This window comes from Spinacia oleracea, chromosome 4 (genome assembly GCF_020520425.1).
Source record: "Spinacia oleracea cultivar Varoflay chromosome 4, BTI_SOV_V1, whole genome shotgun sequence".
In the NCBI taxonomy this organism is placed as follows: domain Eukaryota; kingdom Viridiplantae; phylum Streptophyta; class Magnoliopsida; order Caryophyllales; family Amaranthaceae; genus Spinacia; species Spinacia oleracea.
In genome coordinates this window covers 49,544,003-49,616,091 of record NC_079490.1, presented here as the reverse complement: position 1 = coordinate 49,616,091, position 72,089 = coordinate 49,544,003, and the positions used below count along the sequence as shown (strand labels likewise).

General features: G+C 39.0%; 2 protein-coding genes and 1 non-coding gene across 3 annotated transcripts; 2 read left to right on the top strand and 1 right to left on the bottom strand.

Annotated features, from left to right (window-relative positions):
- Nucleotides 1-45,215: 45,215 nt before the first annotated feature.
- Nucleotides 45,216-45,288, bottom strand: TRNAR-CCG (transfer RNA arginine (anticodon CCG)). The gene has a single exon. It is a non-coding gene; the product is annotated as a tRNA-Arg (tRNA).
- A 95-nt stretch (nt 45,289-45,383) lies between these two features.
- Nucleotides 45,384-51,623, top strand: LOC110778932 (protein CHLOROPLAST J-LIKE DOMAIN 1, chloroplastic). Its single transcript, XM_021983467.2, has 10 exons — nt 45,384-45,620; nt 45,758-45,857; nt 46,845-46,949; nt 47,075-47,152; nt 47,612-47,667; nt 48,897-48,954; nt 50,638-50,763; nt 50,905-51,000; nt 51,163-51,234; nt 51,347-51,623. Exons 1-10 carry the CDS (start codon nt 45,487-45,489, stop codon nt 51,407-51,409), a joined length of 888 nt encoding a protein of 295 aa, XP_021839159.2. The 5' UTR covers nt 45,384-45,486; the 3' UTR covers nt 51,410-51,623.
- Nucleotides 51,624-57,011: 5,388 nt separating this feature from the next.
- Nucleotides 57,012-59,232, top strand: LOC130459893 (uncharacterized). Its single transcript, XM_056827522.1, has 2 exons — nt 57,012-58,976; nt 59,066-59,232. Exons 1-2 carry the CDS (start codon nt 58,115-58,117, stop codon nt 59,098-59,100), a joined length of 897 nt encoding a protein of 298 aa, XP_056683500.1. The 5' UTR covers nt 57,012-58,114; the 3' UTR covers nt 59,101-59,232.
- The last annotated feature ends 12,857 nt before the right edge of the window (nt 59,233-72,089 follow it).

Below are 72,089 nucleotides of genomic sequence, written 5' to 3'. Positions count from 1 at the left end.
TGGAAAAAGGAAAGCTACTCACATCGTTCTTTTTTGGAAAAAACGGAAAACCAATACTTTAATTTTTGGAAAAACGGAAAAACTACTCACATTGCTCTTTTTTGGAAAAACGGAAAACCAATAACTACTCACATCTCTCTTTTTGGAAAAACGGAAAACCAAAAGCTACTCACATCGTTTTTGGGAAAAACGGAAAACCAAAGGCTACTCACATCGTTTTTGGGAAAAACGGAAAACCAAAGGCTACTCACATCGTTTTTGGGAAAAAAGGAAAACCAAAAAAATTATCGCTGTAGCGACTAAGGACCTGCGCGGTTAGTGACGCAGACCCTGCCGGCTTAAGATGGCGAGCCTGTCCGCTAAGGGTGGACACCCCGTCCGATAGAAGTGGACGAATCTATTTTTTGATGTTTTTGAAAATAAGGACCTACGCGGTTAGTGACGTAGACCCCGCCGGCTGAAGATGGCGAGCCTATTTTGAATTTGAAGACTTTATTTTTCGAAAACTAAGGACCTGCGCGGCGAGTGACGCAGACCCCGCCCGCTGAAGGTGGGCGAGCCCTGTCCGCTGAGGGTGGACATCCCTGAATTCGTTTTTTCTTGATTTGGAACTCGCGTGGTTCGTGATGTGATCTCGCCAACTGAAATGGGCAAGTTTTCTATTTTTCATCGTGATTTCTTTTTTGAGAATTTTTTTATATTCTTGTAGGAGCGAATTCTTTTGAGGAATGCTCAGATTTAGTTGCAACCTGAAGGTGGGTTGACAACGTGCTTAGACGGACCATTGTCTCGTGGTCATCATCTTTCATGGTTTTGAGCTAGTCTTTACGGCTCGATTTTGCCACTACCTGGGTCCTTGATTAGGGGACTATGTATAAGTATCAACGGCGACCTTTGTCTTGAGGTCCTAATCCGGTTTTATTTTTTTATATCCAAACTCGGGACTTCGTACAGCGTAGTCTGGGAATATTGTTTTAACTTTGCATACTTTCTTTTAGGATATTATTTTTTCTCTTTCGAGCCACCAAGCACTCGTGCTTGACGGTCATTTCTTTGTCAAAGGGGTTCCTTGGGGATACGCAATTTGTGATGTCCTTGATCATGTTTGGGATTGTACTCGTAAGTGCGAGCGATCTTTGTAGTGGTGTGCTACTTTGACAAAGCCGTGAGGTGCGACTTTCGGTAATTTTCAAGTCGAATAAGTATGGCAGGGCACACTAGAAGTTAGGGCCTTTTTTGAGCCTGGGTACATTTTCGGCGCCCAAGCCTGGGCGTTGAAAGTGTTGTTTGGGCTGGTCTTTTGATGACACAGTTGGCCTTTTGTTCATTCGTTTATTTCACTTGGAAGTTCTATGTATTCTCTTTTCTTTTGTTTTTTCTTTGTTTTTAGAACGTGATGATTTTCTTGAGGAGCCGTAGCCGATTGGTGGACTACGGTGTTTGTCGCTTTGGGGCGATTATTTTAAGAAACTGTTGCTCTTTAAGGCGTACAGTTATTTCAACAGTTGGGCAAGTCTATATGGCCCGAGGAACATACCTTGAGGCGTAAGACTTTGATCTCTCTTGTATATATTTTTTTTTTCTTTTGAATGCGTTCGTGAATGATGACATGTATGTGCGAACGAGTGTTCATAGAATGGCCGTTGTGTGCGGTCCATTAATCAGTTTGCTTGAATCATTTTTTTTTTTTGAGCAATGAATGATTGTGTGAGTAGTTTGCTTAGAAGCTTGATAGGGTTCAGGCCTATTCATGAAGTGGGCTCAAACATCGTGCCCTTCCGATTGTTCAAACATTTGCTTCGAGATTTTTTTTTATTTTGCTATGGTCGTTTCGTAGCTTGGAGCCCCCAGGAATGCATGTTGGGATGCTTCCTTTTGGCGTACGATTTTTGTAGGTTCTTTCGAGAAAGATGCCTTGGGGTTCCGCTCGTGTAGGTGCGAGCTATCCCTTCCGTGGTAGGTAATGTTTCGCCACCTTTAATCCTTAATGTGGAAGTCGTGTGGCTTGCATTTTGAATTTGGGCGATAAGTAGTTTTTGCCCCTTTTACACGTGCTCTTGGTCGTGCCTACATTAGTGCAATATGCCTTACTCTCCTTTTATAGACTTGTACCGTGGGATGGTTGAACTTATGGCGCGACGTAGGCTTGTGTGGCCTAACAACGTGTCTTAGAACATTCCTCCAGGTGTTGGGATTTATTTTTTGCACTGTAGTACTTCATCACGCCTGGTTCAGGTGCTCGAACAAGTGTAGCACCTTCTGCGTGGGTTTGCACGGCTTATTACTTCGTTCGATGCGAGGATTTATAGGTGTTTCTTTCTTATTTTTATATCTGGGCAAAACATGGCTAGCAGAAAGATTCAGCGCCCAGGCTGGGGCGTTAAAGATATCGGCGCCCAGCTCTGGGCGTTGAAATTGATTTCAGGGTATATTTTGACAGTTCTTATCCTTGATTTTTTTTTCTTTCGCTTTTGCTTTGGAACGAGGTAGCCTGTGTAACAGGCGCTTGTAGGGCGAGCGTTATGTGCAGTAGTTTGATCGGAGTTTTGGTGACTCGCGATTTTCAGTTACCCTTTTTAGTGGGGTGACTTTATATATTCTAAGTAGTGCTTTAGAATTTGGGAGGGATTGTAGCCATTCTAAGGTTCGTTTTACACGATTAAAGCTTAGGATTGTGCCCCTATGACATGTGTATAGCATTAGCGTCGAGAATTTGCGATAAAATCGTCATTTCGAGCAGTTTTAGAGTTTTTTTCTTAAGCCCCCAATTGTAGCTACGGGATTGGCTTGGTGCTATAATGCTTGGCATACATTTTTATGCATTCATGGTGACACGGATCATGAATAGTTTGAACCAGACTCGTTTAGTGCGAGGTATGTTCGAGTAGTGATTTTCTACTTCTCTTGTAAATGTCGTATTGTGCGACATTGCCATGGTCAAAGTAGTCACATGTTGAAGTGTGCCTTGACCAAAAGCTAGGTGCCTTTCTTTACCCATAATCGTTTTTGGAAATCTTTTGACTCACTTGCAAGATTGAGATAAACGCACACTTAGCTTAAACCAACGACACTTTATTATGTTCGAAGAAGTCTTTTGAAATCATTTGAAAATTATTTAAAATCCGAGTCCTACTGTGTACAATCCGAGGTGTCCTAAGTAGGTTGACTTATAGAAGGGTTCATACAGGATTACATGAGTGAATCAAAAATACTGTTACGCTTTTTGGAATGCTGTCTAAGGATTTGCTGGAAGCTAGGGTGCAGGCGTCAAGATATTACTTGTGCCCGTTTGGCATATGCTTTAGGCTTTTAGGGCCATCTTTTCCAGAATTGAGGGAATATAAACCGTTGTCAAATTGACTTAGATTTACTTGGTGTATGTCCGTACAAAAGGTCAAGGTATACTTAGTTCTTTCCCTAGCTCTTTCACTTCAATTTTTTTAGCCCCCAGTTGCTATTATGTCTTCCCATTAATGATGCTTTTAGATTTCGATTTTAGATGCCCGTGTCATATATCTGAGTAGGGTGAGCCTTGGTTAAGTGCCAAGTCCTATTGACAATGTCTGATTTTTTTTTCAAAGGGGATTTGCAAGCATTTGAATTACCATGAACGGGTGCCCTGAGTTCGAAGGAACGATGGGGTAATGCCGTAGAACAATTCTCTTTATTGCAAGCTTACTGCCTTTACTACTTGTCGGCGACTATGACTGTGTCTAGGGGTGAAAGAAGGTCTTTAAGTGAGTTAGTTCGCTTTAGGGAGGGTCAGGTCGAGTACTTTAGAGGTCATGGATGCTTGCGCTAGCCCCCACTTAATTGAGGCAGAGCGATCTTTTGAGTCTTGGCTAAGTGCCTAGGAGTGTGAGTGCTCCTTCTGGCAAGGGTACGTGCCCTTATTATTTTTCGATGTGTGCTCATTTTGGCATCTTGATGACTTGGATTCTTCTTTTGACTCAAATTTTTCTTTCGACTTGGGTTGCAAGTAATTAAATTTCAATAAGGGACTCCATTTCTTATTCTTGTTATTCTATAGGCTCTCACATTTTTGCAAATTGGTTGGACCGAATCATGGATTGCCTACGTATCCACCTTAAATAAATTTAATTTGGAATCAGGTCTTGCGTAGTTCTTAGCCTAGAAAATGGTTTCTTAGAATGTCGAATTCGATAAGTATGTTCTGAGGTGGGAACATATTATTTGAAACGGTAGAATAAGTGAAGTCTATTATTATTTTAATCTGCTGCCTTGCGTAAGCCAAAAATTTGTTTTATATTTTTTTTTTGATTTGAGTACATGTATTTCTTTGGTGGTACGTATATCTGAATACGTGTTGTACCCCCCAAGTGTTCGTTATTGTTCCGTGTATGTGCGGATAAAATGACGAGCACTTCTGGACAAATTTTAGCAGGCAGAGAGATTCGGCGCCCAGGCAGGGGCGCTAAAGATTTCGGCGCCCAGCTCTGGGCGCTGAAAATGACTTCTGGGCGGATTTTTTTTTGGTGCGCTAAATGCTTCTTTTCCTTTTTAGACTAACTTTAGAGGCGCTTTGTAAAGTTTCTTTTTTATTATTTATTATTATTATTTTTTTACGTTAAGCGTAGAATGTACTTTTCATTTGTCTTTTTTTTTTATTTGTGACTCAAGACGGTTTGAAAGATGGGTTGAATGAGATAGGGTAATTTGTATATGTATTGGTCAAGCATGAGGATTATATTTGCTAGGACTCACAATTTGCAGCCTCGAGCTAGTGTCATGAGTTTACATCAACCAAGGCCAATGAGTAGCATGGGGACAGCTCAAGGGTATATCAACAGGATGCATCCAAACAAGGTATATGGTCATTATGCTAATGGTGGTGTAAGAGTAGGTTTGGGCTTTAGAAATAATGGGTATGGCGCACATGTCAATGGCCGTGCGTGGTTTGCAGTTGATAACAAGTTCAAGAACAAGGGTCGAGGTAATGGTTTCTTGGGTTATGGAAATGAGAACATGGATGGGTCAAATGAGCTGAACAGGGGCCCCGGAGCGAAGGCGTCTAAGAACATAAGGACTGGAAAGGGTAGACATCGTAGAACTTTATGTAGCTTTTGTGGCATGATTTGGATTGGTTGACTAAATTCTTTTCCTTCGTCTGTTTGGGTAAATTCCGCACTTTGGGAGGTACGGGCTAAGTACTTAATGGCTCGCTCTTTTCGCTCTCCCTTTTCTCTTTCTCCTTTTTCTTTTTGCTTGGGATTTCTCCCCAACATAAATCCTTCAAATTTTTTTTATTTGGGCTAAAAGGTAGATGGTTATGGTCTTTGAGTCACGAGGTGAGACTGAGTGAGCCTCGTTTGGTAGGCCTATAGTGGACCTTTAACTTTAGTAGGCCTAGGGTGGTGTTAGGTTATGATACATATGACAATTCATAAATCATGCGGAAAAACCATAAAGCCAGGAAAGCATATTATTTACACATAATCATTTAGCACAGTATAGATGCATACATGTTGTAGCGTGCCTTCCCTAGCTGCGCCCGAACCGAACAAGAACAAGTCTTTAGGACTCCAAATGTCGTCCCTCCGTAGATAGTCCACAGTACGTCCGGATCCGCCTCAAGTTAGACCAACTAGAATCGCCCTTAAGGTTACTAGGAATTTCGGCTATGTGTTTGCAAGTGTATGGCTGATTTATATTTCAAAAACTTACCCTTTGAATACTTCAATTGTACCTGCAAATAATGACCCTAGGCCTTTATTTATAGAGGTATGGAAAAGGAACTGGAATCCTATTAGGATACTAATTAGTTAAACTAGAATCCTAGTAGGACTCTAACTAATTAATTTTATCCTTTTAGGATTAGGAATTTAATCATCAAACAAATCCTATACAATTTAGGTTTCGTATGTGAACACAAACTCTACACGAGCATGACCCACGAGCGTGCAGGCCATGCCCACGCACAGCTCACACGGCCGCTCAGCCCACGCGAGCTGCAAGCCCACGCGAGCAGCAGCACAGCTCGCAGCCCATTGTTGCGCGCGCTGCGCGCGCTGCCATGGCCTGCTGGGCCTGGCCTTGCGCTGGGCCTGGCGTGGCCTTGGCTGTTCGTGTGGCGCGCTTGGCTTTGCTGGGCGATGGCCTGGCTTCGTGCTGGGCCCTCGTCCGGCAGGCCTCGTCCGATGCTTATTCGTACGATACGCTTCCGATTAAATTCCCGGTTCCGGAATTCATTTCCGATACGAACAATATTTAATATTTCCGATTCCGGAATTAATTTCCGTTTCGAACAAATATTTAATATTTCTGTTTCCGGAATTACTTTCCGATTCCGATAATATTTCCGATTCTGACAATATTTCCGTTTCCGGCAATATTTTCGATTCCGGCAATATTTCCATTTCCGATAATATTTTCCGATACGTACCATGTTTCCGTTTCCGGCAACATCTACGACTTGGATAATATTTATATTTCCGATACGATCCATATTTCCGATTCCGGCAATATCATCGTTTCCGGAGTATTCATTTTTGCTTGTGACGATCTCAGCTCCCACTGAAACCAAGATCCGTCGATTCCGAATATCCATAGATAGAGTATTTAATGCCATTAATTACTTGATCCGTTTACGTACTATTTGTGTGACCCTACGGGTTCAGTCAAGAGTAAGCTGTGGATTAATATCATTAATTCCACTTGAACTGAAGCGGCCTCTAGCTAGGCATTCAGCTCACTTGATCTCACTGAATTATTAACTTGTTAATTAATACTGAACTGCACTTATTAGACTTAACATAGAATGCATACTTGGACCAAGGGCATTATTTCCTTCAGTCTCCCACTTGTCCTTAGGGACAAGTGTGCATTTCCTAATTCCTTTGTCGCTCGATGCTTGCTCTTGAACATAAGGTAAGAGTTGTCATCCTTATTATGTCCAGAGGTGTTTCTCGGTTTCAGAGTTCAACTGATCAAATAAACAGATAATCATAGCCTATGATTCATCCGAGCACGGCCATGCATTTCACAGTTTCTAGCTCTCCGAGTGGCCTTGTACAACTTTTAAGCATCTCATCCCGATTTATGGGAGGACAATCCCAATCTTGCGATCTTGAGATTAGACTTCGTTTGATAGGAGATTACCTGAGCGTTGCCTTTATAGCCTCCTTTTACGGTGCGACGGTTGGTCAACGTCAAAGCAACCAGTTCTCAAACAAGTAATCTCAAATCACTCAGGTATTGAGGATTTAGTGTCTAATAATTTTAATGAAATTTACTTATGACAGATTTTCATCTCTTACAGTAAAGTTTCATAGGTCTGTCCGATACTAGTCTTCCCAAAGTAAGTATCTATGCAAATGATTATGACATTGCCATGTCCACATAGTTCAAGAAACAGAACTACTAGTCATCTTGCATTCTAGTCGTCTAACGTTTTCTATGCGTCCAATTTTATAGAAAACTCCGACCAGGGACCATTTTCAACCTTTGACATTCAAGTTCACTTGATAGACATTTCTTAGTCACGGGACTGGTCCTGACAGTCTATCTTGAATATATCGTCAAATTGAAGGGACTCATCATTTAATAAACCACAAATTAAATGGAAAAATGAATTCTCTTCATTTATTGTGAATGATTAACCAATAATGTTTTACAAAGATTTAAACTCTAAAACTTTAAAACATTAAACAAGGATATCAAAGCCATTCTCCATTATGCTTGATTCCCATAGCTGCAGTGTGCGAGTTGTGCTTCGCCTGCGGCAGAGGTTTAGTCAATGGATCTGATATGTTGTCATCAGTTCCAATCTTGCTTATCTCGACTTCTTTTCTTTCAACGAACTCTCGTAGAAGGTGAAATCTACGAAGTACATGCTTGACTCTCTGGTGGTGTCTAGGCTCCTTTGCCTGTGCAATAGCTCCGTTATTATCACAATACAGGGCTATTGGTCCTTTAATGGAGGGGACTACACCAAGTTCACCTATGAACTTCCTTAGCCATATACCTTCCTTTGCTGCTTCATGTGCAGCAATGTACTCCGCTTCAGTTGTAGAATCCGCAATGGTGCTTTGCTTAGCACTTTTCCAGCTTACTGCACCTCCGTTGAGGCAGAAGACAAACCCAGACTGTGATCTGAAATCATCTTGTTCGGTTTGGAAACTTGCGTTCGTATAGCCTTTAACAATTAATTCATCATCTCCACCATAGACCAGGAAGTCATCTTTGTGCCTTTTCAGGTACTTCAGAATATTCTTGGCAGCAGTCCAATGCGCCTCTCCTGGATCTGACTGGTATCTGCTCGTAGCACTGAGTGCGTATGCAACATCCGGGCGTGTACATATCATAGCATACATTATTGAACCAATCAATGATGCATATGGAATCCCATTCATTCGTCTACGCTCATCAAGTGTTTTTGGGCACTGAGTCTTGCTTAGAGTTATTCCATGAGACATGGGTAGGTAGCCTCGCTTGGAGTCTGCCATCTTGAACCTATCAAGCACCTTATTGATATAAGTGCTTTGACTAAGTCCAATCATCTTTTTAGATCTATCTCTGTAAATCTTGATGCCCAATATGTACTGTGCTTCTCCTAGATCCTTCATCGAAAAATATTTCCCAAGCCAAATCTTGACAGAGTTCAACATAGGAATGTCATTTCCGATAAGTAATATGTCGTCGACATATAATACTAGGAAAGCAATTTTGCTCCCACTGACCTTCTTGTATACACAAGATTCGTCTGCGTTCTTGATGAAACCAAAGTCACTGACTGCTTCATCAAAACGTATATTCCAGCTCCTGGATGCCTGCTTCAATCCATAGATTGATTTCTTTAGTTTGCATACCTTTTTAGCATTCTTTGGATCCTCAAAACCTTCAGGTTGTGTCATAAACACAGTGTCTGTTAAAACACCGTTTAAGAAAGCAGTTTTGACATCCATCTGCCATATTTCGTAATCGTAATATGCAGCGATTGCTAACATTATCCGAATAGACTTCAGCATTGCAACTAGTGAAAAGGTTTCATCGTAATCCACGCCGTGGACTTGCCTGTAACCTTTTGTAACCAATCTAGCTTTGAAAACTTCAAGTTTCCCATCCTTGTCTTTTTTCAGTTTGAAAACCCATTTGCTTCCAATGGCTTGGTAGCCATCTGGCAAATCGACCAAATCCCATACTTGGTTTTCAGACATGGAGTCTAATTCAGATTGCATGGCTTCTTGCCATTGCTTGGAGCTAGGGCTCGTCATAGCTTGTTTGTAAGTCGCAGGTTCATCACTTTCAAGTAATAGAACGTCATAGCTCTCGTTCGTCAAAATACCTAAGTACCTTTCCGGTTGAGATCTCAATCTTTGCGATCTACGCGGGGTAACATTTCTAGATTGACCATGATTCTCACCAGATTCTTCTAAAGATCTCTGAGTTTCATCCTGAATGTCATCTTGAGCATTCTCTAGAGTTTGTTGTTCGACTCGAATTTCTTTGAGGTCTACTTTTCTCCCACTTGTCATTTTGGAAATGTGATCTTTCTCCAAAAAGACACCATCTCGAGCAACAAACACCTTGTTCTCAGATGTATTGTAGAAGTAATACCCCTTTGTTTCCTTTGGATAGCCCACAAGGATACATTTGTCAGATTTTGGATGAAGTTTGTCTGAAATTAATCGTTTGACGTATACTTCACATCCCCAAATCTTAAGAAAAGACACTTTTGGAGGCTTTCCAAACCATAACTCATATGGAGTCTTTTCGACAGCTTTAGACGGAGCTCTATTTATAGTGAGTGCAGCTGTATTTAGTGCATGTCCCCAAAATTCTAATGGAAGTTCGGCCTGACCCATCATTGACCTGACCATGTCTAGCAAGGTTCTGTTCCTCCGTTCCGACACACCGTTCCATTGTGGTGTTCCAGGAGGAGTCAATTCTGATAGAATTCCACATTCTTTCAGATGGTCATCAAATTCATAGCTCAGATATTCACCGCCTCTATCAGACCGCAGTGCCTTGATCTTCTTGCCTAATTGATTCTCTACTTCACTCTGAAATTCCTTGAATTTGTCAAAGGATTCAGACTTATGCTTCATTAGGTAGACATAACCATATCTACTGAAGTCATCAGTGAAAGTGATAAAGTAGCTGAAACCACCTCTAGCATTTGTACTCATTGGTCCACATACATCTGTATGGATTAAACCCAATAGTTCTTTTGCTCTTTCTCCAACTTTAGAGAAAGGTTGCTTTGTCATTTTGCCAATTAAACATGATTCGCATTTACCATAATCCTCTAAGTCAAATGGTTCTAGAATTCCTTCCTTTTGAAGTCTTTCTAAGCGTTTCAAGTTTATATGGCCTAATCGACAATGCCACAGATAGGTGAGATCTGAATCATCCTTTTTGGCCTTTTTGGTATTTATGTTATAAACTTGTTTGTCGTGATCTAATAAATAAAGTCTATTGACTAATCTAGCAGATCCATAAAACATCTCTTTAAAATAAAACGAACAACTATTGTCTTTTATTAAAAAGGAAAATCCCTTAGCATCTAAGCAAGAAACTGAAATGATGTTTTTAGTAAGACTTGGAACATGGAAACATTCTTCCAGTTCCAAAACTAGCCCGGAGGGCAACGACGAATAATAAGTTCCTACAGCTAATGCAGCAATCCGTGCTCCATTTCCCACTCGTAGGTCGACTTCACCCTTGCTTAACTTTCTACTTCTTCTTAGTCCCTGTGGATTGGAACATAAGTGTGAGCCACAACCTGTATCTAATACCCAAGAAGTTGAATTAGCAAGTATACAGTCTATAACGAAAATACCTGAAGATGGAACGACTGTTCCGTTCTTCTGATCTTCCTTTAGCTTTGGACATTCTCTTTTGTAATGGCCTATTCCATCACAATAAAGACAGCTTGATGTGGACTTGTCCTGCTTTGATTTAGCATTGCCCTTGGACTTTCCACTGTTCTTGAACGGTCTCCTTCTAGCCTTGAGTAAATCTTTGGCTTCACAGTCCAGTATTATTTCAGCCTTTCTGACAAGGTGAACAAATTCTGCAACTGTTTCTTCTCTTGGTTCACTTAGGTATAGTTGCTTGAAGCGACCAAACCCATTGTGTAGTGAATTGAGCAAGATAGAGACTGCCATCCTTTCGCTTATTGGTGTTCCTAGTAGACTTAGGCGATCAAAGTATGAACGCATAAGATCCACATGGAACCTCAGTGGGACGCCTACCCTCTGTTTAGTGCGAAGGAGCTGAACATGTGTTTCTTGGACTTCCATCCTATAACACCTGTTGGGAGAACTAACCTTTAGACCAGACATTGATTCAATCAACTCATGGACGTTCAGGTCCCTGTCCTCCGTGCTTCCACGACAGATATCCCTCAGATTCTTGATGAGCGTAAAAGGTTCATAGGCTACAAACCTTCTAGCCCAATCATCAGGGATATTGTTCAGCGTGAGACTCATAACCTTTTTGAGATCCGCATCCCAGGCGTAAAATCTCTCAGGGGTCATGTCTCTGGCATAGTAGCTTGGCATGGGATGTGATAGTACATACTCAAGTCCATTGAGTCTGACTATTTCAACTAGCTTAGCTTCCCATTCAAGAAAATTTGCCTGGTTCAGCTTGACCATAAGCTCAGAACCCATGATGATGTTTTGATTGTTGTTTGCCATAGTTAAAACTACAATTGAAAAGAATAAACAAATAAATAACCATTCACAGTTTCTCTTAATAAACTTTAAATTCTAGCACACATGCATAATTCAATGTTCATTAAGCATTTTATTCAAGTTATGTGTTCCGGCAGGTGTGAATAAAATGATTCCAAGATCCTAAAATCATTGAATAACTAAGCACAGTTTGTCGACTTAATCCTAAAACATCTTAGGTAAGCAAAAGCCTTTTGCTAATAGTCTAGAAACTATTCTTGGTTGATAGGTACGTCTAAGAACTTATTAGGTAAACCTATCGATTTTGCCACGACATAAAAGGACTCCTTACTTATATCGTTGAGTTTCACCAAAACTAACATGTACTCACAATTATTTGTGTACCTTGCCCCTTTAGGACCAATAAGTAACACCTCGCTGAGCGAAAACTATTACTAGATTGATGTAAAGGATATCCAAGCAAGTGTATATTTTGGAATGGCACCTTTTAACTCAATTTTTAAGTTTGGAACTTAAGGCTCTTACCATGTTGGTTAGATTTTAAGTGAACTAAAATCCTTAATCATGCAACATAATCAAGCTTTGATCTCATGCATTTTAAGACATATTTAAAAGCAATAAATAACTTAAAACATGCATAAGATAAATGTGATCTAGTATGGCCCGACTTCATCTTGAAGCTTTAACTTCAAAGTCCGTCTTGAAAATCTCCGTGGGAGGCACCATTTTCTTCAAATAGAATAAGCTATAATTAAAACTAATTACAACTATTTGATGGTACGCAGACCATATTTGAATTGAAAAACAACTTTGGTACTTTAGACCAATTACATTCAAATTAATGGTACGCAGACCATATTTTCTATCCTATTTGGGCCATACTAGTCACTTCATAACCTGCAAAACAGTACATATACAATATATACCATTCACCCATTCATTATCATGAATGGCCCACATAGCTGGTTAGTAAAACACATTATGCATCACATAAACATTTGCAGCAATTAATCAAGGGTACCAATAATCTACAAATTATTCAGTCCTTATTAATTCTAATCAAGTTGTTTTAACCTTAAGGATTTGTAGACCTAATCAAGAGTATATGACTAAAAGGGCTCCCACTTAAACCAATAAATTCATATGCTTTACTAATTTTAAACATAAAAATGTATTTCTAGTCTAACCGGAAACATACAAATTTAATTAAAATTTAAAGCTCATATAAATTTATAATTGAATCCAAATATTTAATTTAATTTCAGTCGTATTTAAATTAATTCATGATTTTAATTTTAGTAAAATAATTAGAATAAATAAAATAATAATTACAATATTCAAAATTAAAATCCAAGAAAATAATTTAGATTATTAATTTTAAAATTAAATAAAATTACGTAAACTGAAAATTTCAAATTAAAATTTCAAAACGATCTAATCGCAACGCAACAACCCCACGCAACGCACGCCCATGGGCCACACGCACACAGCCATCGCTGGCCATGTGCGCGCAGCCCATGCGCTGCGTCGCATCGCTGTTGCTACCCATCGCAAGGCGCGCGCCAGCCCTCGTCGCAACAAGCATGTTGCTGACCATCGTTGGGCGCAGCACTCGTCGCACGTCGCAACGAGCACGCTGCTCTCCATCGCTGGGCGCAGCGCTCGTCGCACGTCGCAACAAGCACGCTGCACGCCATCGCTGGGCGCAGCGCTCGTCGCATGCACACTTGCGCTCGCTGCGCGCGAGGCTCCGCATGCTTGCGCGAGGCAGTGCGCGCTGTGGCGCAGCACGCTTGCTGCCCACATGCGACTGCTCGTGCCTTGCTCTCGCCCTTGCCCATGCGCCCATTGCTCACAGCCCACGACACAAGGCAGGGCTGCTGCCTTGTGCTCGTGCACCATGCCCTTGCTCGCTGCATTCGTACCGCATGGGCGACGAGCTCCCTTGCTCGTCGTCGCATGCCCACACTATACAACACCCCTTAAGGGTAACACGTAGCGTCCATTGCTTTGTGCGTGCAAGTTATATGAGCGAATCGCATAAAAATTAAAATTTTATTTTCAAAATTAATGACAAATTAATAAATCATATTAATTTCATAATTTTAGGGCGAAAAATCGAAAATTTATTATTTAATTGATTTCCGATTAACATGGATTCAAGTCTAGGTCATAAAAATTTAAAATTTAACATAAATTTAGAATTTTTATGGTGGTTTTTAATCATAGGTATCTAATTAAATTATAACTAATTATGAAAATCAAATTAATTCTAAATTATTCCAATTTTCAACAAATTAATCATAATTACAAATTAGATTGCATAATTAACAAGGCTAGGCATTTAACTTGTTAAACATATACAGTAGGTCAATCAAAAATTTAAGATTTATCAACAAGAATCGCAAATATTTAATTTAACATCTTAAATTTACGAAATTTTGCATTCGAAAAACTAAAACCTCCGAAAAGTCATAGTTAGGATTCGAATTTGAGAATTCTGGGTTCGGCCGAAAAATACTCTTTTTGTCAAAATTTTAGAATGCCTTTTACATGCGGAATTGACACAAAAATCACTCGATTTGGATGAGTAACGAAGAAACTGCCGAAAAACTGCGTACGTATAATTAAATAAACGCAACTTGCAATTAATTAACAATTACGAAAATTAATCACCCCTTTTAATTCTTGCAAATTTGTAATATTTAACCATGTTCATGCAATTTAGATTATGAAAATAATAAGAGGCTCGTGATACCACTGTTAGGTTATGATACATATGACAATTCATAAATCATGCGGAAAAACCATAAAGCCAGGAAAGCATATTATTTACACATAATCATTTAGCATAGTATAGATGCATACATGTTGTAGCGTGCCTTCCCTAGCTGCGCCCGAACCGAACAAGAACAAGTCTTTAGGACTCCAAATGTCGTCCCTCCGTAGATAGTCCACAGTACGTCCGGATCCGCCTCAAGTTAGACCAACTAGAATCGCCCTTAAGGTTACTAGGAATTTCGGCTATGTGTTTGCAAGTGTATGGCTGATTTATATTTCAAAAACTTACCCTTTGAATACTTCAATCGTACCTGCAAATAATGACCCTAGGCCTTTATTTATAGAGGTATGGAAAAGGAACTGGAATCCTATTAGGATACTAATTAGTTAAACTAGAATCCTAGTAGGACTCTAACTAATTAATTTTATCCTTTTAGGATTAGGAATTTAATCATCAAACAAATCCTATACAATTTAGGTTTCGTATGTGAACACAAACTCAACACGAGCATGACCCACGAGCGTGCAGGCCATGCCCGCGCACAGCCCACACGGCCGCTCAGCCCACGCGAGCTGCAAGCCCACGCGAGCAGCAGCACAGCTCGCAGCCCATTGTTGCGCGCGCTGCGCGCGCTGCCATGGCCTGCTGGGCCTGGCCTTGCGCTGGGCCTGGCGTGGCCTTGGCTGTTCGTGTGGCGCGCTTGGCTTTGCTGGGCGATGGCCTGGCTTCGTGCTGGGCCCTCGTCCGGCAGGCCTCGTCCGATGCTTATTCGTACGATACGCTTCCGATTAAATTCCCGGTTCCGGAATTCATTTCCGATACGAACAACATTTAATATTTCCAATTCCGGAATTAATTTCCGTTTCGAACAAATATTTAATATTTTCGTTTCCGGAATTACTTTCTGATTCCGATAATATTTCCGATTCTGACAATATTTCCGTTTCCGGCAATATTTTCGATTCCGGCAATATTTCCATTTCCGATAATATTTTCCGATACGTACCATGTTTCCGTTTCCGGCAACATCTACGACTTGGATAATATTTATATTTCCGATACGATCCATATTTCCGTTTCCGGCAATATCATCGTTTCCGGAGTATTCATTTCTTGCTTGTGACGATCTCAGCTCCCACTGAAACCAAGATCCGTCGATTCCGAATATCCATAGATAGAGTACTTAATGCCATTAAATACTTGATCCGTTTACGTACTATTTGTGTGACCCTACGGGTTCAGTCAAGAGTAAGCTGTGGATTAATATCATTAATTCCACTTGAACTGAAGCGGCCTCTAGCTAGGCATTCAGCTCACTTGATCTCACTGAATTATTAACTTGTTAATTAATACTGAACCGCACTTATTAGACTTAACATAGAATGCATACTTGGACCAAGGGCATTATTTCCTTCAGGTGGACCTTTTAAATTTAGTAGGCCTAGGGTGGACCTTTAAATTGTCTTACTTTGCAAGCGTAATTAGTCGTTTCTTAAAATGTGCAAATAGCGTAGATTCAGAATGTTGTTTTTTTACTTTATTGAAATTTAACGAAAGAATTACATCGAAAATAGTTTTTTGTTTCTTTTCAGACTCCAGTTTCTGGGATTTAATTGGAAGTTGTGATTTAGACTCAAACTTTCATTAATCTTTCTGATTATAACCCGTGTATGAATGCAAGGAGGTGGCCTAGACTCAAAATAATGACGTGGCGTAAGCCTATAATACTTAACCAAGCAACTCTCGGACTTAGGCTAATTGGACCATAACTTTCGTTGGTTGACACTTTAGATTTTAACCCTTGGGTGTTCATTTGTCACGCGCCATTTTGCTTAATGTGGGTAAGGTAGTTAATTGGGGAGATCGAAATTTCATTTTTGCAAGACTAGAATCATTAGTGAGGCTTCCCTCTTAATGTGTATTGCTTTACCCCAATGGTAGCCTTATGGTATGCCGATCTGGGTATTTTCATGGTTGGTCATGTTGCATTCATGGAAAATCTTTTAGTCCGTACTTAGGAGTATTTAAAGGAGCGAGTGGCTCGAGAGGACTATGATAGTCGTGACCCAATGTGATCATAAGCCTTGAGGCCATTAATTTTTTGCTAATGGTTTTGACACCTTAGGTTCACTTTGGGGGTTGTGCGACTACGGGGGAATGATTTTCAGAATGTGACTGTTTCCATTTTGCAAATACTATAATATATTCTTTTTATTGGTGAGAGAGAGTATTGAGGCCGTGGATTCTTAGCAAGGGATGGCAATTACATATGGGTGCTTATTGATTTAAATGTTAGGAAGGGCGACTCAATATGGTTTAACCCTTTTAACTTGCAGAAAGACACCAAGCATTAGGACCGATTCTATGGATAAGACAACTAAGACTTAGGATTTAGATTGTACTTCGGCATAACCTAGTCTAGACTCGGATTTATTATTTTTTTTATTCAAACATTATTTTCCTTGAAGACTCCATTTGAACATTATTTTTTGAATACTTTGCCCATGTGACATTCAAGGTCGTTTAATTAGCATGCTCGGTTTTGGTGCCGAGCGTTGTCGTCGTAGGAGGCCTAACAACGACACAAAGAGTTATTTATTTTTTACAATTAGCTTTTAGAATCGAGTGCCTTTTCATACGCCCTCGCAGCAATTTTTTTCGAAAAGTTTTTTTTGCTACGTATATTTTTTATGCGCGGGCACCGAGGCTACTGTGCCTGACCAGAAGGCCAAGCAGCAACTTCAGCGCCCAGCGTAGGGCGTGAGAAATTCTGGCGCCCAGCCAGGGGCGTTGAAAATGCGTCCCTGGCTGGTTCTCGTTTTCTGTTTGCGTCTACTTTTGTTTACGCGACTTCGATTTTGCGTGCTTGCCTAATAACGTCCTTTACGCGTTGTGCAACGTTTGTGGGATTCGTTACAGGCCATCCCGAGCGTCGCTTATTTTCGTGGCGATCGTTCGGGTTTACGGAACACGTGTTTCGGTATAACTCTTTGGCAAATTGGTTTATGAATGTTTGGGCAATTTTTAAGGTCGTTGGTTTTTCTAGGACAGTTTGTCACACACAATCATATATTTCGCTACACATAACTAACATTCCATCATGAGGCAATAATAATATGTCATGTAGTTTATGATAGGCTTCTATGGGTAGTTATTTGCGCCTGGCTTGGTACCGCTTCTATCGTAGATCCAACACATGCCCTGGTCGAGGTAGTGTCTTCAACAGACGAATTTCGCTCAAGAGGCCAACCCGCAAGTGCAAGCCAAGGGGGCATGCAGGCGAGAGGGACCTAATGAGCGAGCGATTGGGTTCGGGATAGGTGTACTACCTGCACAAGTACCGAGTGGGCAACATGCGCGGCGTATGCACCCCCCTATTGGCGAAAAAAGGTATCCTTAGTCCCAACTCCCTAGGGAGCCGAGATTCGTTATGCGGTTCTGCCCGTTCACATTAATATGCTGATTTTCAGGTCGTCCTAACTTGATGGGGAAATAAACGCGGGGTAGGATCGTTTCACCCTTCGGCTATTTTGATTACCTACAAGCACGTGTATTTCCTTCACTATCCCCAGTGGAGTTGCCACTGTGAGGGGGTCGAAAAAGCACGAGGCTAATGCGTGACCTCGTCCCTCGTGGGTGTGACGATTCTTTTTATTCAATCAAGTGTAATTGGATTTCCTGTGAGTTTACACCCAATTGACTAGTAATATAGGAGTCGCCATTCAGTTTTTAACGACAATGAGAAAAACTGACAAAACCCGGTTATCGTGACATAAAGGGAGTGCAATTATGTTTGACCACGATGGCCGTAGGTTCCCTTGTGATCCCTGGTGTGGGTATCTCTCAACATACACCCGCAAGGTAGAGATTGAGGGTTCGGGGGACTGTAACTACCGAGAGGAGTACTCGCTCGTCGATAACTCCAGAGGCAGGATATCCTTACTAGCTCAGCATAAATAATTGAAGGGACATGCGTTAACTATTAAACTAATCTGAGTTGATTTTAGCAATATGCAACATATAATACTAGATCGATCGCGATTATCTGATTTAAATAGCATTAAGGGACCTAGCATGATAATCCAATTTCCCAAAAATATTATATTTGTTAGGCGTGGTAGAACAATCAGATTTAGTTAGTTTAACAATTCATAAAAAGGGCGAGGAAAGCAATTAAATCCTCGAAAAGGGACACATTACGACGCACCCTTGAGAGGTGCGTCACGGTTCTCAGAAAACTAACCACTTTGACTTTGCTATTTCTCCTTTTTATTTAACGAATCTCAAATTATGGGACAGGATACGTTCAGTTCGATTTATGGAACGATTGCGACAGAACGCGTGAACAATTTTGCAGCGAGAGGCTTAGGCTAAGGGTTGGAGTCAATACTCAGAATATGAATTGTGTGTTGTGTGTTTCACGTCGAACTTGGGCTATATTTATAGGAAAGAGTTCGTGGAAAGATAGAATTGCAGAACTCTAATCCACGAGGAATTAGGAAAAAACACGTACCAGGTATTCTCAGCGCCCAGGGCTGGGCGTCAAAGATTTCGGCGCCCAGCTCTGGGCGTTGAAAATAGGATCCAGGCAATTTCAGCGCCCAGGGCTGGGCGTTGAAATTGCTGTTTGGGCCGTTTCTTTGTCAGATTCGGACTCTTAGAATCCGGAGTGTATGAGACTTAATTGAGTCTTTTAGCGCGTATTAATTTTATGACGGAATGCGTCTGGGCCCGTTACGAACTCTAGGCTCGTTAGGATTTTAATTAATACGTAACTCTTATTTTCGAATTATACTAGGAATAGGATTCTCGCAGTTTTCTATCTCATTTAGGATTTATGTTGGAGTGCAACACCTAATTCTGACAGGTTTCTATCTTTTATGACTTGCCACTTTTAGAAGCTACCCTTTACGGCAGTTACTATTTTTAGCAGGTTTCCATAAATAGCAAGTTTCTATAAATAGCAGGTTTCGGGTGAAATGAAAAGGGGAATCGAGATTCGTTATTTTATAGGAGATGCGTTATTTTATAGGAGATGCGTTGTCAAGTGGAGATTTATGCTTTCATCATCGAACCTTTCCCTTTCGGGAATGGGGACAAAAGTAGGTGTCTACAATAAATAAATTTAAAACACTATTGAATATATTTAGAACATGCTTAAATAAATTTAGAACAATGTTGAATAAATTTAGAACATGCTTGAATAAATTTAGAACATGCTTGAATAGATTTAGAACATGCTTGAATAAATTTAGAACATCCTTGAATAAATGTAGAACATTGTTGAATAATTTTAGAACAATGATGAATAATTTTAGAACATGCTTGAATAAATTTAGAACACGCTTGAATAAATTTAGAACATGCTTGAATAAATTTAGAACATGCTTGAATAAATTTAGAACACTTTTGAATTAATTTAGAACATGGTTGAATAAATTTAGAACATGGTTGAACAAATTTAGAATATCGTTGAATAAATTAGAACATGCTTGAATAAATTTAGAACATACTTGAATTTATTTAGAACATCAGCTTGAAATTTAAGGACATGTATATATGTATATGTGTTGACTAGGTTCTCATGTTCTAAAAAGATGTGGTTATGTTCTAAATTTTAAAGTGTTCTCGTATAAGTAGGTGTTCTCACATAAGGAGCTGTTCCTACGGGAATATATATTATAGTACTCCGTAATAATTTAAGTGTTAAAATTAAAATATTACACAAAGGAGTACAAAATAGTAAATTTAACTAGTATAGTACCCGTGCGATGCACGATTTATTATATGAATATTAAATTTGCATATCTAAAATATAGCTATATGCAACTATTACCAAATAGAGTTTATAGATAATCTTCTTATTAAAACATAATCAATAGATATGTTATTGTCCCATTTCGTGTCTTATTTATTTAACAAATTAAAAAAAAGGTACACAGATAAATTTACGTTCTTCCCCTTTCATAACCCATGTAAAACATAAATTTTCTCACCCGCTATTTACTTCGAAATTCATACCCACTTAATAATACTCCCTTATCATCTACATCATTACCCGGACATTTTACACCTTGAAGGAAATAATGCCCTTGGTCCAAGTATGCATTCTATGTTAAGTCTAATAAATGCGGTTCAGTATTAATTAACAAGTTAATAATTCAGTGAGATCAAGTGAGCTGAATGCCTAGCTAGAGGCCGCTTCAGTTCAAGTGGAATTAATGATATTAATCCACAGCTTACTCTTGACTGAACCCGTAGGGTCACACAAATAGTACGTAAACGGATCAAGTATTTAATGGCATTAAATACTCCATCTATGGATATTCGGAATCGACGGATCTTGGTTTCAGTGGGAGCTGAGATCGTCACAGGCAAGAAATGAATACTCCGGAAACGATGATATTGCCGGAAACGGAAATATGGATCGTATCGGAAATATAAATATTATCCAAGTCGTAGATGTTGCCGGAAACGGAAACATGGTACGTATCGGAAAATATTATCGGAAATGGAAATATTGCCAGAATCGGAAATATTGCCGGAAACGGAAATATTGTCAGAATCGGAAATATTATCGGAATCGGAAAATAATTCCGGAAACGGAAATATTAAATATTTGTTCGAAACGGAAATTGATCCCGGAATCGGAAATATTAAATATTGTTCGTATCGGAAATGAATTCCGGAATCGGGAATTTAATCGGAAGCGTATCGTACGAATTAGCATCGGACGAGGCCCGCTAGACGAAGGCCCAGCACGAAGCCAGGCCGTCGCCCAGCGAGCCAACGCACACCAGCGCACGCCAAGCCTCGACCAGGCCCAGCGCAAGGCCAGGCCCAGCCAAGGCCTTGGGCGCGCGCGCGGAGCACAGCAGTGGTTCGAGCGATGTGCGCCTAGCGTGGGCCGCAAGGCTTGCGCGGGTGTACGGTGCTCGTGCAATGCTTGTGCGGGAATCCTGAAGCAATCGGGATTCGAAGTGTGATTAAATCCTAAAACTATTAGATAATGATTATTTAATTAGAGTCCTAGTAGGGTTATAATTAAATAAATTAGTATCCTAATAGGATTCCAAAACCCTTTCCATAACTCTATAAATAAGTGCCTAGGGTCACATATTTTCATAGATTATTCAAGTATTCAAAGTGAGTTTTTGAGAGAAAATTCAGACACATTTCTTGACTATAAGTGCCGAAAATCTTTAGTACCTTAAGGGCGATTCTAGTTGGTCAATCTTAAGGCGGATCCGGACGTGCTGTGGACTATCTACGGAGGGACGACACTTGGAGTCCTAAAGACTTGTTCTTGTTCGGGCGCAGCTAGGGAAGGCACGCAACAAAGAGTATGCATCTAAACTATGCTATATGATTATGTGTAAATAATATGTATTCCTGGCTAAATGGTTTTTCCGCATGATTTATGAATTGTCATATGTATCATAACCTAACAGTGGTATCAGAGCCTCTTATTATTTTCATAATCTAAATTGCATGAACATGGTTAAATATTACAAATTTGCAAGAATTAAAAGGGGTGATTAATTTTCGTAATTGTTAATTAATTGCAAATTGCGTTTATTTAATTATACGTACGCAGCTTTTCGGCAGTTTCTTCGTTACTCATCCAAATCGAGTGATTTTTGTGTCAATTCCGCATGTAAAAGGCATTCTAAAATTTTGACAAAAATATATTTTTTCTGCCGAACCCAGAATTCTCAAATTCGAAGCCTAACTATGACTTTTCGAAGGTTTTAGTTTTTCGAATGCAAAATTTCGTAAATTTAAGATGTTAAATTAAATATTTGCGATTCTTGTTGATAAATCTTGAATTTTTGATTGACCTACTGTATATGTTTGACAAGTTTGAATGCCTAGCCTTGTTAATTATGCAATCTAATTTGTAATTATGATTAATTTGTTGAAAATTAGAATAATTTAGAATTAATTTGATTTTCATAATTAATTATAATTTAATTAGAAACCTTTGATTAAAAACCACCATAAAAATTGTAAATTTATGTTAAATTTTAAATTTTTATGACCTAGGCTTGAATCCATAATAATCGGAAATCAATTGAATAATAAATTTTCGATTTTTCGCCCTAAAATTATGAAATTAATATTATTTATTAATTTGTCATTAATTTTAAATATAAATTTTAAATTTTTATGCGATTCGTTCATATAACTTGCACGCACAAAGCAATGGACGCTTCGTGTTACCCTTAAGGGGTGTTGTATAGTGCGGGCATGCGACGACGAGCAAGGGAGCTCGTCGCCCGTGCGGCACGAATGCAATGAGCAGGGGCATGGTGCACGAGCACAAGGCAGAAGCCCTGCCTTGTGTCGTGGGCCACGAGCTATGGATGAATGGGCATGGGCGAAGGCAAGGCATGGCATTCGCGTGTGGGAAGCAAGCGAGCTGCGCCACAACGCGCACTGCCTCGCGCAAGCGCGCGCAGCCTCGCGCGCAGCGAGCCCAAGCTCGCGTGCCACGAGCGCTGCGCCCAGCGCTGATCGCGCGCAATTTCTCTCGCACAGCGAGCGATGGCTCGCGTGCATCAAGCGCTGGAGCGCGCGCAGCAAGCGCTGGCGAGCGCGCACAGCGAGCGATGGCTCGCGTGCGTCGAGCGCTGGCGCGCGCGCAGCGAGCACCACTTGTGCGATGGCTTGCGATGGGAAGATGCAGCAGCTATGCGACGAGCGCATGGGCTGCGCGCACATGGCCAGCGATGGCTGTGTGCGTGTGGCCCATGGGCGTGCGATGCGTAGGGTGTTTGCGTTGCGATTAGATCGTTTTGAATGTTTAATTTGAAATTTTCAGTTCACATAATTTTAATTAATTTTAAAATTAATAATTTAAATTATTTTCTTGGATTTTAATTTTGAATATTGTAATTATAATAAATTTTATTTATTCTAATTATTTTACTAAAATTAAAATCATGAATTAATTTAAATACGACTGAAATTAAATTAAATTTTTGGATTCAATTATAAATTCATATGAGCTTTAAATTTTAATTAAATTTGTATGTTTCCGGTTAGACTAGAAATACATTTTTATGTTTAAAATTAGTAAAGCATACGAATTTATTGGTTTAAGTGGGAGCCCTTTTAGTCATAAACTCTTGATTAGGTCTACAAATCCTTAAGGTTAAAACAACTTGATTAGAATTAATAAGGACTGAATAATTGGTAGATTATTGGTGCCCTTGATTAATTGCTGCAAATGTTTACGTGATGCATAATGTGTTTTACTAACCAGCTATGTGGGCCATTCATGATAATGAATGGGTGAATGGTATATATTGTATATGTACTGTTTTGCAGGTTATGAAGTGACTAGTATGGCCCAAATAGGATAGAAAATATGGTATGCGCACCATTAATTTGAATGTAATTGGCCTAAAGTACCAAAGTTATTTTTCAATTCAAATATGGTCTGCGTACCATCAAATAGTTGTAATTAGTTATAGCTTATCCTATTTGAAGAAAATGGTGCCTCCCACGGAGATTTTTAAGACGGACTTTGAAGTCAAAGCTTCAAGATGAAGTCGGGCCATACTAGATCACATCTATCTTATGCATGCTTTAAGTTATTTATTGCTTTAAATATGTCTTAATTATGCATAAGATTGTGGCTTGATTATGTTGCATGATTAAGGATTTTAGTTCACTTAAATTCTAACCAACATAGTAAGAGCCTTAAGTTCCAAACTTAAAAATTGAGTTAAAAGGTGCCATGCCAAAATATACACTTGCTTGGATATCCTTTACATCAATCTAGTAATAGTTTTCGCTCAGCGAGGTGTTACTTATTGGTCCTAAAGGGGCAAGGTACACAAATAATTGGGAGTACATGTTAGTTTTGGTGAAACTCAACGATATAAGTAAGGAGTCCTTTTATGTCGTGGCAAAATCGATAGGTTTACCTAATAAGTTCTTAGACGTACCTATCAACCAAGAATAGTTTCTAGACTATTAGCAAAAGGCTTTTGCTTACCTAAGATATTTTAGGATTAAGTCGACAAACTGTGCTTAGTTCTTCAATGATTTTAGGATCTTGGAATCATTTTATTCACACCTGCCGGAACACATAACTTGAATAAAATACTTAATAAACATTGAATTCTGCATGTATGCTAGAATTTAAGTTTATTAAGAGAAACTGTGAATGGTTATTTATTTGTTTATTCTTTTCAATTGTAGTTTTTAATATGGCAAACAACAATTCATTCAACATTCGATCAATTCTCGAAAAGGAGAAGTTGAACGGGAAAAACTTCCTTGACTGGCAAAGGAACTTGCAAATAGTTCTTATGCAGGAAGAAAAGGAGTATGTCCTAGATGAGGCGATGCCCGAAGCCGCAGGCGACGGGGTCACTCAGGCAGCCCTCAATCGTTGGATTGATGCCAACAAGGATGTGAAAAGTCTAATGCTCGCCACCATGAGTGCGGATCTGCAGAAAACGTTCATCAACTCAGATGCTTTCACAATCATCAGTGAGTTGAAGAACATGTTCCAAGATCTGGCTCGAGTCGAAAGATTCGAGACTCATAGGCAAATTCTTGAGACCAAGCTTAAGAAAGGCGAGCCCGTAAGTCCACATGTTCTCAAAATGATTGGACTCATTGAGAATATGAGTCGGCTGGATCAGCAATTTTCTCAGGAAATGGCTATAGACACCATCCTCCATTCTCTTCATAGCGGGTATGATCAGTTCAAACTGAACTACAGTATGAATAGTCTGGACAAAACGCTCACTGAGCTTCACGGTATGCTGAAGACCGCTGAAAAGACGCTCAAAAGTGATAAGCAGGATGTGCTTATGGTGCGTGGGGGCAAGTTCAAGAAATCTGGAAAGAAGAGGAATGCTAAGAAAGGTGGCGACAAGGCCAGCCCAACTAAGCAAACTGGCACCAAATCTGTAAAGAGGAAGGTCAGTCAACCCACTTCTGAATCCGAATGCTTCTACTGCAAGAAGAAGGGGCATTGGAAGAGAGATTGCTTGAAGCTAAAGGAAGATCAGAAGAACGGAACAGTCGTTCCATCTTCAGGTATTTTCGTTATAGACTGTATACTTGCTAATTCAACTTCTTGGGTATTAGATACAGGTTGTGGCTCACACTTATGTTCCAATCCACAGGGACTAAGAAGAAGTAGAAAGTTAAGCAAGGGTGAAGTCGACCTACGAGTGGGAAATGGAGCACGGATTGCTGCATTAGCTGTAGGAACTTACTATTTGTCGTTGCCCTCCGGGCTAGTTTTGGAACTGGAAGAATGTTTCCATGTTCCAAGTCTTACTAAAAACATCATTTCAGTTTCTTGCTTAGATGCTAAGGGATTTTCCTTTTTAATAAAAGACAATAGTTGTTCGTTTTATTTTAAAGAGATGTTTTATGGATCTGCTAGATTAGTCAATGGACTTTATTTATTAGATCACGACAAACAAGTATATAACATAAATACCAAAAAGGCCAAAAAGGATGATTCAGATCTCACCTATCTGTGGCATTGTCGATTAGGCCATATAAACTTGAAACACTTAGAAAGACTTCAAAAGGAAGGAATTCTAGAACCATTTGACTTAGAGGATTATGGTAAATGCGAATCATGTTTACTTGGCAAAATGACAAAGCAACCTTTCTCTAAAGTTGGAGAAAGAGCAAATGAACTATTGGGTTTAATCCATACAGATGTATGTGGACCAATGAGTACAAATGCTAGAGGTGGTTTCAGCTACTTTATCACTTTCACTGATGACTTCAGTAGGTATGGTTATGTCTACCTAATGAAGCATAAGTCTGAATCCTTTGACAAATTCAAGGAATTTCAGAGTGAAGTAGAGAATCAATTAGGCAAGAAGATTAAGGCACTGCGGTCTAATAGAGGCGGTGAATATCTGAGCTATGAATTTGATGACCATCTGAAAGAATATGGAATTCTATCAGAATTGACTCCTCCTGGAGCACCACAATGGAACGGTGTGTCGGAACGGAGGAACAGAACCTTGCTAGACATGGTCAGGTCAATGATGGGTCAGGCCGAACTTCCATTAGAATTTTGGGGACATGCACTAAATACAGCTGCACTCACTATAAATAGAGCTCCGTCTAAAGCTGTCGAAAAGACTCCATACGAATTATGGTTTGGAAAGCCTCCAAATGTGTCTTTTCTTAAGATTTGGGGATGTGAAGTATACGTCAAACGATTAATTTCAGACAAACTTCATCCAAAATCTGACAAATGTATCCTTGTGGGCTATCCAAAGGAAACAAAGGGGTATTACTTCTACAATACATCTGAGAACAAGGTGTTTGTTGCTCGAGATGGTGTCTTTTTGGAGAAAAATCACATTTCCAAAATGACAAGTGGGAGAAAAGTAGACCTCGAAGAAATTCGAGTCGAACAACAAACTCTAGAGAATGCTCAAGATGACATTCAGGATGAAACTCAGAGATCTTTAGAAGAATCTGGTGAGGATCATGGTCAATCTAGAAATGTTACCCCGCGTAGATCGCAAAGATATAGATCTCAACCGGAAAGGTACTTAGGTATTTTGACGAACGAGAGCTATGACGTTCTATTACTTGAAAGTGATGAACCTGCGACTTACAAACAAGCTATGACGAGCCCTAGCTCCCAGCAATGGCAAGAAGCCATGCAATCTGAATTAGACTCCATGTCTGAAAACCAAGTATGGGATTTGGTCGATTTGCCAGATGGCTACCAAGCCATTGGAAGCAAATGGGTTTTCAAACTGAAAAAGGACAAGGATGGGAAACTTGAAGTTTTCAAAGCTAGATTGGTACAAAAGGTTACAGGCAAGTCCACGGTGTGGATTACGATGAAACCTTTTCACCAGTTGCAATGCTAAAGTCTATTCGGATAATGTTAGCAATCGCTGCATATTACGATTACGAAATATGGCAGATGGATGTCAAAACTGCTTTCTTAAACGGCGTTTTAACAGAAACTGTGTTTATGACACAGCCTGAAGGTTTTGAGGATCCAAAGAATGCTAAAAAGGTATGCAAGCTAAAGAAGTCAATCTACGGACTGAAGCAGGCATCCAGGAGCTGGAATATACGTTTTGATGAAGCAGTTAGTGACTTTGGTTTCATCAAGAACGCAGATGAATCTTGTGTATACAAGAAGGTCAGTGGGAGCAAAATTGCTTTCCTAGTATTATATGTCGACGACATATTACTTATCGGAAATGACATTCCTATGTTGAACTCTGTCAAGATTTGGCTTGGGAAATGTTTTTCGATGAAGGATCTAGGAGAAGCACGGTACATATTGGGCATCAAGATTTACAGAGATAGATCTAAAAGGATGATTGGACTTAGTCAAAGCACTTATATCAATAAGGTGCTTGATAGGTTCAAGATGGCGGACTCCAAGCGAGGCTACCTACCCATGTCTCATGGAATAACTCTAAGCAAGACTCAGTGCCCAAAAACACTTGATGAGCGTAGACGAATGAATGGGATTCCATATGCATCATTGATTAGTTCAATAATGTATGCTATGATATGTACACGCCCAGATGTTGCGTATGCACTCAGTGCTACGAGCAGATACCAGTCAGACCCAAGGGAGGCGCATTGGACTGCTGCCAAGAATATTCTGAAGTACCTAAAAAGGCACAAAGATGACTTCCTGGTCTATGGTGGAGATGATAAATTAATTGTTAAAGGCTATACGGACGCAAGTTTCCAAACCAACAAAGATGATTTCAGATCACAGTCTGGGTTTGTCTTCTGCCTCAACGGAGGAGCAGTAAGCTGGAAAAGTGCTAAGCAAAGCACCATTGCGGATTCTACAACTGAAGCGGAGTACATTGCTGCACATGAAGCAGCAAAGGAAGCTATATGGCTAAGGAAGTTCATAGGTGAACTTGGTGTAGTCCCCTCCATTAAAGGACCAATAGCCCTGTATTGTGACAATAACGGAGCTATTGCACAGGCAAAAGAGCCTAGACACCACCAGAGAGTCAAGCATGTACTTCGTAGATTTCACCTTCTACGAGAGTTCGTTGAAAGAAAAGAAGTCGAGATAAGCAAAATTGGAACTGATGACAACATATCAGATCCATTAACTAAACCTCTGCCGCAGGCGAAGCACAACTCGCACACTGCAGCTATGGGAATCAAGCATATTGGAGAATGGCTTTGATGTCTCTATTTAATGTTTTAAAGTTTTAGAGTTTAAATCTTTGTAAAAAATTATTGGTTAATCATTCACAATAAATGAAAAGAATTCATTTTTCCATTTAATTTGTGGTTTATTAAATGATGAGTCCCTTCAATTTGACGATATATTCAAGATAGACTGTCAGGACCAGTCCTGTGACTAAGAAATGTCTATCAAGTGAACTTGAATGTCAAAGGTTGAAAATGGTCCCTAGTCGGAGTTTTCTATAAAATTGGACGCATAGAAAACGTTAGACGACTAGAATGCAAGATGACTAGTAGTTCTGTTTCTTGAACTATGTGGACATGGCAATGTCATAATCATTTGCATAGATACTTACTTTGGGAAGACTAGTATCGGACAAGACCTATGAAACTTTACTGTAAGAGATGAAAATCTGTCATAAGTAAATTTCATTAAATTATTAGACACTAAATCCTCAATACCTGAGTGATTTGAGATTACTTGTTTGAGAACTGGTTGCTTTGACGTTGACCAACCGTCGCACCGTAAAAGGAGGCTATAAAGGCAACGCTCAGGTAATCACCTATCAAACGAAGTCTAATCTCAAGATCGCAAGATTGGGATTGTCCTCCCATAAATCGGGATGAGATGCTTAAAAGTTGTACAAGGCCACTCGGAGAGCTAGAAACTGTGAAATGCATGGCCGTGCTCAGATGAATCATAGGCTATGATTATCTGTTTATTTGATCAGTTGAACTCTGAAACCGAGGAACACCTCTGGACATAATAAGGATGACAACTCTTACCTTATGTTCAAGAGCAAGCATCAAGCGACAAAGGAATTAGGAAATGCACACTTGTCCCTAAGGACAAGTGGGAGACTGAAGGAAATAATGCCCTTGGTCCAAGTATGCATTCTATGTTAAGTCTAATAAATGCGGTTCAGTATTAATTAACAAGTTAATAATTCAGTGAGATCAAGTGAGCTGAATGCCTAGCTAGAGGCCGCTTCAGTTCAAGTGGAATTAATGATATTAATCCACAACTTACTCTTGACTGAACCCGTAGGGTCACACAAATAGTACGTAAACGGATCAAGTATTTAATGGCATTAGATACTCCATCTATGGATATTCGGAATCGACGGATCTTGGTTTCAGTGGGAGCTGAGATCGTCACAGGCAAGAAATGAATACTCCGGAAACGATGATATTGCCGGAAACGGAAATATGGATCGTATCGGAAATATAAATATTTTCCAGGTCGTAGATGTTGCCGGAAACGGAAACATGGTACGTATCGGAAAATATTATCGGAAATGGAAATATTGCCAGAATCGGAAATATTGCCGGAAACGGAAATATTGTCAGAATCGGAAATATTATCGGAATCGGAAAATAATTCCGGAAACGGAAATATTAAATATTTGTTCGAAACGGAAATTAATTCCGGAATCGAAAATATTAAATATTGTTCGTATCGGAAATATATTCCGGAATCGGGAATTTAATCGGAAGCGTATCGTACGAATAAGCATCGGACGAGGCCTGCCGGACGAGGGCCCAGCACGAAGCCAGGCCATCGCCCAGCAAGCCAAGCGCGCCACACGAACAGCCAAGGCCACACCAGGCCCAGCGCAAGGCCAGGCCCAGCAGGCCGTGGCAGCGCGCAGCGCGCGCAGCTACAAGCAGTGGGCTGCGAGCATTGCTGCAGCTCGCGTGGGCTTGTAGCTCGCGTGGGCCGTGCGGCCGTGTGGGCTGTGCGCGGGCATGGCCTGCACGCTTGCGGGTCATGCTCGCGTAAGTGTTTGTGTTCGCATACGAAACCTAAAACGTGCAGAGTTCGGTTAATGATTAAATTCCTAATTCTATTTGATAAATTAATTAAATAAGAGTTTTATTATAATTCTAATTTAATTAATTCGTATCCTAATAGGATTCCAATTCTCTTTCCATACCCCTATAAATATGTGGCCTGGGTTCACAATTTATAACGAGTTTTCAAGTATTCAAAGTGAGTTTTTGAGAGAAAAATTCAGACACACATCTTGCTCAAAAGTGCCGAAAATTCTAGTACCTTAAGGGCGATTCTAGTTGGTCAATCTTAAGGCGGATCCGGACGTGCTGTGGACTATCTACGGAGGGACGACACTTGGAGTCCTAAAGAATTGTTCTTGTTCGGTTCGGGCGCAGCTAGGGAAGGCACGCAACAAAGAGTATGCATCTAAATTATGCTATATGATTATGTGTAAATAATATGTATTCCTGGGTTAATGGTTGTTTCCGCATGATTTATGTAATGTCATATGTATCATAACCTAACAGTGGTATCACGAGCCCCTTATTATTTTCATAATCTAAATTGCATGAACATGGTTAAATATTACAAATTTGCATGAATTAAAAGGGGTGATTAATTTTCGTAATTGTTAATTAATTGCAAATTGCGTTTATTTAATTATACGTACGCAGTTTTTCGGCAGTTTCTTCGTTACTCATCCAAATCGAGTGATTTTTGTGTCAATTCCGCATGTAAAAGGCATTCTAAAATTTTGACAAAAATATTATTTTTCTGCCGAACCCAGAATTCTCAAATTCGAAGCCTAACTATGACTTTTCGAAGGGTTTAGTTTTTCGAATGCAAAATTTCGTAAATTTAAGATGTTAAATTAAATATTTGCGATTCTTGTTGATAAATCTTGAATTTTTGATTGACCTACTGTATATGTTTAACAAGTTTGAATGCCTAGCCTTGTTAATTATGCAATCTAATTTGTAATTATGATTAATTTGTTGAAAATTAGAATAATTTAGAATTAATTTGATTTTCATAATTAATTATAATTTAATTAGAAACCTATGATTAAAAACCACCATAAAAATTGTAAATTTATGATAAATTTTAAATTTTTATGACCTAGACTTGAATCCATGTAAATCGGAAATCAATTGAATAATAAATTTTCGATTTTTTGCCCTAAAATTATGAAATTAATATTATTTATTAATTTGTCATTAATTTTAAATATAAATTTTAAATTTTTATGCGATTCGTTCATATAACTTGCACGCACAAAGCAATGGACGCTTCGTGTTACCCTTAAGGGGTGTTGTATAATGCGGGCATGCGACGACGAGCAAGGGAGCTCGTCGCCCGTGCGGCACGAATGCAATGAGCAAGGCATGGTGCACGAGCACAAGGCAGCAGCCCTGCCTTGTGTCGTGGGCCACGAGCTATGAACAAATGGGCATGGGCGAAAGGCAAGCCAAGGCAGTCGCGTGTGGGCAGCAAGCGAGCTGCGCCACAACGCGCACTGCCTCGCGCAAGGGCGCGCAGCCTCGCGCGCAGCGAGCGCAAGCTCGCGTGCCACGAGCGTTGCGCCCAGCGTTGCTCGCGCGCACAGCGAGCGATGGCTCGCGCGCACAGCGAGCGATAGCTCGCGCGCACAGCGAGCCATGGCTCGCGCACACAGCGAGCAATGGCTCGCGCGCACAGCGAGCGATGGCTCGCGTGTGTCGAGCGCTGGCGCGCGCGCAGCAAGCACCACAGCGTGCGATGGCTTGCGATGGAAGATGCAGCAGCTATGCGACGAGCGCATGGGCTGCGCGCACATGGCCAGCGATGGCTGTGTGCGTACGGCCCATGGGCGTGCAATGCGTAGGGTGTTTGCGTTGCGATTAGATCGTTTTGAATGTTTAATTTGAAATTTTTCAGTTTACGTAATTTTAATTAATTTTAAAATTAATAATTTAAATTATTTTCTTGGATTTTAATTTTGAATATTGTAATTATAATAAATTTTATTTATTCTAATTATTTTACTAAAATTAAAATCATGAATTAATTTAAATACGACTGAAATTAAATTTAACTTTTTGGATTCAATTATAAATTTATATGAGCTTTAAATTTTAATTAAATTTGTATGTTTCCGGTTAGACTTGAAATACATTTTTATGTTTAAAATTAGTAAAGCATATGAATTTATTGGTTTAAGTGGGAGCCCTTTTAGTCATAAAACTCTTGATTAGGTCTACAAATCCTTAAGGTTAAAACAACTTGATTAGAATTAATAAGGACTGAATAATTGGTAGATTATTGGTGCCCTTGATTAATTGCTGCAAATGTTTACGTGATGCATAATGTGTTTTACTAACCAGCTATGTGGGCCATTCATGATAATGAATGGGTGAATGGTATATATTGTATATGTACTGTTTTGCAGGTTATGAAGTGACTAGTATGGCCCAAATAGGATAGAAAATATGGTCTGCGTACCATTAATTTGAATGTAATTGGTCTAAAGTACCAAAGTTATTTTTCAATTCAAATATGGTCTGCGTACCATCAAATAGTTGTAATTAGTTATAGCTTATCCTATTTGAAGAAAATGGTGCCTCCCACGGAGATTTTCAAGACGGACTTTGAAGTCAAAGCTTCAAGATGAAGTCGGGCCATACTAGATCACATTTATCTTATGCATGTTTTAAGTTATTTATTGCTTTTAAATATGTCTTAAAATGCATGAGATCAAAAGCTTGATTATGTTGCGTGATTAAGGATTTTAGTTCACTTAAAATCTAACCAACATAGTAAGAGCCTTAAGTTCCAAACTTAAAAATTGAGTTAAAAGGTGCCATGCCAAAATATACACTTGCTTGGATATCCTTTACATCAATCTAGTAATAGTTTTCGCTCAGCGAGGTGTTACTTATTGGTCCTAAAGGGGCAAGGTACACAAATAATTGTGAGTACATGTTAGTTTTGGTGAAACTCAACGATATAAGTAAGGAGTCCTTTTATGTCGTGGCAAAATCGATAGGTTTACCTAATAAGTTCTTAGACGTACCTATCAACCAAGAGTAGTTTCTAGACTATTAGCAAAAGGCTTTTGCTTACCTAAGATGTTCTAGGATTAAGTCGACAAACTGTGCTTAGTTCTTCAATGATTTTAGGATCTTGGAATCATTTTATTCACACCTGCCGGAACACATAACTTGAATAAAATGCTTAATAAACATTGAATTATGCATGTATGCTAGAATTTAAGTTTATTAAGAGAAACTGTGAATGGTTATTTATTTGTTTATTCTTTTCAATTGTAGTTTTCAAAATGACAAAGCAACCTTTCTCTAAAGTTGGAGAAAGAGCAAATGAACTATTGGGTTTAATCCATACAGATGTATGTGGACCAATGAGTACAAATGCTAGAGGTGGTTTCAGCTACTTTATCACTTTCACTGATGACTTCAGTAGGTATGGTTATGTCTACCTAATGAAGCATAAGTCTGAATCCTTTGACAAATTCAAGGAATTTCAGAGTGAAGTAGAGAATCAATTAGGCAAGAAGATTAAGGCACTGCGGTCTGATAGAGGCGGTGAATATCTGAGCTATGAATTTGATGACCATCTGAAAGAATGTGGAATTCTATCAGAATTGACTCCTCCTGGAACACCACAATGGAACGGTGTGTCGGAACGGAGGAACAGAACCTTGCTAGACATGGTCAGGTCAATGATGGGTCAGGCCGAACTTCCATTAGAATTTTGGGGACATGCACTAAATACAGCTGCACTCACTATAAATAGAGCTCCGTCTAAAGCTGTCGAAAAGAGTCCATACGAATTATGGTTTGAAAAGCCTCCAAATGTGTCTTTTCTTAAGATTTGGGGATGTGAAGTATACGTCAAGCGATTAATTTCAGACAAACTTCATCCAAAATCTGACAAATGTATCCTTGTGGGCTATCCAAAGGAAACAAAGGGGTATTACTTCTACAATACATCTGAGAATAAGGTGTTTGTTGCTCGAGATGGTGTCTTTTTGGAGAAAGATCACATTTCCAAAATGACAAGTGGGAGAAAAGTAGACCTCGAAGAAATTCGAGTCGAACAACAAACTCTAGAGAATGCTCAAGATGACATTCAGGATGAAACTCAGAGATCTTTAGAAGAATCTGGTGAGAATCATGGTCAATCTAGAAATGTTACCCCGCGTAGATCGCAAAGATATAGATCTCAACCGGAAAGGTACTTAGGTATTTTGACGAACGAGAGCTATGACGTTCTATTACTTGAAAGTGATGAACCTGCGACTTACAAACAAGCTATGACGAGCCCTATCTCCAAGCAATGGCAAGAAGCCATGCAATCTGAATTAGACTCCATGTCTGAAAACCAAGTATGGGATTTGGTCGATTTGCCAGATGGCTACCAAGCCATTGGAAGCAAATGGGTTTTTAAACTGAAAAAGGACAAGGATGGGAAACTTGAAGTTTTCAAAGCTAGATTGGTTGCAAAAGGTTACAGGCAAGTCCACGGTGTGGATTACGATGAAACCTTTTCACCAGTTGCAATGCTAAAGTCTATTCAGATAATGTTAGCAATCGCTGCATATTACGATTACGAAATATGGCAGATGGATGTCAAAACTGCTTTCTTAAACGGCGTTTTAACAGAAACTGTTTTTATGACACAGCCTGAAGGTTTTGAGGATCCAAAGAATGCTAAAAAGGTATGCAAGCTAAAGAAGTCAATATACGGATTGAAGCAGGCATCCAGGAGCTGGAATATACGTTTTGATGAAACAGTCAGTGACTTTGGTTTCATCAAGAACGCAGACGAATCTTGTGTATACAAGAAGTTCAGTGGGAGCAAAATTGCTTTCCTAGTATTATATGTCGACAACATATTACTTATCGGAAATGACATTCCTATGTTGAACTCTGTCAAGATTTGGCTTGGGAAATGTTTTTCGATGAAGGATCTAGGAGAAGCACAGTACATATTGGGCATCAAGATTTACAGAGATAGATCTAAAAAGATGATTGGACTTAGTCAAAGCACTTATATCAATAAGGTGCTTGATAGGTTCAAGATGGCGGACTCCAAGCGAGGCTACCTACCCATGTCTCATGGAATGACTCTAAGCAAGACTCAGTGCCCAAAAACACTTGATGAGCGTAGACGAATGAATGGGATTCCATATGCATCATTGATTGGTTCAATAATGTATGCTATGATATGTACACGCCCGGATGTTGCGTACGCACTCAGTGCTACGAGCAGATACCAGTCAGACCCAGGAGAGGCGCATTGGACTGCTGCCAAGAACATTCTAAAGTACCTAAAAAGGCACAAAGATGACTTCCTGGTCTATGGTGGAGATGATGAATTAATTGTTAAAGGCTATACGGACGCAAGTTTCCAAACCGACAAAGATGATTTCAGATCACAGTCTGGGTTTGTCTTCTGCCTCAACGGAGGAGCAGTAAGCTCGAAAAGTGCTAAGCAAAGCACCATTACGGATTCTACAACTGAAGCGGAGTACATTGCTGCACATGAAGCAGCAAAGGAAGCTATATGGCTAAGGAAGTTCATAGGTGAACTTGGTGTAGTCCCCTCCATTAAAGGACCAATAGCCCTGTATTGTGACAATAACGGAGCTATTGCACAGGCAAAAGAGCCTAGACACCACCAGAGAGTCAAGCATTTACTTCGTAGATTTCACCTTCTACGAGAGTTCGTTGAAAGAAAAGAAGTCGAGATAAGCAAAATTGGAACTGATGACAACATATCAGATCCATTAACTAAACCTCTGCCGCAGGCGAAGCACAACTCGCACACTGCAGCTATGGGAATCAAGCATATTGGAGAATGGCTTTGATGTCTCTATTTAATGTTTCAAAGTTTTAGAGTTTAAATCTTTGTAAAACATTATTGGTTAATCATTCACAATAAATGAAAAGAATTCATTTTTCCATTTAATTTGTGGTTTATTAAATGATGAGTCCCTTCAATTTGACGATATATTCAAGATAGACTGTCAGGACCAGTCCTGTGACTAAGAAATGTCTATCAAGTGAACTTGAATGTCAAAGGTTGAAAATGGTCCCTAGTCGGAGTTTTCTATAAAATTGGACGCATAGAAAACGTTAGACGACTAGAATGCAAGATGACTAGTAGTTCTGTTTCTTGAACTATGTGGACATGGCAATGTCATAATCATTTGCATAGATACTTACTTTGGGAAGACTAGTATCGGACAAGACCTATGAAACTTTACTGTAAGAGATGAAAATCTATCATAAGTAAATTTCATTAAATTATTAGACACTAAATCCTCAATACCTGAGTGATTTGAGATTACTTGTTTGAGAACTGGTTGCTTTGACGTTGACCAACCGTCGCACCGTAAAAGGAGGCTATAAAGGCAACGCTCAGGTAATCACCTATCAAACGAAGTCTAATCTCAAGATCGCAAGATTGGGATTGTCCTCCCATAAATCGGGATGAGATGCTTAAAAGTTGTACAAGGCCACTCGGAGAGCTAGAAACTGTGAAATGCATGGCCGTGCTCGGATGAATCATAGGCTATGATTATCTGTTTATTTGATCAGTTGAACTCTGAAACCGAGGAACACCTCTGGACATAATAAGGATGACAACTCTTACCTTATGTTCAAGAGCAAGCATCAAGCGACAAAGGAATTAGGAAATGCACACTTGTCCCTAAGGACAAGTGGGAGACTGAAGGAAATAATGCCCTTGGTCCAAGTATGCATTCTATGTTAAGTCTAATAAATGCGGTTCAGTATTAATTAACAAGTTAATAATTCAGTGAGATCAAGTGAGCTGAATGCCTAGCTAGAGGCCGCTTCAGTTCAAGTGGAATTAATGATATTAATCCACAGCTTACTCTTGACTGAACCCGTAGGGTCACACAAATAGTACGTAAACGGATCAAGTATTTAATGGCATTAGATACTCCATCTATGGATATTCGGAATCGACGGATCTTGGTTTCAGTGGGAGCTGAGATCGTCACAGGCAAGAAATGAATACTCCGGAAACGATGATATTGCCGGAAACGGAAATATGGATCGTATCGGAAATATAAATATTATCCAAGTCGTAGATGTTGCCGGAAACGGAAACATGGTACGTATCGGAAAATATTATCGGAAATGGAAATATTGCCAGAATCGGAAATATTGCCGGAAACGGAAATATTGTCAGAATCGGAAATATTATCGGAATCGGAAAATAATTCCGGAAACGGAAATATTAAATATTTTTTCGAAACGGAAATTAATTCCGGAATCAAAAATATTAAATATTGTTCGTATCGGAAATATATTCCGGAATCGGGAATTTAATCGGAAGCGTATCGTACGAATAAGCATCGGACGAGGCCTGCCGGACGAGGGCCCAGCACGAAGCCAGGCCATCGCCCAGCAAGCCAAGCGCGCCACACGAACAGCCAAGGCCACGCCAGGCCCAGCGCAAGGCCAGGCCCAGCAGGCCGTGGCAGCGCGCGCAGCTACAAGCAGTGGGCTGCGAGCATTGCTGCAGCTCGCGTGGGCTTGTAGCTCGCGTGGGCCGTGCGGCCGTGTGGGCTCTGCGCGGGCATGGCCTGCACGCTTGCGGGTCATGCTCGCGTAAGTGTTTGTGTTCGCATACGAAACCTAAAACGTGCAGAGTTCGGTTAATGATTAAATTCCTAATTCTATTTGATAAATTAATTAAATAAGAGTTTTATTATAATTCTAATTTAATTAATTCGTATCCTAATAGGATTCCAATTCTCTTTCCATACCCCTATAAATATGTGGCCTGGGTTCACAATTTATAACGAGTTTTCAAGTATTCAAAGTGAGTTTTTGAGAGAAAAATTCAGACACACATCTTGCTCAAAAGTGCCGAAAATTCTAGTACCTTAAGGGCGATTCTAGTTGGCCAATCTTAAGGCGGATCCGGACGTGCTGTGGACTATCTACGGAGGGACGACACTTGGAGTCCTAAAGACTTGTTCTTGTTCGGTTCGGGCGCAGCTAGGGAAGGCACGCAACAAAGAGTATGCATCTAAATTATGCTATATGATTATGTGTAAATAATATGTATTCCTGGGTTAATGGTTGTTTCCGCATGATTTATGTAATGTAATATGTATCATAACCTAACAGAAATGTCTATCAAGTGAACTTGAATGTCAAAGGTTGAAAATGGTCCCTAGTCGGAGTTTTCTATAAAATTGGACGCATAGAAAACGTTAGACGATTAGAATGCAAGATGACTAGTAGTTCTGTTTCTTGAACTATGTGGACATGGCAATGTCATAATCATTTGCATAGATACTTACTTTGGGAAGACTATTATCGGACAAGACCTATGAAACTTTACTGTAAGAGATGAAAATCTGTCATAAGTAAATTTCATTAAAATTATTAGACACTAAATCCTCAATACCTGAGTGATTTGAGATTACTTGTTTGAGAACTGGTTGCTTTGACGTTGACCAACCGTCGCACCGTAAAAGGAGGCTATAAAGGCAACGCTCAGGTAATCACCTATCAAACGAAGTCTAATCTCAAGATCGCAAGATTGGGATTGTCCTCCCATAAATCGGGATGAGATGCTTAAAAGTTGTACAAGGCCACTCGGAGAGCTAGAAACTGTGAAATGCATGGCCGTGCTCGGATGAATCATAGGCTATGATTATCTGTTTATTTGATCAGTTGAACTCTGAAACCGAGAAACACCTCTGGACATAATAAGGATGACAACTCTTACCTTATGTTCAAGAGCAAGCATCGAGCGACAAAGGAATTAGGAAATGCACACTTGTCCCTAAGGACAAGTGGGAGACTGAAGGAAATAATGCCCTTGGTCCAAGTATGCATTCTATGTTAAGTCTAATAAATGCGGTTCAGTATTAATTAACAAGTTAATAATTCAGTGAGATCAAGTGAGCTGAATGCCTAGCTAGAGGCCGCTTCAGTTCAAGTGGAATTAATGATATTAATCCACAGCTTACTCTTGACTGAACCCGTAGGGTCACACAAATAGTACGTAAACGGATCAAGTATTTAATGGCATTAAATACTCCATCTATGGATATTCGGAATCGACGGATCTTGGTTTCTGTGGGAGCTGAGATCGTCACAGGCAAGAAATGAATACTCCGGAAACGATGATATTGCCGGAAACGGAAATATGGATCGTATCGGAAATATAAATATTATCCAAGTCGTAGATGTTGCCGGAAACGGAAACATGGTACGTATCGGAAAATATTATCGGAAATGGAAATATTGCCAGAATCGGAAATATTGCCGGAAACGGAAATATTGTCAGAATCGGAAATATTATCGGAATCGGAAAATAATTCCGGAAACGGAAATATTAAATATTTGTTCGAAACGGAAATTGATCCCGGAATCGGAAATATTAAATATTGTTCGTATCGGAAATGAATTCCGGAATCGGGAATTTAATCGGAAGCGTATCGTACGAATTAGCATCGGACGAGGCCCGCTAGACGAAGGCCCAGCACGAAGCCAGGCCGTCGCCCAGCGAGCCAACGCACACCAGCGCACGCCAAGCCTCGACCAGGCCCAGCGCAAGGCCAGGCCCAGCCAAGGCCTTGGGCGCGCGCGCGGAGCACAGCAGTTGGCCGAGCGCTGTGCGCCTAGCGTGGGCCGCAAGGCTTGCGCGGGTGTACGGTGCTCGTGCGATGCTTGTGCGGGAATCCTGAAGCAATCGGGATTCGAAGTGTGATTAAATCCTAAAACTATTAGATAATGATTATTTAATTAGAGTCCTAGTAGGGTTATAATTAAATAAATTAGTATCCTAATAGGATTCCAAAACCCTTTCCATAACTCTATAAATAAGTGCCTAGGGTCACATATTTTCATAGATTATTCAAGTATTCAAAGTGAGTTTTTGAGAGAAAATTCAGACACATTTCTTGACTATAAGTGCCGAAAATCTTTAGTACCTTAAGGGCGATTCTAGTTGGTCAATCTTAAGGCGGATCCGGACATGCTGTGGACTATCTACGGAGGGACGACACTTGGAGTCCTAAAGACTTGTTCTTGTTCGGTTCGGGCGCAGCTAGGGAAGGCACGCAACAAAGAGTATGCATCTAAACTATGCTATATGATTATGTGTAAATAATATGTATTCCTGGCTAAATGGTTTTTCCGCATGATTTATGAATTGTCATATGTATCATAACCTAACACACCTACCCCACCATATTCTTTATTCAGCTATAGATAAGTTCGAAGTGGATTAGGGTTGGTCCCTCAACATATATATGTACTTGCCTAAAATTCTCATCCCCATGATCGTCACCATGATAGGTACGAATACTCATCCCCGTCCTAATCCCTACCTCGCGGGCGGAAAATAAGATCAACCCCGCTTCATAACCCGTCCGTGTATCCACACCCGCCTCAAACCAAGCCCTGAACGGTTGGACCCGACATTATGTTTTGATAAGAGAGTTTTGAATTTTAAAACTTTAAAAGTATTTGCAATTTTGGTTGTCTGATTAAGATTACATTATACGTACTTTGGACACATATAGCTTCTAGATATTTTGCTAATTAAAATTAACCATTGATTTGTTATTTCCCCATTTGATGTCTTATTTATTAAAAAAAGAAAACAAATAAGGGTACATAGACAAAATTAATTTCCTCCATATTCATCACATTTGTTAAACCTAGCCCTATACGGCTGGACCAGACATTATATTTTGGTATGGGAGTTTTGAATTTTAAAACTCTATTCTAGAGTATTTGACAATTGGTTGTCTGATTACATTATACTTTGGACACATATATCTTATAGATATTCTCCTATTTAAAGCTAATGATGAGTAAATTTGTTATTGCCCCATTTGTGTCATATTTATTAAAAAAATGAAACAAATAAGGGTACATAGACAAAAAAATTCATCCTCACTCATCACACGTGTCAAACCTAGCCCTAGACCGCTGGACCCGGCCGACATTATTTTTTGGTAAGAGAGTTTTGAATTTTAAAACTCTCTTTACAATTTGGTTGTCAATTACACTATTCTCTGGACATAAATACCTTATAAATATTTTATTAATTAAAATTAATGATAGACAAATTTGTTATTGCCCCATTCGGTGTCTTATTTATTAAAAAAACAAATAAGGGTACAAAAACAAACATTATTTTCATCTCCATTCATTATGTGTCAATCATAGTGTTATTCTCATCCACCCTTCACTTTTATAGTCATACCTACTTAATCATTTTATATTTACAATTCATTACCCGTTCACTTAACACATATTCGACTATTTACTTTATTCAGCTAGTCATGACTTTGAGACTGGTCAGGGTCTCCACACTCGTACAAGTCTAAAATTCTCATCGATCTTATCCCCATCACCCATGATAGGAAAGATACTCACCGTAACCCTTCTAATCTCCTTCTTAACGGGTAAAAAATAAAACTCATCCCCGATCTATCACTCACCCATGTATCCACGTACACTCGCTTAAAACCCACCCCTGGACTCAACATTTTATTTTGGTAAGAGAGTTTTGAATTTTAAAATTCTACTATAGATTCTTCTACAATTCCAGTGTCTTATTATAATAGTTGAGGAAATAAACAAAATATTATGATATGTACTTACCGGTCCGAATTTAATCGTTGCAATAGTCTTTTCACGAAATTTTATGCGATATTGTAAGCTTATGTATTATAATTTGATAGAAAAATAAGTATGATGAGAGATAGTGGGAATTATTTTTTATAGAATCAAGTGTAAGAGGTGAATCATAGAGCGACATAGCTCCACATCGATTTTCGTTATCTGGAATTGCGCGCAAAGATTTTTCATTAGATTACAATGTAAAATAGAGGCAAATATATTACCCATCAAATGATCAAAGGCAAAGAAACTAATAATGTAAAATGAAACTAAAAAGACTCTTAATGAGATTAAGGATCTATTAAATAAAAGGATAAGTAGAAATTATATATTCGAGAAAGAAAATATACAAGGTTATTAAACAAATTTTTTCAATAAACATGTTTTACACAACCTTAATAAGTACTGCTTCGAATATTAAAGCAAAAAGGTAAATATTTGTTATACATAGGCAATATAAGACATATATTTTAAATAAAAATTGACAATACATACAGTTAGTCATTAGTAAATTTAAGTTAAATATATTAGTACATGATAAGAGATGTTAAAATATTTTAAATAAAAAGATATTTTTGACAACCTTGTTAAAATATTTTTATTTATTATTTTAAACAGATCATTGTCATATTGTAAATATTGTGATATTGAAGTAGATTTTTAGTATAACTTTTTTAGTCAATAATCTTGATGTATATACACAACATATTTCAACATGTTATTTTAGTAGTATATTTAAGTTAAGAAATTTATTTCCATAAGTAAATAAGTAAATAAGTATTTAGTAGTGTAATTGATTTATTACCATAAGTAATTAGAAAGTTTAAGTAAAAAATAAACGAAGTATATTAATTATTTTATTTTAAGTTTAATTATTTATATTAAAAGAGAGACGAAACATAGATTGACATTTGTCATCACCACACTGATTTCCCCTCTTTTAATATATTATATAAAAACGAAAGGTACATTTCATGCAAGAATTAACTTGCAAAGGTATTATAAGATTTCTATACGGAATATTGTTTATCAGAAATTGAATTCAGTGGATTATAATGTAAAATTACATTACCTACCAAATGATCAAAAATAAAGAAACAAAGAATGTAAAAATCAAACGAAAAAAATATTGAAATTGTTTCTCAAATTTCATATTAGATGATTCAATCAGTACGCATGATCAAGATTTATTAATTATAAATTAGCTTTAGGGGGAGAAATATTTTATACGGAGTAAACAATATGGCCGGTCAAATAATAATTTTAGAATATATGTGCATGCATGTGATATAATCTAGTGATGGATAATTTATTGTTAACTGGTGATGAATCAATTATATTTGTTAACTGACAATTTATTTTATATACTACATATGTTAGTTAAACTTAGAATAACAGTTAAATGTCGGTTAACAGTTTAGGCCAAACGTATAAATGGTAAACTCCAGATTAGTGCATAAACTAAATGGATTTTATGATAGTTATTGTTATAAGTGACTAATTTCTATGGTATATATTAGCTGTTATGAAGCGCATAAATTTCAAATATTTAACCTAACATATACGATGTATGTTTGAGTTAGACTATATGTAAAATTTGATTATATATACATTATAGAAAATGCTCTATAGTAATATATATGTGCCCCAATTGGTAACCACTTCCATTATACGGAAATATATATGTGCGCCAATTGTACTTAGTTTTAATGATTGAACTCAACTAACTCTCTGCATTGCTTCTCTACATATATATGTGCGCCCATTGATAACCTTCCAATACACGGAAATATTGTTAGTAAAGATATTGATGAATCTTTTAATTTTTTATGTATTTTTTCGTATTAGTTATTGTTACCAAAAATACAATAAGTTAAATATGACAAAAAAAAAATTATATATTAATTAATATTAAAAAAGAGGCCAATCAATGAGTGATATTTGTCATCACCACATTGATTTCCTCTTTTAGTATATTATATATAGAAGTTTGATAATTTGTTTCGAAATCAAACCTTAGATTGTGTTGGGAATTTTACCTGCATATAATTTATTAGAATCAATAAACAAAACATACAATAACTTGTTAAAAAGAAATCATGATATCATGATATCATACCTTATCATTCTTTAAGCTAGACTACACACATAGCGTATCAAACAATGGAAGGAGACAAATTATCAATTTATAAAGTACTGAAAATGAACAAAATATTAATCCAAATTACATGAACTAAATAAACCTATTCAAATAAACGTTATTTATAATAAGAACAAACAACAACAACATAAAAAGGGAAAAAAAGAGGCAAAACTCCAAAATAATAATATGATTGTATTCCTTTGGTTGGAGAGATGTGGTCAAAATTATCTGGATGTTATGGGTCTAAATATATCTACATCATAGAAAAAGATGGTTTACCATCGTAAGAACTCTAATTAGTGAAATACAAAATTTATCTTTTTACAAAAATATTATTTTTCTAAAAATTAATTTTATACGTCCTATGTGATTGGAGTTTTACTTATCAGGCAATTGGATCTTTTAATTCAAACAGAAATTACAAATATTATTTCTCATTGGATTTTTTTTTATTTCATATGTGGTGCTCTAATAACTTAGCAAAATATCAAAAAAACAAAAAAAAATTAGCAAATATGTCCGCTTTAATTATATATATTAGATTTGATAAGTAAAGAATCTAATTTTTTTTTAAAAAAACATTATTTGATAAGTAAAGAAAATAAATAAAATGAAAAACATAAACAAAAATTTATTCATTTGATAAGTAAACAAACTAAATAAAAACTTTTTTAAAATTGGATCTTTTAATTCAAACAGAAATTACAAATATTATTTCTCATTGGATTTTTTTTTTTATTTCATATGTGGCGCTCTAATAACTTAGCAAAATATCAAAAAAACAAAAAAATTTAGCAAATATGTCCGCTTTAATTATATATATTAGATTTGATAAGTAAAGAATCTAATTTTTTTTTTTTTAAAAAACATTATTTGATAAGTAAAGAAAATAAATAAAATGAAAAACATAAACAAAAATTTATTCATTTGATAAGTAAACAAACTAAATAAAAACTTTTTTAAAAAACATAAACAAAAACGTTCACAGTGGGACTCGAACCCACAATCTCCCGCTCCGGAGGCGAGCGCCTTATCCATTAGGCCATGCGAACATCTGTGTTGATAAAGATGCGCTAAGATTTATATTTGTTTAACAGATTTGTTTAAATGAAAATCAAGTTGAACAATAAAGCCAAATTAATGGCTGTTTCTTCTCATCTTCTCCCATTGTTTCTCTCTCTGCATTTCTTTGAGAAAACCCTAACAAAACCCCATTTTCTTCTCTCCTAAACTGGAATTGCAGAACAAAAATGGCAATGGCAACATCAAATGTGATCTCCCACTTTCCTAATTTAACTTTATACCGCAAAAATCCTCACATTTCTTCTTCTTCTTCTTCTTCTTCTTCTACTTTCCGTCCTTCGTCTTATTCCTCTTCTTTCAGGTAGTTTTCCTTATAATTTACAATGAGGTATTTTTAATTCTTTTTTTAAGTTTCATTTTTATTGTTTTTTATTATCATTAATTATTGTTATATTGTGCAATGAATTGATTTTTAAAAAAAAAAAAATTGAAATTCAGGGTTTTGAGAATTAGCCAAAATTATAGTGGGAGAGTTATATGTTCGGCTGCTTCTGCAGCTGGAAGTTCTAGTTCCGATGGCAATTCAAATCCTTATGAGGTAATCTCTCTTTCTCAAATTTGATACCTTTTTGTTAGTTAAGTTTTGATCATTTCTAAGTATCTGGGATAATTTAGAGGTAATAGTATGCCATATAGTCCAACATTTGAAATGATCATGAAGGTCTATCAAAATAACTAACTAGACGGGTAAATGATGATAATTGTCCATCAAAAGAACGAGGGATATGGGTATATGATGATATTGATAGATGGTCCATCAAAAGAGCAATACTAGTATGAATGATGATTACGGTCCCATAAATGAACTAGCAAGAGGGTGTATGATTGACATTATTCCATCAAAAGAACTAACAAGACGGTTGGATGATGATAACAATCCTGCAAAAGAATTAGCAAGAGAAAGATATGATGATAATGGTTCATCAAAAGAACAGAACTAGCCAGAGGGTTGTATGGTGATAATGGTCCATCAAATGAAGTACCAAGACTAGTTTATGATGATAATTGTTCACTGAAAGAACTAGCAAGAGGGTTATATGTAATAATGGTCCATCAAATGAACTAGCAAGACGGGTGTATGGTGATAATGGTTCATAAAATAAGTAGCAAAAGGGGTATATAATGATAATGGTATGTCAAAATAACTAGCAAGATGGGGTATATGAGGAATGGTCTATCATAAAAACTAGCAACCCTGGTATATGAGGAAAATGGTCATTCTCATGAAAAAAATGATATCTTGCTAATCCTATTGTGAATCAAGGGTGATGTTTTTTATGTCTTTGGGAATTGGGGTGATTTTTCAAGTCTTTAATCTTGAAGTTTTAGGTTTCCGGGGCAACGTTGGTGCTTCTAAAGATGACCCCCCCCCCCCCCCCCCCCCCCAATATTATGATCAATTGCTTACTTCATGTCTAATCAATCAATTTACTGAAACCTCTTTGTGAGATGGGTTTAGCGACACTTGCTTGCAGACACTTGGCATATGTTTTGGTTTATAAGTTCTAGTTTTTTATTCTTTTAGGTGCTTGGAGTGAGCCCTGTTGAGGGTTTTGACATGATTAAGGCGGCCTATACTAAAAAGCGCAAAGACGCTGAACGGAGAGGTGATGAAGCCACTGCTGCGTTGGTAAACACGGGTTTCCTCTATGATTGCTTTTGGATAAATACTCAACGAAGTTGTTATTTGTCCTTGTTTTTCTGATCTTAGCAAGTGTTTGGGCATATATTTTTAACTAATATGTGCCTTTTCAGTTGGAAAGGGCTTACGACAAGATCATGATGGCACAATTAACTAAGAGGAAGAAAGGGGAGACATTTGGCTCATTTAAGGTACATCTTTCTCAATTTTCTTCAGTGGCCTCTGCCTCATATTCAAGTTTTCATTAACAGGGATTGTTAATATCTCATTGGCATGCTTCACATGTTTTCCAGTTAACTACTTGTCTGTCTGGTTTACCCATGTAGTTCTTAGAGTGATTTCATGATTGGTTATTTGTTGAGATTCAGTTGGTTGTGAGATAAGTTTTAGAAGGAAGCTAAATGACATATTATATACTTCGTATTGTTTTTTACCTTCCAGTGGAACTTAGAGTGCTCGGTTGCAGTTTTTCATTCTTTTTCTGATATAATAACTGAGTATTCATGTGTGTTATGCAGCTGTTAGGAACTTTTTTTTCGCTTGAGTTACTGATTATTCTGTATTCCCTTTTAGTTTCTCTTTGACTTTGATTGGCCAGAGTCCACTTATTATGAGTAATTAACTTTGTGGGGTACTCATGCAAAATACAGGTTTCAAAGGATATAAAATATGCTGATAAGCAGCCAGTGGTGCCTTGGGGACCCAGGTTTTTCTTTGGGCCTTTTCTTTGGTCATTTTCTAGTTTTGCTACTGCTTGTGTATTGTGAAACATTGAATATTTGTTCCCCATCTTTGTTGATCTTGACGTAGAGGATTAAGTTCTTTTCCAAAGGATTTTATAATAGTTCATCTAAAAAAGGTGATACATACATGGTCTGCAAATAGTAAAGTTCAACCAAGGTTTGTTGTAGTTGTTGAGAGGATTTGAAAAGAAAAGAAAAGAAAAGAACAGAGAAAATTGACAGAGAAGAGGTGGTTTTGCAGAAGAAGAAAAGAGAGAATATAGAGATGAATGTCATAGAAAAGCACAGCAAGGTTGTATGGACTATTCCAAAAAGAAATAACAATTATATTTCGAGAGGCTTGGATTCCCCCCTCACAAAGAGAGTAATTACCGCAATTCAGAATTATTCTTACTCCGATGAATGTCATAGAAAAGCACAGCAAGATTGTATTGACTATTCCAAAAAGAAATAACAATTATGTTTCGAGAGGCTGGGATTCCCCCCTCACAAAGAGAATAATTACCGCAATTCAGAATTATTCTTACTCTAAATCAGATCTGTATAAGCGAGGAAGAAGAGAAATTGGGGATAGTTCGATATGTCGTAGCAATGCAAATAAATCATGGTTAAAGAGATTACAACCCCTGACCTTAGAGTGGCTTGACACTCCCACTAAAAGCTAGAACAAAATATAACTTTCATTAATTTTCATCATGCTTTCTCTTTCCCTAAACTCCTCTATTTGTAGGATTAAACAACTCCCCTCTTCTTGTTGTTCAAGCTACCTCTAACTGAATTAAAATGACTATTTCCTAATTGGCTTATCTCCTATACCCGGATAACCAAGCACATTACAGTCTCTCACCTCATCCCCTATTTATTACAAACTGAATATAAAATTTCTCACACCATAATTATTCCCATGCGTCACGTGCCTCTAGTAGGATTGTGCTGAGCCATTACTTCCTTGGTTCTACTTGTACCTGCTTTAGGTCACGTGGATCGGTGGTTGCTTAGGTAGATGAGCACATTTTTTGAGGGGAAAATTGTGTAGCATTGTAATTAGTGTAAAATTGTAATAAGTGCTGATTAGTCTTCTAAATTGACTTGTTTAGCAAAGGGGTTACTGATTGACAAACTTGCATCATCTTCTCTTATTGTCTTCTTACCAGTTCATCTAACAATGATATGGACTATGGTGTGCTTTCAGGTTCAGCAAATCTGAAGTCAAAGATATATGCATCAACGTGGCTATATCTGCTGTATTTGTAAGTGCTGCTTGACCTTTTTTTTTTTTTTTGAAGTATGCTGCTTGACCAGTTGCTGTGTGCTTGTCTCTTGTTTAGCACAGTTATTATTTTTCCTTTTTGTTTGGTGAAAGAGAGGGTTTGATAAATGAAAAATTCAACTACAAATCAGAAAACCAAAGACAAGAGAAACAAAGAAAATTAATAAGAAAAACAGTAGCTACATTACTAACTCCACCCAGCCCTGTTCATGCTAATATGAAGCAACGACACCAAACGAGGTCGAGCAACACCACTTGGGTCCTCCAATGAAAAGGCAATAAGATTCTTCAGGACCGCCTGAAAAATTGCCAGTAATGCACACCAAAGTTAGCCAACCAGTTAGTAGCGTAATTGGCCTCCCTATAACACTGTCCTATAGTAGCCTCTCAACCTAGACAATCAATGAGAAATTTACACCTTCGGATGATATGAATTTATGGAGGGGTGAGTGGAGAATTTTCCACCAAACAAACTACCACCTCCAAGTCCACTCTCAATTGGACCCTCTTATGACCACCATACCAAGCTACCGAGAATTACAATTTACATTCAACAATTCATCTTTTATACAAGTACAAGACCCACAATTCGAAGGAAACATCTCATGAAGCTCACCTTTATGTCCTTGAATCAACCACCTTGCACAAGGCGTGGCAAAAACCATTCACCAGTTTTTGGACCTTCTCGGGTCAATATTTGCAGCAGCCAGTCCTCGAGCAGCTCACCTAACAAATCCTCATCGTCATTCTGTCCAAGCTTGTGCCACCCCGCAAGAGCAGCTAGGCGGCGATGGAGCTCATGCCTTGCATTTTCCTTTTCAATTCCACAGACAAAACAACGAGGGTCATATGTTAACTTGCTCATAAACCGATTTCTATTCGTCATCAATCTTTCCTGGAATGCTAACCAAAGGAAAAAATAAGTATGTCCTGGTTGCGGTGATCCACGAAGAATGTTTATAGCAGACCCAATCATAAAACCGTCTGATCAGCGACCCGTTCCCAAAAAGTTCATCAACCGCATCCTACCCTACAACTAGCTCACGGGCTGTAATTGTCGTTGAGCACATCCATGGGTAAAAAATCAGCAAAGAGTTCTAATTTCCACCCACGATTTACGTCCCACATCTCTTATACACTTACATCTTGCACCTCCAACGGGTGCTCCTAAGTACTCGAGAACATAAGGAATTTGGCTCAGTGGGAAGTGGGAACTCTCCATCCAAGTTTTTCAAAAGCCGCTTCGGCTTGACGCATTGATCGCAATCGAAACCGTATTAACGCATCGATCGCTATCGAAGCCACGTTTGGCTCAGTGAGTCCTCCTGCTTTCGGTTTTCTGACCATTTCCATGAAACTAAGCGAACCTTATTTTATCTTCTGTATCACCCTATAGAAACCGCCTTGCTTTCCTATTAATCTCATCACAATTTGATCCAGGAACCTTGGTGGTCTAGCTCATTTGATTATTCACATTTTTCTGGTTGGCTGTTGATGTTGATAATATGACAGCCCATGTCCTTATCTATGAATAGAAACTAGTGATAAGAACAATGTTGTAGATTAGAAATGCAGTTTCTTTAAGTGGTTAGTGTGTACTTCGTATATGATTATATCCTACTTTGAAGTTCGTAATACTTATTTTTGTTGTTTTAATATGCAGATAGCTTGGATTTTCATCAAACAGACTGCTGAATGGAAGCCGATACAGTTTCTGGGTTTCGTGTTTGTATATCGAATTTTTGAGAAGCTAAAAGCCTTTGAACCACCTGTATCTCCAACATTCACCGTGAGTGATTATGGGAGCTTATAGTACCTTTATAGAGGGCTCACTTTTCCATGTTTTTATAAATCTTATCAAATAAATAAATAAGGCTTTGTTACTTTGCCTTGAACTTCTGCTAAGTATTTGGGCATGATTTTGTTGCAGGAAGACGGTGAGGATGACGGACGGGGTCTACGGATGGGGAAACGCCTTCTTCGATCTCTTTGCCTAGTGTTTGGTTGTATTGGTCTTGCTTCCTTGGTATATAGCCTTTATTTTATTTTATTTTTATTTTTATTTTATCAGCATCATCTGAGTTTGTTATATTAGAAATACTTGCTTACTTTCGTGGTCCAACTTTCCATAGCACTTGGTAGAAAATATACAACGGACTTTTTAACGTGATCTACTTATTTTTGGTAGGCTTTCACTGGTGTTCTGAACCTGATAGAGTATTCTGGCAATTATATACCTGCTGCCCTGTACAACAGTCAGGTAAAACCAACCACTTCTCTCTCTTACCCCCTCAGCTTCTGCTTTGTCGTAGCTGAACTGAATCATGTATAATTAGTTTCAAATCTAATTTATACTCTTGTTTGTATATCAGGAACTAATTGTAACTTCTGCATCAGCCGTCATTCTCTTCATCCTGGCATCATATTATAGATGATATGAGGAGTTAAAATTTTATTCGCATAAACTTGGTAACAAATTTTGTACTTGTTCTCTAAATGTTGGGAGTTATAACTGCCAAAATTTTGTCAACAACGACCTTACCTGCTGTGCGATATGAGTACCTATGTAGCGTAGCCTGTCCTTTAATTGTAAATTAGAGATAAATTTTCTCCATTTTACCGTAATGTATGCATCAGTTTATTTAGCTACGCAGTTTAGTGTCCAGATTCCAGATAGCACATGAAAAGTAGTGGTATTTACTTGAAGCTTATTGTTGCGGGGTTTTTCCGGGAGATTTAGACTTGGAGGTTTTCGTTAGTTAATGTTCAAGCAAGAGCCTATCTTTAGAGAGAGAAAGTAGAGAGAAGGCAGAGCAGTAAATGTTCTTTTGTATTGATTGTGACCCCTTTTTTCTAGGGAAATGGGGCTATTTATAGTACTAGGTTATTGTAAGAATAACCTAATATTCCTTTTACATGATTGGCTGAGGTATGAGAGGAGGACACGTGTCCTTCCTTCTTACAGTTTACTGGCCCTTTTAGGCGTAAGTGGGCTATTTGGGCCTATTGTGCTCATTTATACTCCGTAGGATACTTGCTACTTATGCCCCTTAGGTATAGATACAATACATACATTTATACATACATAAATACGAATACATATACGTTGCAGATACGTAGATTGATACCCATACTCCGGAGTAGACGTCGTATGGTTCTTGCTTACGGGGCATAATACGTGCCACGTGTCACATCCTCATTGGTACACGAAGGCACGGTAATTTTGCCCACAACATTTGCCCCTCAAGAAGGGCATTTCTGGAAACAATCTTCCGGATATCGCTTCTTGACCTTTGATTTGCAGCTACGTCTTTGGGACAAGTGTTGAGATAGTGACAAGTGTCACTTTTCTCTTTTTTGCCCTTCCCTATATATAAGGGGGGAGTGGTAAATTTCATTTTTTTACATTTCATTTTCACAGAGCTGTAGACATGCGATTTCTGGCGTATTTCCACCACCAGCAGGCGATTTCCGGCCACCGGGAGACTCAACTTGTTCTTCATCAAACTCAACCTGTTCTCCGCGAAACTCATCCTGTTCTTCACCGAGTACTTCTCAGATCTTTCAAGGTTAGTTTTCGCCTTTCTTTCCTGTTTTTGTCATTTCCTCGTCATTTTTATCCTCGTTAGCGACCGGCACCTTAGTACTAGGTAAGGACTTGATAGTTTTAATTGAGATCTTTACGCCGCTCGTCTTTTGTCGGGGCGGACGCCCAATCACGTCTTTTTCTTCATTGTTGGTCACCCCTAAGCCGTGCTTCGTTCACTATGCAGAAGGCATGGCTAGAACCAAGCAGACGGCAGATCCTACTCGCCGGCGTTTGCGGGAGGAAGCATCCACGCCCCCTAGGGAGAGATATTCTTCCACCGCCCCGGCAGCTGACGCAGAATATGCCGATCTCTTTCAAGAGATCGACGAATATGTCGAGGCTGAGGAGGAACAAACTGCAAGCTCGTCAGGGGGTACAACGAGCCAGGCAGTGGGGGAGTCGAGCATAGCTCCATTGCCGTCGGCTGCGGAAGAGCAAGAGATTGCTCCCCTGCCCATTAGGCCCAGAGGTCGGGAAGAAGCTCAGCTTCTTCCTTCGGAGATTCACCCAGACATTGGCTGGATGAGATGGCTAGATAGGCATGGGGCCAAGATGAGGGACGACCTCTGTGTGGGGGAAGGATATCAGATGCGCGTGCCGGCCGGTTTGGACTCGACCGTTAGCTTGCTCGCTGAGGGAGAGTTCCCAGTTTATGCCGCGGCCATTAAACTTGGCATGAGGTTCCCTCCACATCCCTTTGTTGTGGAGGTTCTGGATGGTTTTAACATTGGGGTGGCTCAACTGACCCCAACTCCTGGGCAGATATTTTTGGCTATATCGCCAAATGTGCGCTGAACATCGTGGCGCCGTCGTTCAACGCATTCTTGCATCTGGTTTCCATCTCCCGTTCCCCCAATGCCGCCAAGGGGTGGTTCAATCTGAGTAGTCGTGGTACGTACCAGACGGTGGTGGGCAAGCTCAGCAAGTGGCACATGTGGAGGAAGAGGTGGGTCGTGTTTTATACTGACGACCAGAAGATGTATGACAGGATGAGCCGTTGGAGTCACACGGCAAATTATATGGAGCGCGACGAGCCTCTCCCACCCCTTACTACCGAGGAGTGGGATCAAATAATGGTCTTGTTCAAGGCTAACACCCATCACTTAACTGTTGACAAGACCTTCCATGTGCCGGCCGAGTGGTTGCCGCACATAAGCCAGTTTCGAGATGAGGCTTTTCCAGCGGCCGTTGGCCTAGGATGTTCTATGACCCGAGGTAGTATGCCAGATTATGTGCCGCTCCACTTTGTTCTAATCCTTTTCTAACTATGGTTCCTTTTTGTTTGTAGAGGAACGGATGAGCAAGCTGTCCGCAACGGATATTGGGAAGGGCGACATGACTGACTGGATGGCCGACATCTATGAGGCCAAGATGAAGAAGGCCAAGGCCGAGTTGGAGGAGAAGGTGAGTATCCTTTTATTTCGTCGTTTGTGAATTAAGCTTTACCCGTCCAGAATTGGCGGCGAGCGTCCTTTTTGTTGACAACCACCATCTCAATAGGTGGCCTTGAAGGAAATAGTGCCATTGGTCCAAGTATATGCATATAATATTAAGTCTAATAAATGCGGTTCAGTATTAATTAACAAGTTAATAATTCAGTGAGATCAAGTGAGCTGAATGCCTAGCTAGAGACCGCTTCAGTTCAAGTGGAATTAATGATATTAATCCACAGCTTACTCTTGACTGAACCCGTAGGGTCACATAAATAGTACGTAAACGGATCAAGTATTTAATGGCATTAAATACCCCATCTATGGATATTCGGAATCGACAGATCTTGGTTTCAGTGGGAGCTGAGATCGTCACAAGCAAGAAATGAATACTCCGGAAACGATGATATTGCCGGAAACGGAAATATGGATCGTATCGGAAATATAAATATTATCCAAGTCGTAGATGTTGCCGTAAACGGAAACATGGTACGTATCGGAAAATATTATTGGAAATAAAAATATTACCGAAATCGGAAATATTGCCGGAAACGTAAATATTGTCAGAATCGGAAATATTATCGGAATCGGAAAATAATTTCGGAAACGGAAATATTAAATATTTGTTCGAAACGGAAATTAATTCCGGAATCGGAAATATTAAATATTGTTCGTATCGGAAATGAATTCCGGAACCGGGAATTTAATCGGAAGCGCATCGGACGAGGCTTGCTAGACGAAGGCCCAGCACGAAGCCAGGCCCGCGCCCAGCAAGCCGAGCGCCCAACATTGAGCTGCCACAGCCTCGCCAGGCCAAGCGCAAGGCCAGGCCAAGCAAGGCCTTGGCGCGCGCACGCTGAGCGTGCTGTTGGGCTGCGAGCAGCGACTGCTCGTGTGGGCCGCAAAGCCTGCGCGGGTGGTGCGATGCTCGTGGCCATACGACGCTCGTGTTCGTAACGAATCCTAATCCTATCGGAATTCGTGTATTGATTAAATCCTAATCCTAATAGATTAAATTTATTATTTAGAGCTCAAGTTGGGTTCTAATTAATAAATCCACATCCTAGTAGGATTATAATTCCTTTTCCATATCTCTATAAATAAGTGCCTAGGGTCATAATTTATTGAGACAATTGAAGTATTCAAAGGTAAGATTTTCAAGAAAAACCAGTCACTCTCTTGCCCCTATTTAGCCGAAATCTATACCACCTTAAGGGCGATTCTAGTTGGTCAAGCTTAAGGCGGATCCGGACGTGCTGTGGACTATCTACGGAGGGACGACGCTTGGAGTCCTAAATACTTGTTCTTGTTCGGTTCGGGCGCAGCTAGGGAGGGCACGCTACAAAGTGTATGCATCTAAATTATGCTAAATGATTATGTGTAAATAATATGTTTCCTGGCTTTATGGTTTTTCCGCATGATTTATGTTAAGTCATATGTATCATAACCTAACAGTGGTATCACGAGCCTCTTATTATTTTTATAATCTAAATTGCATAAACATGGTTAAATTTTACAAATTTGCAAAGAATTAAAAGGGGTAATTAATTTTCGTAATTGTTAATTAATTGCAAATTGCGTTTATTTAATTATATGTACGCAGTTTTTCGGCAGTTTCTTCGTTACTCATCCAAATCGAGTGATTTTTGTGTTAATTCCGCATGTAAAAGGCATTCTAAAATTTTGACAAAACTAGTATTTTTCGGCCGAAGCCAGAATTCCCAAATTCGAAGCCTAACTATGATTTTTCGGAGGTTTTAGTTTTTCGAACGCAAAAGTTTGTAAATTTAAGATGTTAAGTTAAATATTTGCGATTCTTGTTGATAAATCTTGAATCTTTGATTGACCTACTGTATATGTTTAACAAGTTTGAATGCCTAGCCTTGTTAATTATACAACCTAATTTGTAATTATGATTAATTTGTTGAAATTCGAATAATTTAGAATTGATTTGATTTTCATAATTAATTAATAATTTAATTAGGTACCAATGATTAAAAACCACCATAAAATTGTTATTTTGTGTTAAAATTTAATTTTTTATGACCTAGATTTGAATCCATGTTAATCGGAAATTAATTAATTAATAAATTTTCGATTTTCGCCCTAAAATTATGAAATTAATATGATTTATTAATTTGTCACTAATTTTGGAAATAAAAGTTTAAATTTTTATGCAATTCGCTCGTAAAACTTGCACGCACAAAGCAATGGAAGCTACGTGTTACCCTTAAGTGGTGTTGTATAGTGCGGGCATGTGACGACGAGCAAGGGAGCTCGTCGCCCATGCGGTACGAATGCAACGAGCAAGGCGAATAGCACGCGAGCACAACGCAGCAGCCCTGCCTTGCGTCGAGTGCTACGATGATGCATGGGCGGGTGGGCGAAGAAGCAAGGCGAGCGAGAATGGCAGGCGCGCGCGCGGGCAGCGAGGGGTGCCTCGCAGCAACGAGCGCTGCCTCGCCCAGCCTCGCCAAGCAACTGCTGCGCTACGAAGCAGCGAGCGATGCTGCGCGCAAGCGTGGCTCGGCTTGCTGCGTTTGCGCGTGGCAGCTGCTCGTGCCTTGCTATGCGATCACTCGTGAGGGGCGATGCTGCCTCGTGGACTCGACGGGGCATGGGCGCGAGCCCATGGCCTCGTCTTGACCCGATTGATGCGCTTTGAATTTAATTTTTAATTTTCAGTTCGGAAACGATTTTAATTAATTTTAAAATTCGTAATTTTAAATTGTTTTCTTGGATTTTAATTTTGAATATTATAATTATTATAAATTTTATTTATACTAATTATTTTACTAAAATTAAATCTTGAATTAATTTAAATTCGTTCAATTCAACCGAAATAAATTAAATTAATGGATTCGATTATAAATTTATATGAGCTTTAAATTTTAATTAAATTTGTATGTTTCCGGTTAGACTAAAAATACATTTTTATGTTTAAAATTAGTAAAGCATATGAATTTATTGGTTTAAGTGGGAGCATTTTTAGTCATAAACTCTTGATTAGGTCTACAAATCCTTTAAGGTTAAACAACTTGATTAGAATTAATAAGGACTGAATAATTGGTAGATTATTGGTGCCCTTAATTAATTGCTGCAAATATTTATAAGATGCATAACGTGTTTTACTAACCAGCTATGTGGGTCATTCATGATAATGAATGGGTGAATGGTATATATTGTATATGTACTGTTTTGCAGGTTATGGAGTGACTAGTATGGCCCAAATAGGATAGAAAATATGGTATGCGCACCATTAATTTGAATGTAATTGGTCTAATGCACCAAATTTGTTTTTCAATTTAAATATGGTCTGCGTACCATCAAATAGTTGTAATTAATTTAATTATAGCTTATCCTATTTGAAGAAAATGGCGCCTCCCACGGTGAAATTCAAGACGAAGTTTCCATTTTCGACACGGACTTTGAAGTTGAAGCTTCAAGATGAAGTCGGGCCATACTAGATCACATTTATCTTATGCATGCTTTAAGTTATTTATTGCTTTCAATATGTCTTAATTATGCATGAGATTGTGGCTTGATTATGTTGCATGATTAAGGATTTTAGTTCACTTAAAATCTAACCAACATAGTAAAAACCTTAAGTTCCAAACTTAAAAATTGAGTTAAAAGGTGCAATGCCAAAGTAAACACTTGCTTGGATATCCTTTACATCAATCTAGTAATAGTTTTCGCTCGGCCAGGTGTTACTTATTGGTCCTAAAGGGGTAAGGTACACAAATAATTGTGAGTACATGTTAGTTTTGGTGAAACTCAACGATATAAGTAAGGAGTTCATTTATGTCGTGGTAAAATCGATAGGTTTACCTAATAAGTTCTTAGACGTACCTATCAACCAAGAGTAGTTTCTAGACTATTAGCAAAAGGTTTTTGCTTACCTAAAAGATTTTAGAATTGAGTCTAAATACGTAATGTGCTTAATTCTTCAATGGGTTTTAGGATCTTGGAATCATTTTATTCACACCTGCCGGAACACATAACTTGAATAAAATGTTTAATGAACATTGAATTATGCATGTATGCTAGAATTTAAGTTTATTAAGAGAAACTGTGAATGATTATTTATTTGTTTATTCTTTTCAATTGTAGTTTTAACTATGGCAAACAACAATCAAAACATCATCATGGGTTCTGAGCTTATGGTCAAGCTGAACCTAACAAATTTTCTTGAATGGGAAGCTAAGCTAGTTGAAATAGTCAGACTCATTGGACTTGAGTATGTACTGTTACATCCTATGCCAAGCTACTATGCCAGAGACATGACCCCTGAAAGATGTTCCGCCTGGGATGCGGATCTCAAAAAGGTTATGAGTCTTATGCTGAACAATATCCCTGATGAATGGGCTAGAAGATTTGTAGCTTATGAACCTTTTACGCTCATCAAGAATCTGAGGGATATCTGTCGTGGAAGCATGGAGGACAGGGACCTGAACGTCCATGAGTTGATTGAATCAATGTCTGGTCTAAAGGTTAGTTCTCTCAACAGGTGTTATAGGATGGAAGTCCAAGAAACACATGTTCAGCTCCTTCACACTAAACAAAGGGTAGGCGTCCCACTAAGGTTCCATGTGGATCTTATGCTTTCATATTTCGATCGCCTAAGTCTGCTAGGAACACCAATAAGCGAAAGGATGGCAGTCTCTATCTTGCTCAATTCACTGCACAGTGGGTTTGGTCGCTTCAAGCAACTATACCTAAGTGAACCAAGAGAAGAAACAGTTGCAGAATTTGTTCACCTTGTCAGAAAGGCTGAGATAATACTGGACTGTGAAGCCAAAGATTTACTCAAGGCTAAAGGGAGACCGTTTAAGAAAAGTGGAAAGTCCAAGGGCAATGCTAAATCAAAGCAGGACAAGTCCACATCAAGCTGTCTTTATTGTGATGGAATAGGCCATTACAAAAGAGAATGTCCAAAGCTAAAGGAAGATCAGAAGAACGGAACAGTCATTCCATCTTCAGGTATTTTCGTTATAGACTGTATACTTGCTAATTCAACTTCTTGGGTATTAGATACAGGTTGTGGCTCACACTTATGTTCCAATCCACAGGGACTAAGAAGAAGTATAAAGTTAAGCAAGGGTGAAGTCGACCTACGAGTGGGAAATGGAGCACGGATTGCTGCATTAGCTGTAGGAACTTATTATTTGTCGTTGCCCTCTGGGCTAGTTTTGGAACTGGAAGAGTGTTTCCATGTTCCAAGTCTTACTAAAAACATCATTTCTGTTTCTTGCTTAGATGCTAAGGGATTTTCCTTTTTAATAAAGGACAATAGTTGTTCGTTTTATTTTAAAGAGATGTTTTATGGATCTGCTAGATTAGTAATGGACTTTATTTATTAGATCACGACAAACAAGTTTATAACATAAATACCAAAAAGGCCAAAAAGAATGATTCAGATCTCACCTATCTGTGGCATTGTCGATTAGGCCATATTAACTTGAAACGCATGGAAAGACTTCAAAATGAAGGAATTCTAGAACCATTTGACTTAGAGGATTATGGTAAGTGCGAATCATGTTTACTTGGCAAAATGACAAAGCAACCTTTCTCTAAAGTTGGAGAAAGAGCAACTGAACTATTGAGTTTAATCCATACAGATGTATGTGGACCAATGAGTACAAATGATAGGGGTGGTTTCAACTACTTTATCACTTTCACTGATGACTTCAGTAGATATGGTTATGTCTACCTAATGAAGCATAAGTCTGAATCCTTTGACAAATTCAAGGAATTTCAGAGTGAAGTAGAGAATCAATTAGGCAAGAATATTAAAGCACTGCGGTCTGATAGAGGCGGTGAATATCTGAGCTATGAATTTGACGACCATCTGAAAGAATGTGGAATTCTATCAGAATTGGCTCCTCCTGGAACACCACAATGGAACGGTGTGTCGGAACGGAGGAACAGAACCTTGCTAGACATGGTTAGGTCAATGATGGGTCAGGCCGAACTTCCAATAGAATTTTGGGGACATGCACTAAATACAGTTGCACTCACTATAAATAGAGCTCCGTCTAAAGCTGTTGAAAAGACTCCATATGAGTTATGGTTTGGAAAGCCTCCAAATGTGTCTTTTAATTTCTTAAGATTTGGGGATGTGAAGTATACGTCAAGCGATTAATTTCAGACAAACTTCATCCAAAATCTGACAAATGTATCCTTGTGGGCTATCCAAAGGAAACAAAGGGGTATTACTTCTACAATACATCTGAGAACAAGGTTTTTGTTGCTCCAGATGGTATCTTTTTGGAAAAGAATCACATTTCCAAAATGACAAGTGGGAGAAAAGTAGACCTCGAAGAAATTCGAGTCGAACAACAAACTCTAGAGAATGCTCAAGATGACATTCAAGATGAAACTCATAGATCTTTAGAAGTATATGGTGAGAATCATGTTCAATCTAGAGATGTAACCCCGCGTAGATCGCAGAGATATAGATCTCAACCGGAAAGGTACTTAGGTATTTTGACGAACGAGAGCTATGATGTTCTATTACTTGAAAGTGATGAACCTGCGACTTACAAGCAAGGTATGACGAGCCCTAGCTCCAAGCAATGGCAAGAAGCCATGCAATCTAAATTAGACTCCAAGTCAGAAAACCAAGTATGGGATTTGGTCGATTTGCCAGATGGCTACCAAGCCATTGGAAGCAAATGGGTTTTCAAACTGAAAAAGGACAATGATGGGAAACTTGAAGTTTTCAAAGCTAGATTGGTTGCAAAAGGTTACAGGCAAGTCCACGGTGTGGATTACGATGAAACCTTTTCACCAGTTGCAATGCTAAAGTCTATTCGGATAATGTTAGCAATCGCCGCATATTACGATTACGAAATATGGCAGATGGATGTCAAAACCGCTTTCTCAAACGTCTAAAGCCTGAAGGTTTTGAGGATCCAAAGAATGCCAAAAAGGTATGCAAGCTAAAGAAATCAATCTACGGATTGAAGTAGGCATCCAGGAGCTGGAATATACGTTTTGATGAAACAGTTAGTGACTTTGGTTTCATCAAGAACGCAGACGAATCTTGTGTATACAAGAAGGTCAGTGGGAGAAAAATTTCTTTCCTAGTATTATATGTCGATGACATATTACTTATCGGAAATGACATTCCTATGTTGAACTCTGCCAAGATTTGGCTTGGGAAATGTTTTTCGATGAAGGATCTAGGAGAAGCACAATACATATTGGGCATCAAGATTTACAGAGATAGATCTAAAAGGATGATTGGACTTAGTCAAAGCACTTATATCAATAAAGTACTTGATAGGTTCAAGATGGCAGACTCCAAGCGAGGCTACCTACCCATGTCTCATGGAATGACTCTAAGAAAGACTCAGTGCCCAAAAACACTTGATGAGCGTAGACGAATGAATGGGATTCCATATGCATCATTGATTGGTTCAATAATGTATGTTATGATATGTACACGCCCGGATGTTGCGTACGCACTCAATGCTACGAGCAGATACCAGTCAGACCCAGGAGATGTTAGGTTATGATACATATGATATTACATAAATCATGCGGAAACAACCATTAACCCAGGATTACATATTATTTACACATAATCATATAGCATAATTTAGATGCATACTCTTTGTTGCGTGCCCTCCCTAGCTGCGCCCGAACCGAACAAGAACAAGTCTTTAGGACTCCAAGTGTCGTCCCTCCGTAGATAGTCCACAGCACGTCCGGATCCGCCTTAAGATTGACCAACTAGAATCGCCCTTAAGGTACTAGAATTTTCGGCACTTTTGAGCAAGATGTGTGGCTGGATTTTTCTCTCAAAAACTCACTTTGAATACTTTTGAAAACTCGTTATAAATTGTGAACCCAGGCCACATATTTATAGGGGTATGGAAAGGGAATTGGAATCCTATTCAGATACAAATTAATTAAACCTAGAATTCTACAAGAACTCTAATTTAATTAATTTATCAAATAGAATTAGGAATTTAATCATTAACCGAACTCTGCACGTTTTAGGAAACGTGCACGAACACAAACACTTACACACGCACACACGGCAGCCACGATGGGCCGCCCATGCGTGCGCACGAGCAGCAGCCCACGCAGCGAGGCCTGCGAGCTGCAAGCCCACGCAGCTCCCGCGCGCGCTGCGCGCGCTGCCACGGCCTGCTGGGCCTGGCCTTGCGCTGGGCCTGGCGTGGCTGTTTGTGCGGCGCGCTTGGCTTGCTGGGCGATGGCCTGGCTTCGTGCTGGGCCTCGTCCGGCAGGCCTCGTCCGATGCTTATTCGTACGATACGCTTCCGATTAAATTTCCGATTCCGGAATTCATTTCCGATACGAACAATATTTAACATTTCCGATTCCGGAATTAATTTCCGTTTCGAACAAATATTTAATATTTCCGTTTCCGGAATTATTTTCCGATTCCGGTAATATTTCCGATTCTGACAATATTTCCGTTTCCGGCAATATTTCCGATTCTGGTAATATTTCCATTTCCGATAATATTTTCCGATACGTACCATGTTTCCGTTTCCGGCAACATCTACGACTTGGATAATATTTATATTTCCGATACGATCCATATTTCCGTTTCCGGTAATATCATCGTTTCCGGAGTATTCATTTCTTGCCTGTGACGATCTCAGCTCCCACTGAAACCAAGATCCGTCGGTTCCGAATATCCATAGATAGAGTATTTAATGCCATTAAATACTTGATCCGTTTACGTACTATTTGTGTGATCCTACGGGTTCAGTCAAGAGTAAGCTGTGGATTAATATCATTAATTCCACTTGAACTGAAGCGACCTCTAGCTAGGCATTCAGCTCACTTGATCTCACTGAATTATTAACTTGTTAATTAATACTGAAACGCATTTATTAGACTTATCATAGAATGCATACTTGGACCAAGGGAATTATTTCCTTCAGTCTCCCACTTGTCCTTAGGGACAAGTGTGCATTTCCTAATTCCTTTGTCGCTCGATGCTTGCTCTTGAACATAAGGTAAGAGTTGTCATCCTTATTATGTCCAGAGGTGTTCCTCGGTTTCAGAGTTCAACTGATCAAATAAACAGATAATCATAGCCTATGATTCATCCGAGCACGGCCATGCATTTCACAGTTTCTAGCTCTCCGAGTGGCCTTGTACAACTTTTAAGCATCTCATCCCGATTTATGGGAGGACAATCCCAATCTTGCGATCTTGAGATTAGACTTCGTTTGATAGGTGATTACCTGAGCGTTGCCTTTATAGCCTCCTTTTACGGTGCGACGGTTGGTCAACGTCAAAGCAACCAGTTCTCAAACAAGTAATCTCAAATCACTCAGGTATTGAGGATTTAGTGTCTAATAATTTAATGAAATTTACTTATGACAGACTTTCATCTCTTACAGTAAAATTTCATAGGTCTTGTCCGATACTAGTCTTCCCAAAGTAAGTATCTATGCAAATGATTATGACATTGCCATGTCCACATAGTTCAAGAAACAGAACTACTAGTCATCTTGCATTCTAATCGTCTAACGTTTTTTATGCGTCCAATTTTATAGAAAACTCCGATTAGGGACCATTTTCAACCTTTGACATTCAAGTTCACTTGATAGACATTTCTTAGTCACAGGACTGGTCCTGACAGTCTATCTTGAATATATCGTCAAATTGAAGGGACTCATCATTTAATAAACCACAAATTAAATGGAAAAATGAATTCTTTTCATTTATTGTGAATGATTAACCAATAATGTTTTACAAAGATTTAAACTCTAAAACTTTAAAACATTAAACAGAGACATCAAAGCCATTCTCCAATATGCTTCATTCCCATAGCTGCAGTGTGCGAGTTGTGCTTCGCTTGCGGCAGAGGTTTAGTTAATGGATCTGATATGTTGTCATCAGTTCCAATTTTGCTTATCTCGACTTCTTTTCTTTCAACGAACTCTCGTAGAAGGTGAAATCTACGAAGTACATGCTTGACTCTCTGGTGGTGTCTAGGCTCTTTTGCCTGTGCAATAGCTCCGTTATTATCACAATACAGGGCTATTGGTCCTTTAATGGAGGGGACTACACCGAGTTCACCTATGAACTTCCTTAGCCATATAGCTTCCTTTGCTGCTTCATGTGCAGCAATGTACTCCGCTTCAGTTGTAGAATCCGCAATGGTGCTTTGCTTAGCACTTTTCCAGCTTACTGCTCCTCCGTTGAGGCAGAAGACAAACCCAGACTGTGATCTAAAATCATCTTTGTCGGTTTGGAAACTTGCGTCCGTATAGCCTTTAACAATTAATTCATCATCTCCACCATAGACCAGGAAGTCATCTTTGTGCCTTTTCAGGTACTTCAGAATGTTCTTGGCAGCAGTCCAATGCGCCTCTCCTGGGTCTGACTGGTATCTGCTCGTAGCACTGAGTGCGTACGCAACATCCGGGCGTGTACATATCATAGCATACATTATTGAACCAATCAATGATGCATATGGAATCCCATTCATTCGTCTACGCTCATCAAGTGTTTTTGGGCACTGAGTCTTGCTTAGAGTCATTCCATGAGACATGGGTAGGTAGCCTCGCTTGGAGTCCGCCATCTTGAACCTATCAAGCACCTTATTGATATAAGTGCTTTGACTAAGTCCAATCATCTCTTTAGATCTATCTCTGTAAATCTTGATACCCAATATGTACTGTGCTTCTCCTAGATCCTTCATCGAAAAACATTTCCCAAGCCAAATCTTGACAGAGTTCAACATAGGAATGTCATTTCCGATAAGTAATATGTCGTCGACATATAATACTAGGAAAGCAATTTTGCTCCCACTGACCTTCTTGTATACACAAGATTCGTCTGCGTTCTTGATGAAACCAAAGTCACTGACTGCTTCATCAAAACGTATATTCCAGCTCCTGGATGCCTGCTTCAATCCGTAGATTGATTTCTTTAGCTTGCATACCTTTTTAGCATTCTTTGAATCCTCAAAACCTTCAGGCTGTGTCATAAACACAGTTTCTGTTAAAACGCCGTTTAAGAAAGCAGTTTTGACATCCATCTGCCATATTTCGTAATCGTAATATGCAGCGATTGCTAACATTATCCGAATAGACTTTAGCATTGCAACTGGCGAAAAGGTTTCATCGTAATCCACACCGTGGACTTGCCTGTAACCTTTTGCAACCAATCTAGCTTTGAAAACTTCAAGTTTCCCATCCTTGTCCTTTTCAGTTTGAAAACCCATTTGCTTCCAATGGCTTGGTAGCCATCTGGCAAATCGACCAAATCCCATACTTGGTTTTCAGACATGGAGTCTAATTCAGATTGCATGGCTTCTTGCCACTGCTTGGAGCTAGGGCTCGTCATAGCTTGTTTGTAAGTCGCAGGTTCATCACTTTCAAGTAATAGAACGTCATAGCTCTCGTTCGTCAAAATACCTAAGTACCTTTCCGGTTGAGATCTATATCTTTGCGATCTACGCGGGGTAACATTTCTAGATTGACCATGATTCTCACCAGATTCTTCTAAAGATCTCTGAGTTTCATCCTGAATGTCATCTTGAGCATTCTCTAGAGTTTGTTGTTCGACTCGAATTTCTTCAAGGTCTATTTTTCTCCCACTTGTCATTTTGGAAATGTGATCTTTCTCCAAAAAGACACCATCTCGAGCAACAAACACTTTGTTCTCAGATGTATTGTAGAAGTAATACCCCTTTGTTTCCTTTGGATAGCCCACAAGGATACATTTGTCAGATTTTGGATGAAGTTTGTCTGAAATTAATCGTTTGACGTATACTTCACATCCCCAAATCTTAAGAAAAGACACATTTGGAGGCTTTCCAAACCATAATTCGTATGGAGTCTTTTCGACAGCTTTAGACGGAGCTCTATTTATAGTGAGTGCAGCTGTATTTAGTGCATGTCCCCAAAATTCTAATGGAAGTTCGGCCTGACCCATCATTGACCTGACCATGTCTAGCAAGGTTCTGTTCCTCCGTTCCGACACACCATTCCATTGTGGTGTTCCAGGAGGAGTCAATTCTGATAGAATTCCACATTCTTTCAGATGGTCATCAAATTCATAGCTCAGATATTCACCGCCTCTATCAGACCGCAGTGCCTTAATCTTCTTGCCTAATTGATTCTCTACTTCACTCTGAAATTCCTTGAATTTGTCAAAGGATTCAGACTTATGCTTCATTAGGTAGACATAACCATACCTACTGAAGTCATCAGTGAAAGTGATAAAGTAGCTGAAACCACCTCTAGCATTTGTACTCATTGGTCCACATACATCTGTATGGATTAAACCCAATAGTTCATTTGCTCTTTCTCCAACTTTAGAGAAAGGTTGCTTTGTCATTTTGCCAAGTAAACATGATTCGCATTTACCATAATCCTCTAAGTCAAATGGCTCTAGAATTCCTTCCCTTTGAAGTCTTTCTAAGCGTTTCAAGTTTATATGGCCTAATCGACAATGCCACAGATAGGTGAGATCTGAATCATTCTTTTTGGCCCTTTTGGTATTTATGTTATATACTTGTTTGTCGTGATCTAATAAATAAAGTCCATTGACTAATCTAGCAGATCCATAAAACATCTCTTTAAAATAAAACGAACAACTATTGTCTTTTATTAAAAAGGAAAATCCCTTAGCATCTAAGCAAGAAACTGAAATGATGTTTTTAGTAAGACTTGGAACATGGAAACATTCTTCCAGTTCCAAAACTAGCCCGGAGGGCAACGACAAATAGTAAGTTCCTACAGCTAATGCAGCAATCCGTGCTCCATTTCCCACTCGTAGGTCGACTTCACCCTTGCTTAACTTTCTACTTCTTCTTAGTCCCTGTGGATTGGAACATAAGTGTGAGCCACAACCTGTATCTAATACCCAAGAAGTTGAATTAGCAAGTATACAGTCTATAACGAAAATACCTGAAGATGGAACGACTGTTCCGTTCTTCTGATCTTCCTTTAGCTTTGGACATTCTCTTTTGTAATGGCATATTCCATCACAATAAAGACAGCTTGATGTGGACTTGTCCTGCTTTGATTTAGCATTGCCCTTGGACTTTCCACCTTTCTTGAATGGTCTCTTTCTAGCCTTGAGTAAATCTTTGGCTTCACAGTCCAGTACTACTTCAGCCTTTCTGACAAGGTGAATAAATTCTGCAACTGTTTCTTCTCTTGGTTCACTTAGGTATAGTTGCTTGAAGCGACCAAACCCACTGTGTAGTGAATTGAGCAAGACAGAGACTGCCATCCTTTCGCTTATTGGTGTTCCTAGTAGACTTAGGCGATCAAAATATGAACACATAAGATCCACATGGAACCTCAGTGGGACGCCTACCCTCTGTTTAGTGCGAAGGAGCCGAACATGTGTTTCTTGGACCTCCATCCTATAACACCTGTTGGGAGAACTAACCTTTAGACCAGACATTGATTCAATCAACTCATGGACGTTCAGGTCCCTGTCCTCCGTACTTCCACGACAGATATCCCTCAGATTCTTGATGAGCGTAAAAGGTTCATAGGCTACAAACCTTTTAGCCCAATCATCAGGGATATTGTTCAGCATGAGACTCATAACCTTTTTGAGATCCGCATCCCAGGCGTAAAATCTCTCAGGGGTCATGTCTCTGGCATAGTAGCTTGGCATGGGATGTGACAGTACATACTCAAGTCCATTGAGTTTGACTATTTCAACTAGCTTAGCTTCCCATTCAAGAAAATTTGTCAGGTTTAGCTTGACCATAAGCTCAGAACCCATGATGATGTTTTGATGGTTGTTTGCCATATTAAAACTACAATTGAAAAGAATAAACAAATAAATAACCATTCACAGTTTCTCTTAATAAACTTAAATTCTAGCATACATGCATAATTCAATGTTTATTAAGCATTTTATTCAAGTTATGTGTTCCGGCAGGTGTGAATAAAATGATTCCAAGATCCTAAAATCATTGAAGAACTAAGCACAGTTTGTCGACTTAATCCTAGAACATCTTAGGTAAGCAAAAGCCTTTTGCTAATAGTCTAGAAACTATTCTTGGTTGATAGGTACGTCTAAGAACTTATTAGGTAAACCTATCGATTTTGCCACGACATAAAAGGACTCCTTACTTATATCGTTGAGTTTCACCAAAACTAACATGTACTCACAATTATTTGTGTACCTTGCCCCTTTAGGACCAATAAGTAACACCTCGCTGAGCGAAAACTATTACTAGATTGATGTAAAGGATATCCAAGCAAGTGTATATTTTGGCATGGCACCTTTTAACTCAATTTTTAAGTTTGGAACTTAAAGCTCTTACTATGTTGGTTAGATTTTAAGTGAACTAAAATCCTTAATCATGCAACATAATCAAGCTTTTGATCTCATGCATTTTAAGACATATTTAAAAGCAATAAATAACTTAAAACATGCATAAGATATTTGTGATCTAGTATGGCCTGACTTCATCTTGCAGCTTTAACTTCAAAGTCCGTCTTGAAAATCTCCGTGGGAGGCACCATTTTCTTCAAATAGGATAAGCTATAACTAATTACAACTATTTGATGGTACGCAGACCATATTTGAATTGAAAAATAACTTTGGTACTTCAGACCAATTACATTCAAATTAATGGTACGCAGACCATATTTTCTATCCTATTTGGGCCATACTAGTCACTTCATAACCTGCAAAACAGTACATATACAATATATACCATTCACCCATTCATTATCATGAATGGCCCACATAGCTGGTTAGTAAAACACATTATGCATCACGTAAACATTTGCAGCAATTAATCAAGGGCACCAATAATCTACCAATTATTCAGTCCTTATTAATTCTAATCAAGTTGTTTTAACCTTAAGGATTTGTAGACCTAATCAAGAGTTTATGACTAAAAAGCGCTCCCACTTAAACCAATAAATTCATATGCTTTACCAATTTTAAACATAAAAATGTATTTCTAGTCTAACCGGAAACATACAAATTTAATTAAAATTTAAAGCTCGTATAAATTTATAATTGAATCCAAAAAGTTTAATTTAATTTCAGTCGTTATTTAAATTAATTCATGATTTTAATTTTAGTAAAATAATTAAAATAAATAACATTTATTATAATTACAATATTCAAAATTAAAATCCAAGAAAATAATTTAAATTATTAATTTTAAAATTAATTAAAATTACGTGAACTGAAATTTTCAAATTAAACATTCAAAACGATCTAATCGTAACGCAAACACCCTAATCGTAACGCAAACACCCTACGCATTGCACGCCCATGGGCCGCTCGCACACAGCCATCGCTGGCCATGTGCGCGCAGCCCATGCGCTCGTCGCATAGCTGCTGCATTTCCATCGCAGGCCATCGCACGCTGCGCGCGCGCCAGCGCTCGTCGCACGCGAGCCATCGCTCGCAGTGCGCGCGAGCCATCGCTCGCTGGGCGCGCGACATCGCTCGCTGGGCGCGCGACATCGCTCGCTGGGCGCGCGACATCGCTCGCTGTGCGTGCGAGCCATCGCTCGCTGGGCGCGCGACATCGCTCGCTGGGCGCGCGACATTGCTCGCTGTGCGCGCGAGCAATGCTGGGCGCAGCGCTCGTGGCACGCGAGCTTGCGCTCGCTGCGCGCGAGGCTGCGCGCTCTTGCGCGAGGCAGTGCGCGTTGTGGCGCAGCTCGCTTGCTGCCCACACGCGACTGCCTTGGCTCGCCCCTCGCCCATGCCCATTCGTCCATTGATCGTGGCCCACGACATAAGGCAGGGCTGCTGCCTTGTGCACGTGCACCATGCCTTGCTCATTGCATTCGTGCCGCACGGGCGACGAGCTCCCTTGCTCGTCGTCGCATGCCCGCACTATACAACACCCCTTAAGGGTAACACGAAGCGTCCATTGCTTTGTGCGTGCAAGTTATATGAACGAATCGCATAAAAAATTTAAAATTTATAAAATTAATGACAAATTAATAATTATTATTAATTTCATAATTTTAGGGCGAAAAATCGAAAATTTATTATTCAATTGATTTCCGATTTACAAGGATTCAAGTCTAGGTCATAAAAATTTAAAATTTATCATAAATTTACAATTTTTATGGTGGTTTTTAATCATAGGTTTCTAATTAAATTATAATTAATTATCAAAATCAAATTAATTCTAAATTATTCTAATTTTCAACAAATTAATCATAATTACAAATTAGATTGCATAATTAACAAGGCTAGGCATTCAAACTTGTTAAACATATACAGTAGGTCAATCAAAAATTCAAGATTTATCAACAAGAATCGCAAATATTTAATTAAACATCTTAAATTTACGAAATTTTGCATTCGAAAAACTAAAACCTTCGAAAAGTCATAGTTAGGCTTCGAATTTGAGAATTCTGGGTTCGGCAGAAAAATATTATTTTTGTCAAAATTTTAGAATGCCTTTTACATGCGGAATTGACACAAAAATCACTCGATTTGGATGAGTAACGAAGAAACTGCCGAAAAACTGCGTACGTATAATTAAATAAACGCAATTTGCAATTAATTAACAATTACAAAAATTAATCACCCCTTTTAATTCTTGCAAATTTGTAATATTTAACCATGTTTATGCAAATTAGATTATGAAAATAATAAGGGGCTCCTGATACCACTGTTAGGTTATGATACATATGATATTACATAAATCATGCGGAAACAACCATTAACCCAGGATTACATATTATTTACACATAATCATATAGCATAATTTAGATGCATACTCTTTGTTGCGTGCCCTCCCTAGCTGCGCCCGAACCGAACAAGAACAAGTCTTTAGGACTCCAAGTGTCGTCCCTCCGTAGATAGTCCACAGCACGTCCGTATCCGCCTTAAGATTGACCAACTAGAATCGCCCTTAAGGTACTAGAATTTTCGGCACTTTTGAGCAAGATGTGTGGCTGAATTTTTCTCTCAAAAACTCACTTTGAATACTTTTGAAAACTCGTTATAAATTGTGAACCCAGGCCACATATTTATAGGGGTATGGAAAGGGAATTGGAATCCTATTCAGATACAAATTAATTAAACCTAGAATTCTACAAGAACTCTAATTTAATTAATTTATCAAATAGAATTAGGAATTTAATCATTAACCGAACTCTGCACGTTTTAAGAAACGTGCACGAACACAAACACTTACACACGCACACACGGCAGCCACGCTGGGCCGCCCATGCGTGCGCACGAGCAGCAGCCCACGCAGCGAGGCCTGCGAGCTGCAAGCCCACGCAGCTCCCGCGCGCGCTGCGCGCGCTGTGCGCGCTGCCACGGCTTGCTGGGCCTGGCCTTGCGCTGGGCCTGGCGTGGCTGTTTGTGCGGCGCGCTTGGCTTGCTGGGCGATGGCCTGGCTTCGTGCTGGGCCTCGTCCGGCAGGCCTCGTCCGATGCTTATTCGTACGATACGCTTCCGAAGAAAATTCCGATTCCGGAATTCATTTCCGATACGAACAATATTTAACATTTCCGATTCCGGAATTAATTTCCGTTTCGAACAAATATTTAATATTTCCGTTTCCGGAATTATTTTCCGATTCCGGTAATATTTCCGATTCTGACAATATTTCCGTTTCCGGCAATATTTCCGATTCTGGTAATATTTCCATTTCCGATAATATTTTCCGATACGTACCATGTTTCCGTTTCCGGCAACATCTACGACTTGGATAATATTTATATTTCCAATACGATCCATATTTCCGTTTCCGGTAATATCATCGTTTCCGGAGTATTCATTTCTTGCCTGTGACGATCTCAGCTCCCACTGAAACCAAGATCCGTCGGTTCCGAATATCCATAGATAGAGTATTTAATGCCATTAAATACTTGATCCGTTTACGTACTATTTGTGTGACCCTACGGGTTCAGTCAAGAGTAAGCTGTGGATTAATATCATTAATTCCACTTGAACTGAAGCGGCCTCTAGCTAGGCATTCAGCTCACTTGATCTCACTGAATTATTAACTTGTTAATTAATACTGAACCGCATTTATTAGACTTATCATAGAATGCATACTTGGACCAAGGGCATTATTTCCTTCAGGAGAGGCACATTGGACTGCTGCCAAGAACATTCTGAAGTACC

Bases quoted from the DNA above. Each gene is read 5' to 3' on its own strand.
- LOC110778932 (XM_021983467.2), top strand. From the start codon at position 45,487: ATGGCAATGGCAACATCAAATGTGATCTCCCACTTTCCTAATTTAACT. The intron at 45,621-45,757 runs GTAGTTTTCCTT...ATTGAAATTCAG, and splicing joins TCTTATTCCTCTTCTTTCAG to GGTTTTGAGAATTAGCCAAA. The intron at 46,950-47,074 runs GTAAACACGGGT...GTGCCTTTTCAG, and splicing joins ATGAAGCCACTGCTGCGTTG to TTGGAAAGGGCTTACGACAA.
- LOC130459893 (XM_056827522.1), top strand. From the start codon at position 58,115: ATGGCAAACAACAATCAAAACATCATCATGGGTTCTGAGCTTATGGTC. The intron at 58,977-59,065 runs GTATTTTCGTTA...TCCAATCCACAG, and splicing joins AACAGTCATTCCATCTTCAG to GGACTAAGAAGAAGTATAAA.